At 47.6% G+C, this 70203-nt stretch overlaps 2 protein-coding genes across 2 annotated transcripts; one reads left to right on the top strand and one right to left on the bottom strand.

The window, feature by feature from the left end:
- Positions 1–9580: 9580 nt before the first annotated feature.
- On the top strand, positions 9581–20603 carry IGFBPL1 (insulin like growth factor binding protein like 1). Its single transcript, XM_029201551.1, has 4 exons — positions 9581–10028; positions 17962–18071; positions 18713–18829; positions 20454–20603. Exons 1-4 carry the CDS (start codon positions 9581–9583, stop codon positions 20601–20603), a joined length of 825 nt encoding a protein of 274 aa, XP_029057384.1.
- Positions 20604–31945: 11342 nt separating this feature from the next.
- On the bottom strand, positions 31946–36264 carry ALDH1B1 (aldehyde dehydrogenase 1 family member B1). The gene is made up of 2 exons (XM_029203203.1): positions 36215–36264; positions 31946–34167 (listed from the first exon to the last, which is right to left on the bottom strand). The coding sequence occupies exon 2, from the start codon at positions 34155–34157 to the stop codon at positions 32604–32606; it is 1554 nt and encodes a 517-aa protein (XP_029059036.1). The 5' UTR covers positions 34158–34167; positions 36215–36264; the 3' UTR covers positions 31946–32603.
- Positions 36265–70203: the final 33939 nt, after the last annotated feature.

The following is a 70203-nucleotide window of genomic DNA, read 5'->3' as shown; positions in this document are numbered from 1 at the left end:
TTCAGCACCACCAAACCAGCTCTACAACAAATGCTAAAGGAACTTCTCTAAGTGGGAAACACAAGAGAAGAAAAGGACCTACAAAAACAAACCCAAGGGCTTCCCTGGTGGTGCAGCGGTTGAGAGTCTGCCTGCCGATGCAGGGGACACGGGCTCATGCCCCAGTCCGGGAGGATCCCACATGCCGCGGAGCGGCTGGGCCCGTGAGCCATGGCCACTGATCCTGTGCGTCCGGAGCCTGTGCTCCGCAATGGGAGAGGCCCGCGTACCACAAAAAAAAACAAAAAAAACCCAAAACAATTTAGAAAATGGTCATAGGAACATACATATCGATAATTGCCTTAAACGTGAATGGATTAAATGCTCCAACCAAAAGACACAGAGGTGGCCTCTAAAGAGACCATATGAGTAGCAATACTCATATCAGATAAAGTAGACTTTAAAATAAAGAATGTTATAAGAGACAAGGAAGGACACTACATAATGATCAAGGGATCAATCCAAGAAAAAGATATAACAATTATAAATATATATGCACCCAACAGAGGAGCACCTCAATACATAAGGCAACTGCTAACAGCTATAAAAGAGGAAATCGACAGTAACACAATAATAGTGGGGGACTTGAACACCTCACTTACACCAATGGACAGATCATCCAAAATGAAAATAAATAAGGAAACAGAAACTTTAAATGACACAATAGACCAGATAGATTTAATTGATATTTATAGGACATTCCATCCAGAAACAGCAGATTACACTTTCTTCTCAAGAGCACACGGAACATTCTCCAGGATAGATCACATCTTGGGGCACAAATCAAGCCTCAGTAAATTTAAGAAATTTGAAATCATATCAAGCCATCTTTTCTGACTACAACGCTATGAGATTAGAAATCAATTACAGGGAAAAAAACGTAAAAAACACAAACACATGGAGGCTAAATAATACGTTACTAAATAACCAAGAGATCACTGAAGAAATCAAAGAGGAAATCAAAAAATACCTAGAGACAAATGACAATGAAAACACGATGATCCAAAACCTATGAGATGCAGCAAAAGCAATTCTAAGAGGGAAGTTTATAGCTATACAAGCCTACCTCAAGAAACAAGAAAACTCTCAAATAAACAATCTAATCTTACACCTAAAGGAACTAGAGAAAGAAGAACAAACAAAATCCAAAGTTTTCCCAGAAGGAAAGAAATCACAAAGATCAGAGCAGAAATAAAATAGAAACAAAGAAAACAACAGCAGAGATCAATACAACTAAAAGCTGGTTCTTTGAGAAGATAAACAAAACTGAAAAACCATCAGCCAGACTCATCAAGATAAAGGAGGGAGAGGACTCAAATCAATAAAATTAGAAATGAAAAAGGAGAATTTACAACAGACACCGCAGAAATACAAAGCATCCTAAGAGATTACTATAAGCAACTCTATTGCAATAAAATGGGCAATCTGGAAGAAATGGAAAAATTCTTAGAAAGGTATAACCTTCCAAGACTGAACCAGCAAGAAATAGAAAATATGAACAGACCAATCACAAGTAATGAAATTGAAACTGTGATTTAAAATCTTCCAACACACAAAAGTCCAGGACCAGATGGCTTCAAAGGTGAATTCTATCAAACATTTAGAGAAGAGCTAACACCCATCCTTCTCAAACTCTCCCAAAAATTTGCAGAGGAAGGAACACTCCCAAACTCATTCTATGAGACCACCATCACCCTGATACCAAAACCAGACAAAGATACTACAAAAAAAGAATATTACAGACCAATATCACTGACGAATATAGATGCAAAAATCCTCAACAAAACACTAGCAAACAGAATCCAACAACACATTAAAAGGATCATACACCATGATCAAGTGGGATTTATCCCAGAGATGCAAGGATTCTTCAATAGACGCAAATCAATCAATGTGATACACCATATTAACAAATTGAAAAATAAAAACCATATGATCATCTCAACAGATGCAGAAAAAGCTTTCAACAAAATTCAACACCCATTTATGATAAAAACTCTCCAGAAAGTGGGCATAGAGGGAAACTAACTCAACATAATAAAGGCCATATACAACAAACCCACAGCAAACAACATTCTCAATGGTGAAACACTGAACAAGCATTTCCTCTAAGATCAGGAACAAGACAAGGATGTCCACTCTCACCACTATTATTCCACATAGTTTTGGAAGTCCTAGCCATGGCAATCAGAGAAGAAAAATAAATACAAATTGAAAAAGAAGTAAAATTGTCACTGTTTGCAGATGACATGATACTATACATAGAGAATCCTAAAGATACCACCAGGAAACTACTAGAGCTAATCAACGGTACTGGCACAAAAACAGAAACATAGATCAATGGAACAAGACAGAAAGCCCAGAGATAAACCCACGCACCTATGGTCAACTAATCTATAACAAAGGAGGCAAAGATATACAATGGAGAAAAGACAGTCTATTCAATAAGTGGTGCTGGGAAAACTGGACAGCTACATGTAAAAGAATGAAATTAGAACACTCCCTAACACTATACAGAAAAATAAACTCAAAATGGATTCGAGACCTAAATGTAAGACCGGGCACTATAAAACTCTTAGTGGGGTCTTCCCTGGTGGCGCAGTGGTTGAGAGTCCGCCTGCCGATGCAGGGGACATGGGTTCATGACCCGGTCCGGGAAGATCCCACATGCCGCGGAGTGGCTAGTCCCGTGCGCCATGGCCACTGAGCCTGTGCATCCGGAGCCTGTGCTCCGCAGAGGGAGCGGCCACAACAGTGAGAGGCCCGCGTACCGCAAAAAAAAAAAACAAAAAAAAACCTCTTAGCAGAAAATATAGGAAGAACACTCTTTGACATAAATCACAGCAAGATATTTTTTGATCCACCTCCTACAGTAATGGAAATAAAAACAAAAATAAACAAATGGGACCTAATGAAACTTAAAAGCTTTTGCACAGCAAAGGAAACCATAAACAAGACAAAAAGACAACCCTGAGAATGGGAGAAAATATTTGCAAACAAATCATCGGACAAAGGATTAATCTCCAAAATATATAAACAGCTCATACAGCTCAATATTAAAAAAACAAACAACCCAATCCAAAAATAGGCATAAGATCTAAATAGACATTTCTCCAAAGAAGACATACAGATGGCCAAGAAGCACATGAAAAGCTGCTCAACATTACTAATTATTAGAGAAATGCAAATCAAAACTACAATGAGGTATCACCTCACAGCAGTTAGAATGGGCATCATCAGAAAATCTACAAACAACAAATGCTGGAGAGGGTGTGGAGAAAAGGGAACCCTCTTGCACTGTTGGTGGGCATGTAAATTGATACAGTCACTATGGAAAACAGTATGGAGGTTCCTTAAAAAACTAAAAATAGAATTACCCTATGATCCAGCAATCCCACTACTGGGCATATACCCAGAGAAAACCATAATTCAAAAAGACACATGCACCCCAATATTCATTGCAGCACTATTTACAATAGCCAGGTCATGGAAACAACCTAAATGCCCATTGACTGACGAATGGATAAAGATGTGGTACATATATACAATGGAATATTACTCAGCCATGAAAAGGAACGAAACTGGGTCATTTGTAGAGATGTGGATGCATCTAGAGACTGTCATACAGAGTGAAGTAAGTCAGAAAGAGAAAAACAAATATCATATATTAACGCATATATGTGGAACCTAGAAAATGGTACAGATGAACCGGTTTGCAGAGCAGAAATTGAGACACAGAAGTAGAGAAAAAAACGTATGGACACCAAGGAGGGAAAGTGGCCAGGGGTTGGGGTGCGATGAATTGGGAGATTGGGATTGACATGTATAAACTGATGTGTATAAAATGGATGACTAAAAAGAACCTGCTGTATAGAAAAATACATTAAATTAAATTTAAAAAGAGAGACCACGGCTTTCTTCTACAGTGATTCAAATTGGTTTTTGGACATGAGACCAAGTGTTTTTCCTATTGTAATAGAGCAAGTAACCTTTTAGTAGGAAGCCATCTATTTCATTCCTAGGGACACTGTGACAATTAGCCAAGGCCAAAGATCCCTGTGGGTCAAATACTGCCATCCATTATGATACCTGCACCCAGCTAAGTCTTTGGCAGTTGGCCTCTGTTCTTCTGGGATCCCATCATCCCCAGTGGATTCAAGGAGCCAATCTCAATGGTGGAATCTCCCATCCTCATATGTGACCGACAGAGGAGAGCCACCACAGGGCTTTTCAAGGATACTACTGCTCCCCCCACTAATGAATTCCCCAATGTTGTAGGGAAAGGAAAGTCCTCTGGGCCCCTCCTTGGGGAATGTAGTGGGTGGGTGGGCGCGCAGGTTGTCAATAATAACTCTCTTCCAACATCTCCCATAAGCCTTTTGATTCCTTCCTTCATAACACAATAGGGAAGATGCTCATCGAGTCTCAATTTCACTCAAACAGCTAAGTCATAACCAGCTGTACAAACCAACACATTAAGCCCATAATCTCAGGTAAGGCACTTGTATCAATAAATTCAACTTTTATTGAATGTATTCAACTGTCCTCCTTGGTCTAACACCCTTAGAATCCATTCCTGCACATACTCCACAGGACGCTGCAATGTAGTTTAGCAAAATCTTGCCATTCTTTCAGTGGAGAAGCTGTATCTTCCCAGATCACACTCTGTACTTGCCCTGTTTGAACATGTGGAGCTCTGATGCCAGTTGTGAGTCTACTGGCCATAAGAGGGGGCGGGTTAAGTCTTGAGGAGAAAAGGTATCCCTTGCAAGATAACTGCTCTGGGTGACCTTATCAAAGTGTCCTTAAGCAAGGGAAAGTGAGTATTCCCACACATAACTTGCAAGCTGCTTCCACTGGCAGGAGAGGCTCAGAATAACTCAGAGGCTCTAAACTTTCAGCTTCATCTGAGCTCACCAGATATCCCCATTTTAACTCTCTTTTTTTGGAGGCACAAATATGACAAATTTTTTATTTCAAAGTCTCAAATTTTGACCAGCAGAGCACCACTGACACGGGCACCCTGATAGAACTTTATGATTTGGTTACCAGAAATGATTATGCCACATAAAATTAAGGCTAACCAATCAAAATCCAAGTTCCCACTCCTTCCTAATCAATGGCCTAACTTTCACACAAGAGATTGGCAAGGCTGTAAATTCAACTCACTTTGTAATTATGCAAACCACACAATTAAATTTTATGTCATTTTCAGCAATATTTACCCTAATTCACCTTTTTTATTTATAAGAAATAAATTTACTATTTTAGTAAATAACTTATATTATTATTGGTGCTTATTTCTAGTTAAGCTCTCTGGTTCTCTGATTGTGACCCATCTTTAAGGGTTGTTTCTTGAGACCACTCCATTTAGGGTCTAATCAGGTGGAAAAAAAGGAAGTTAACATAAAGAACTGTTAACTAGGTAATTTGGAGGTAGCAACTGCAGGAAGCAGCTACCACTATCAGGACTAGAAAAACAAAGGGAGGGACTTCGCTGGTGGTCCAATGGCTAAGACTGCACTCCCAATGCAGGGGGCCCAGGTTCGACCCCTGATCAGGGAACTAGATCTCACGTGCCATAACCAAAAGATCCCACGTGCCGCAACGAAGATCCCATGTACCACAACTAAGACCTGGAGCTGCCAAATAAATAAATAAATATTTTTTTTAAAAAACGGGAAAGGTTGGAATTATTTAAACTTAGTAGTACATGGCATGAGCTCTTAGAGCTGAAACTCACACCTCTGCAGTGTGTAGCTGCTTGCCTGGTGTCTCTGAGCTAGGAGAAAGGGTTCCTGGTGGGCTGGGGCACTCCATTCTGGATGGGCCTGTGTGAGCCCCAGCATCTCCACCCAGCCCTCAGCCCCCCAGCGGCTGCTCTCTGCGGAGCCTCCGGGTCTCACCCTGCACCTGTGTGGTTCAGGATCAGCCAAATGTTGAAGGGGAATTTCTACACCGACTTCCAGGGTTCCCTCTCTGTGGTTCCTCCCTCTTTTGTGGCTGCCTCCCCACAAGACCCAGCTACCTGAGCCCTGAACTCTGATCTCTGCCTCATCTGTCCAGGAGACCTTCTGCCATCTGCTTGGGCTCTACCTCCCCATACTGTGGCCTGGGAAACCTATCTAGGAGGAAGGTCTGGGTAGATGTGGGGCTCACGTTATGTGTGTTCCCTCTCAAGGATCACAGCCCCACGATGGAAAATACTATGCAGTGCCTGCACACAGCTGTTTTCTTTATCCGTCCAAGTTTTATAGTTGTTTATGGCAGGAGGGCAAAGCCCTCTACCATTTTACTTGGCTGCTCAGCATCTGAGGCCCCATCTTTGCAGAGCTCTACATCTTGTATGTTCCCTCTTACACAGCAATGGATTGAAATCTGTGCCCCTAGAACTGCCACCCCTCATTCATGGGCTTCTCTCTGGAAACCCACCTCTCCTTCTACTCTGGAATGGTCCAGCAGAGTCCAGGGCTTTCATATTCCCTCAGCCTGGATGGGGACCTTCTATGCCTGGCCTGTCATGCTTGAGATTCAAGGGTATGGCCTGTGGATGGAGGGTCCTCTGCTCACGTGAGCCCCTCTCCACTCCTGGAGGGCAAGTTAGATATGAACGGAGCCGTTCATATCTACATTCACAGGAGGAGTGAATCGGTTGGGACGTTCACACCCATGTTAGCAGCTGCTGGGTGTGTGTGCATCCACCCTGAGTGGGGCATTAGCCAGCTTTCCCTGTGTGCTCGCTGGGAGCAGAGGAGGTAGGCACTCACGCCATGGGAGCTCATACCTGCCACGTGGCAGAGGTGCCTCAACCCCCTTTCCCGCCGGGAGAATTCATCTCCATTTTTCCCGTAATCCTATGGGCCCACAGGTGTTGCCCACAGTGCTAACTGGTGCTCTGGGAACCAGAGTTCGCTGGGCTATGGGCTTGCCGGCAACTTTTAAAAGGAAGCGGATGCCTATCACCTTCAAAGCTTTGGAATGTCTTCTCCGACCAGATACCACAGGCTCAGTGTTGGAAAATGAGTCTTCTGCTTTAATTCTGAGTCATGCTTACAGAATGCTCTTCCTACTACTTAAAAGGCATGTAGATCATTGTAAATGTGCCTCTGTGACTGTGTATCCCAACCTGCAGTAAGCACACATTAACTTCATCATTATAACACCATTCAATTACTGCACTCTCAATGTTTGCATTAAAAGCTGGCAAATCATTCCTGTGTACGTTTATTTGCCAATCACGACCAGCTTTTGTCCAGTCCAGGTCTCAGGGCACTGTACCATGGGAATCGTGGCTCATTTTGAAGGACTTAGAGATCCTCTCACCCAATCCCTGATGCTTTGATCCCCTCCACACTCCTTGCCATCCTTGAACTCCTCCACTGACAGGGAGCTCACTACCTCTGGAGCAGTCCATTCTCACTTTGGACAGCCATGACCATTTGAAAGTTTGAACCCATTAGGAAGGATGTTTCTAAAAACCAGCATGGAACTTATCTCTTTTGTTTCCAAGCCCTGCTTTGTTCCGTTTAACATTATAAGTGTTTCCTTTACATCATTAAACTATCTTGAATTTCTGCACATATACAAAACCACATATTTACAAATATGCCTTCATACTAGACATGCAATTTATCATTGCTATTTCACTAAACAATATATTACAAACGTCTTTTCATTGCAATTAAGCTACCTCTCCTGCCTCATTTTCAATGCCCAGATAATCCTTTATTGTTGGATATACCATAATTTATTTAATCATTGCCTATCAGTGGGCATATAGGTTTTTTCCAAATTTTTGCTGTAGTGACCAACTCCAGAATGAAATCTTCACACATAGTGATATTTCCTTAGGAGAGGCTTATAGAAGGGTGTAGGTCAAGGGGTGTGAGCACTTTTAAAGACCATTCCAGGTAAAGATAGCAGCCTCCTGGTTGAAATCAATTGCTAATAAGTACTGAGAGCCATGTCGAGTGCTATACTGACATTATTATATTTAGTCCTTATCACCATCTACCACCACTCCCATGGTGCTTGCCTGTACCTGTTCTATGTATCTACTTGCAAGGGAAGAGCTGCAGCAGGCCAGGCAGCTGGCCCTGCTCTGACCACTACATAAAGTGGCCTCTGCAGGGGCTCCTTTTGGGAATAAGGACATCTCCTGAAAGCTGCAAACTGCAAAGGACCTTGAAAAGCAAAATGGACATCACACAAGAGTACTGTAGCTGGTCTTCCCAGACTCCAAGAGGCTTCCTCCATCTCTTCTCTAGAAATTCAGAAAATAAAGAAAACAGCACAGGGCAAATGAGGGCTAGGGGGTGAAGGCATGAAAAGTCACTCGTAAAGTCTGGTCAACAAGTCCTTCTTTCCATCCAGTGTCTTCATTTGGCCACACATTAAACTCCAGCAATCAAGACTCCCTTGGGTTTCTCGTCTGGGACCCCTGCCAGGACTGGGCCATGGACGGGGTGCAGAGTCTGACTCTGCGCAAGCACAGGGGCCACAGGAATAAAAATCTGACTGAAAGAACCTGTTCCACTGTGTCTTCCCAACACGCACACCCCACTATGCCAGAGATACGCTGCCGCTTGTGCTCCAGGACATCAGAGCATTATTTGCAGTAGCAAAAGTACTGAAAACAACTGGTTAAATAACTACGTTTTTGTGCAGTTAAACACTTTGCAAAGTTAAAATGTCCGAGGACAATCCAAAATGTATCACCATCTCATCACAGCCAAAGTCACGGCTGACTTTGAGATGCACCATGACTTTATGTAGCATTATGGCGGAAAAAAGCCAGTTAAACTCCACTCCATTGATTGTATTTACAAGACGGTCAGTTTCACAGATGGTAAGAGGTGGGGAAACTATGGGAAATACCGTGGGTAGAAAAACCAAGTGCAGAGTAATGTGTAGAGCATGCGTGTGTGTGTGTGTGTGTGTGTGTTTAAAGGGAGGGGCCATGCAATCATACGTGGTTTTATAAACATACAAAATTCCTGGAAAGATAACCCAAGAACCTGATAAAAGGTGTAGCCTCCTGAAGCTGGGGGGTGGGATACTGGGTCATAGGGTGGAAGGGAAGCCCTCATTTCATAGTTGCATCCATTTGTAAACTTTGAAATTTTAAACTATATATTCCCTTTTTAAAATAAAACTTAGAAAACTACTAAATGCAAAATAAAATAAAAGAGCGCATCCTTCTGGATTAAGTGGAATAGTACCTGGAGCTAACCTCGGATCCGGAGACCGTACATCCAATCATTGCTCTACCAGAGCGACCTCGGGCAGGTTCCCGCCCCGACTGGGTCTCCAAGAGCCCATTGGCTGTCGGAGAGCAGGTCTCAGAACACCCCTCCAGCTCGGAACCCGGGCCGGGCCAGGAGCCTACCGGGCCGCGCTAGTCCGGGGCCGAGCAGCAGAGTGCGGGAGCCCCGCGGTGCAGGCCCGGCCAATCAGCGACTGCGAGGCGGGCGGGGTGGAGGCGCCGCGCTCGCTGAGCGGAGCTCCAGGCAGAGGCGCCACTGCCGTCCCAGAGCGGACCATGCCACGCTCACCCGTGCTCTTCCTGCTGCTCCTTCTGCTGCAGCCGCAGCCGGCACCCGGCCTCGGGCTCCGCGGCGCGGGAGGCCAGAGCCCCGAGTGCGATCCGTGCCGGCCGGAGCGCTGTCCCGAGCCCGCGCGCTGCCCCGCGCCCAGCATCGCGGCGCGCGACGAGTGCGGCTGCTGCGCGCGCTGCCTGGGCGCCGAGGGCGCGAGCTGCGGGGGGTGGGCCGGCGTGCGTTGCGGCCCCGGGCTGGTGTGCGCGAGCCGCGCCGCGGGGGCCGGGCCCGAGGGCACTGGGCTCTGCGTGTGCGCGCAGCGCGGCGCCGTCTGCGGCTCCGACGGCCGCTCGTACCCCAGCGTTTGCGCGCTGCGCCTGCGCGCCCGGCAGGTGCCGCGCGCGCACCCCGGCCACCTGCACAAGGCGCGGGACGGACCCTGCGAATTTGGTGAGTCTGGCTTCTGCCCTGCACTGCTGGGGCGGGTAAAGAAAGAGGGACCCCGACCCCCTGGGCTGTGGGGTGAAGGATCACCCCGTGCGCCGCGATGGACAGCACTGCACGGGCCTCAGTTTTCCCTCGGGTCAGTTTTTCCTTACCTGGCCAGTTACTTAAGGAGGCCGGGGCAGGAATCCACAACCTGTACCCTTCCTTACCAAACCCATGGAGACACCAGCCACCGAGCTGGTCGTAATTTTGATGAGCCTGCTGTCCCTTTTGGTACTTAAGTAATTGCTGGTACAGTTATTTCCAGGCCTGGCATGTTTGCCTCCAGGAGACTGGGAGTTTGGGGAGCAGGGTGTTCCTACTGGAGATGAGGCAAGAAGGCCCCTGTCCCTGGAAACTTGGAAATAATGTGCTGCCCACTGAGGGGTCTGAGGCAGCCCCCGAAGCACAGGAAAGTCACCGCTGGCTGTTCCTGGTTGGGGCTCCCAGTGGAGGAGAGAGCTGGCTGGTGTTTCCCTGGCTGCAGCCTTGGGCTGGTTCCTTCCAGGGGCTGTGTCAGCCCCTGTGGAGCCACTGCAGAGGTTCCTCCACTTCAAACCTTTGTTTCTGCCCTGTGGCATTTAAACAGTCCTGTCTCCTTTCTTCTCATTCCTGTCACCTGCTTTTACAATCTGCTTTCCTCAGCAGTTAATTCACAGGCAGGTCTCTTTGTTTCCAGACAGGTAACACTTTCACTTCACATGCAGGAGACATGAGAAATGCTGACCAGGTCCCCAGACTCTAACCGGTGCTGATGGTCTCAGATGATTCCTCCCTGGGCTGGTATTCTGTTCCTAAGAGACAGCTGCCTTGAAGGCATTTAGACCAAATCTGCTGTTATGCAGAGGAAACTGAGACCCATGGGGCAAGGGACTCATCCAGGGTGATCTGTAAAGCCTGGCTAGCTTCTGGGTCCCCGGCACCCTATTCAGTACTGTTTCAGGACAGGACTTGATAGTGTTAAGTCAGGCAGGTGGCGGTTGCCATGGTTACCAGAGTGTGGCCAGATGGCAGATGGAAGCCCCATACCCCTAATTCATTGAAAATTACCAAATGACAAGTAAATGTGACAGCCCCTCCACTCTGATCTGTGGGCTCTGAGCCCACCTCAGGCACAGGCCCTGGGAGTAAAGATGTTCATGGGGCCAAACAGAGGCAATTCAGAAGCTGCTCTTAATGATCCCATTAGTGACAGGCATCAGGCCTCCCCAGAATTTTGCTCTCCTTCCCTACCAGCGATTGTGTCATCAGCCACTATCCAGACCCCGGCACTGTTTTCCCATCTCGTTTTGTCCTGAAATGTTTGTGTGGCCCCCCTGCCCTTGTGTCCTGGTGAAGCACGAAGGTGTGGACGGGGGATCTTTTCCAGCCAGAAGGCAGCACCTCATTCTGTGCTGCCCTCAGGCCATCCTTTATCCAGATGACTTGGCAGGAGCACTTTTTAACAATGCCCCTGGGGACCTTGCTTGAAGGGAAACAGACTGTCAGAGCAGCAGCTGTTCTGCTTCAATATTGGTAATAAAATCACCCCTCCTCAGTCCTCACCTGTGCCTTCAAGTAAGCAAGCACCTGACTTTAAGGGAATGAGGCCTCTGTAAATATTAGGCTCCCGCAGTGTGGGAAGTGTTCTTACCCATGCCTCTGAGGGGCATTTGGAAACAGTTTTCAGGCTTAAATTCTGACCTTTCCCCCTACTCTCTGAAATGCCCCAAAATGCTATTAATGAGAGTAATCCTTTGATCAACACACATGTATTGAAGACCCACTATGTTCCCACATAAGAATAATTCTTTGCTGTTGGAAATCGCTTTTGCATTCCATCTTCTTCCTTGATTTTTACAACTACCCTGGCCAGGTCTCACTCCCATTTAATAGAAGGGCAAACTGAGGCAGGCAGAAGAGAATTCCCTGGAGCCACATAACTAGTTCCCAGCTGAGGTGGGGCTCCAGCCTGAGTTTTCCTGGCTGTTTTCAGATGGGGCCATGCACCTCTAGCACTCTGGAAGGTGCTGCAAATTGGCTACCCTTGAATCTTCAGGGGTTCTCAGTCTGAATCCACCTTCCTTTTTTCCCCCAAGGCTTGTTGCTGGTTCCTCTGTTTAGCACCAGGTGATGGCTCCTGAGAGGAACAGGTATAGCTTCACAGAAGGGGAGGCATCTGAGAGGAGTCTTGAAGGATGGGTAGAAAATTCCTGGGTTGAGAAGGGGGGATGGGGAGGCACAGCATGAACGAATACAAGGAGGAAGGAGGTTCTGGGGCGAGTGTGAACAGTGGACCCGTGGGCAGTACCCAGTGGGATGGTTGGCAGAGGAGATGATACCCAGAGTAGTCTGGGGCAGGCTTATTGCAGGCCTTGAGTGCCATGCTGCAGGGTGACACTTCATTCTGTACTGAGTTATTAGTTCCATTTCTCAACAGTAAGGTGGCATGGCGTTGTTGTTACTGTTATTATCAGTAACAATACTGTAATTGTTATTGTTATCATTACTTTAAAAGGCTGCTTTGGGGGAATTCCCTGGCGGTCCAGTGGTTAGGACTCCAAGCTTCCACTGCAGGGGGCATGGGCTCAATCCCTGTTCGGGGAACTAAGATCCTGCATGCCACGCAGGCAAAAATAAATGAAATAAAATAAAAGGCTGCTTTGTTCCATGTATGCACCCTGACTGTTTGCTAGCATTGGGAGGAGGTTGGGATCCTGCAGAAAGCAGGCTGAGGTCGTGTTTTGAATGCTGCATTAAATAGGAACGGGGTCCCGTGCCAGTGCCCGTGGGGGCACTGAGCCCCTGAAGCTTCAGTGAGCTCTCGAGATCCAAAATCTTAGAAAATTCGCCTCGGTTGAAATTCCAGCTGCACTTAGAAACCTCAGTCTGTGCAAGGCGTGTGTTACCAGGTAACCAGGAGAGGCAGCGAATACCACTTTGTGAGAGGGACAAAGAAGGGGGGGCCTCGTGCTCAAAAGCCTTTCATGCCGAGGGAGGGGGCTTGAGGCATAGGCTGCAGGGAGCCGGATTAAGCTGTTTCTGGTTCCACATCCTCACGTTGACTATTAGCATAAATTATCAGGGCTGTTCAGTGTGTTGATTATTAAAGTCTTTGGTTGTGTGCTTTTTTCATACGAGCAGATGGGTTCCTGGCGGATGACTTCTGATATTCTTTCCTTCCCGAGCGCCATTAACTTTAAAGAAATCTCAGAGGCATTAAGGAAGATCTTTCATTCCAGCCATCAAAGACACTCAGTTGACGGGGTGGGGGGACAGATCCCCACACACTTAGCAATATCGATCCCTTTCATTTGTATAGATCCACACGGTTAATAACACAGTCACATTCATTCTCTCCCTTCACCCCGGAGGATGTAGGGCCACAGTCATTATCCTCATTTGCAGATAAGGAGGAAATTGTTAGCAGCTTGCCCAATGGTTAGCGACCAGGCCCCCGGGCATTTGAGTTTCCCTTGGTGCTATTTGGCCCACCCCCAGTGCCCACCTGGGTGACCATTCTGTTACCTGATGGGTGGGTTTGTGCCAGCCTAGCACTTCCAGGGCTGTTGCTGACGCAAGCAGAAGGAAACGAGTGTTTAGCAAGGAAGAACTAGGGAGACAAAGCTGGCACATTCACAGACCGGGCTGACCAGACACCATCCTCCCTCCTGAAAGCCACATGACTCTTGCCAAAGGCAGGTAGAAAGGAGAGCCCTGGCTCTTCCAGGAGCGTGGCAGCTCGGGCAGCAGCAAGGTGAGAGGCTGTGCCCCGGGCTCACCAGAGTGAGGGCTCTGGGCCACGGCCTCTGGAGCCTTCAGGCGGGGCCCGACCAGTAGGCCCACTCACCAGAGGTCAGTAGAGGGCCCTGAGCAGGCAGGGCATCTTCGAGGAGACCACCCTTTGGGGTGGCACAACCTGCCGAGTCCTCAGGTCCCTCCGTGGAAGCCTTTTACAGTTGGCAAGAGGTCTTTTTACTGTCCTCACAACAGCCTGTGTAGAGGGCACAGCGGAGAGAATGGACTCCTGTGCCCATTTTAAAGAAGAAACTGGAGTGTGGCAGAGACAGGATTGAACCTGCCTGTGGTAGTCATATGTGGAGGACCCCAGCGCCACACTCAAATGAGCCCTTGGGGACAGTAAGACCGGGAATGTCCTGCCAGGGTTAAGGACACATTGCCCATTTAATGGTATCTTCACAAGAGCTGTTCCCTGGGGTGATTATGGAGAGTTTCATTTCTGTGCAGAAAAGAGTAAACATAGCAGGCCTGAGGCTGTTATCCTTAGAAAGCCCTGCTGGCGAGGCTGACCCTTGGCTGGTGTCTGAGAATTTGGGTGTGGGGAGGCTTCCCACCGTTTCCAGAACTGATAAGAGTAGCTCACTGTACAAACAACACGGTTTATGCTGCACACCTGCTTTACTTCTGGGAGTCTGGAATTTTGGTACGTAGGAGGCAGAGGCTGGGGGACTGGACCCCAATAAAAACCCTGGGCACTGAATGTCTAGTGAGCTTCCCTAGTACAGGGCACGCCACACGTGTTGTCACAAGTCGTTGCTGGGGAATTAGGCACGTCCTGTGTGACTCCACTGGGAGAGGCTCCTCAAAGTGTGCTCCTGGCTTCCCGGGTCTTTGCCCCATGAGCCTCTTTTCCCTCTGCTGAGTTGCTTTGTCTCTGTTTGTTGTAATAAATCCCAGCTGTGAGTAAACTGTGCCGAGTCCTGTGAGTCCTTGTAGCAAATCATTGATCCTGGGACTTATCTTGGGGGCCCCCAACACAATCCCTAAGGAACTCTTTCTTATTCTGGAATGGAGTCCATATGGCTAACAAATGTTTCATTTTAAAAATCCATGTGGGATTAATGGAATCAGTGTGCCTGGGTTTGCATCTTCACTCCTCCAGGTGCTTCACCTTTCTGAGCCTTGGATTTCTCATCTGTAAAGTGGGGCTAAAAGCACCTACTTCACAGGGCTGGTGTGAGGATGAAAGGAGTAGCAGACATGGAACTCCCTGTCATTTCAGGAGAAGGCAGGATGGTGTAGGACAGAGCTCAGAGCTAGACCGCTGGGCTCATAGCCTCACCCAGCTGTTTAAGGCTGGGTAACCCTGGCTAGCTCCCCCATCTGGCAGCTGGGCAGATTGCTGGAAGGATCGAATGGCTTAAGCCTGTAAACAGAAGGGTGGTATTATTACCATTAATACTATCATGATAATGATGACTGATTGTAAAGAGCTATTATGGATAAAAATATTTTAAATTTAAAATCAGATGTTAAAATTAAAAACAGATTAAGCAACATGAAGACAATTTTCAAGATAACTGAACAATGCTATATCTTGGGTATGGTGGTGGTTACACAGCATATGCATTTGTCAAAACTTAGAACTGTACACTAGAGGAAATGAATGTACTGTATGTACATTTAAAAAGAAATCAAAATTTGAACATCACTTTATCACCAAAAGCAGGGGGCTCTTTTGGAAAAGAAGTGCTATTTTCTGCCTTGAAATTAGTGGCAAAGGCAGTATTTCCAAGATGGTCTTTCTTAATTGTAGTTATGGAAAAAGGGGGAAATGTAAAGAGAGAGAAAGATGAAATGTGATTTACTGGCTTATTCATTTAGGCCTGAAAAGGATTGATGAAATCTCATTTAAAATTTATGACTCTACATGAAAGAAAGTAAAGCATGTTGATTGAGTGTCCCTTTGGAATCTACTGAGGGCTTTGGAATAAGATGCAGGTCTGCTTGTTCCCATGGCGAGCCATTTGACGACTGGTTTGGGCTCCAAAGGAAGTAATGCTGGCAGGGGGTTGTGAATAAATTAGACTTTCTTTGTCATCCATTGCAGATGGGGCTCCGCCAGAGAGCAGCAGTGCTGTGGTTCTTTGTAGCGGTCAGCAGGTGGCTGGGTCACGTTGGGCAATGTTAGAAGCCTAGAACCTTAGTCCATTCAGGGGACTGGCTACACTCGGGGCTTTGGGTAGCGGTGTGGTGCTTGGAGGGCGTTCAGTTGGTCACAGCTGAAGGAGTGAGCTGATCAGGCTGAGGGGGAAGAAAGCAGCCTGGGGTTGAGGAGGGCAGGGTCTGTATTCAACTCACTGGAAGCCATTTGAGGCACCCAAGGTGCTGTGGGGCTCCTGAGCGCAGCCCTGAGATTAATAGGTGGGAGTTACAGGAGGTGAGTTTTAGCTCCAGGTGAGAACAAGGTTTCTAACCAGCAGAGCCAAGGACGGAAGGACCTGGCTTCATAGGTAGTGAGCTCTCCATCACTGGGGGCATGCAAGTGAAGACTAGATGAGCCCGTCACAGATAGGCACATGCTCTTGGGGAGTTGGGCCCCTCCAGTTTGAGACTCCATAGCTCTAAGACACTTTCCCAGAGATTTTTTGGCACCAGTTTGACAGGGTCTGCCTCCCAGTCTGTCTGGAGGGGTCAGGCCAGTCTCATTTCTGCGCCCCTTCACTCCTTCCCTCCATGCCCTTGCTCCAGCCTTCTGTCTCTCTCCCTTTGTTCTCCTTTTTCATTGCAGCCCCACCTAGGTGGGCCAGGGCCCTTTCCCTCTCCAAGGCTGGCCTGTGGAGGGCTGCAGGGATGTCCAAGTCCCCAGGTGAAGCCCCAAGAGTCGTGAACTCTGCATTTTGATGGCCCAAGGGTGAATGTGTTTGCTCTTTTGTCATGCCTTTCTTCGTGGAGTCATCTGTTTAACAGGCCTCCCCTGCCCCCCCACTTGCATATTGTGTTAACTCAAACCCTCAGTTTCACACTCATCACGTGGTAAGATCAGCTCGACAGCCCTGTGAAGCAGGGGGTATTATCCCCATCTTACAGACAGCAGACCTGAGCAGAGAGCATACTCCTCACCAAGCCTCCACACTGCGCCTCGCCCAAGACCCCACGGGGCCAGCTGCGAGGGTGGGTTTGTGAGATGAGATGAAGCACCTGCACTGCAAGGCAGGCTGGGTTTCAGTCAGTCAAAGCGGGCAGATGCCCTGGTCCTGGACTAGGACACACCCCCAGGCCCTCAGGATGGGGAGCTGGGGGCGCACTCCACGTAGAGGGAAGGCAGGGCAGGGCAGGCAGGTACGCTGAGGGCCGGGCGGAGGGCCTGAAAGCTGAGGCAGTTGGACTTGATTCTTTTAGTTCCAGTGTGAGCAGAGCAGATGCCAGGCACAGGGAGAAGGGCAGAGTGTGGAGTATCAGCTAAGAATGTCTAACTCAAATGCCACATGCTCTCCTGTCCCGTCCAGCAAGCCCACACCCGCCCTGTCCTTTCTGTAGTGTGCTGGCAGCCTAGCACCACATTGCCAGATTCCCTGATTTACCTTTCTCCACGCAGCAAGGCTCGGTGTCCATGCCTGCAGTTTTATCCTCGGGGATGGGGAGGTATGTGGAGCCTGTGATATGCAAATGAGCATCTTGAACCGCAGGGGGTCTCAGCAGGGGGTGAGGGCAGCTGTTCTGCATGGCGTTATTCTTTGAAATGCCCTCCATGCGGAAGGAGAAAAGCCCATCTGGTAGAAGACTCTGCCTTGGGTGAAATGACACCAGCCCCTCCCGGAGCCTGGCGCACTGTCAGTGTAGTTGAGCTGTAAGCGGATGGCAGCTGGGGTCCTGGAAGGGATCCTGGGAGGCAGTGTGATGAGACCACAGACAGACATGCTGGGCGACTTTGAGAAGTCGCCTTTCCTCTCTGGATCCCTGTTTTCCTGTTGGTAGAACAAAGGCAATGTAGGAGGAAACAAGTAGGCATCCTTCCAGGTCTAAGAAAACTCTCTTCTACGATTCCTTGCCTATGAGTGTGTCCTTTCTGTTGGGAGCTCTCATCTGCCCCAACATGCTCTCTGCAGGCAGGGTATCTTAGATGTGGGGGGCTTGATCAGGGTCAAGGCTGTCTTCCCTTGTCTTCTTCTCCCAGCTCCTGTGGTCATCACTCCACCCCGGAGTGTTCACAATGTCACCGGGGCACAGGCGTCCCTGTCCTGTGAGGTGAGAGCTGTGCCTGCCCCAGTTGTCACATGGAGGAAGGTATTTATATCCAAGAACTTCTCTGTGTGTGTGTGTTTGGGGGGGGGTGGGGTGTATAAATGTTTTTTAAGGGTGTGTGTGTGTTTATATGTGAATTGGAGGATTAAAAAAAAACTTATGTTCCACCCCTCTGCCTCCAGATTTATGCCTCAAAACTTTTACCCCAAACCTCTCCCCAGAGAAGGGGTGTTGCCATTTGCTCCCTCTGCCACTTAGCTGTCCAGGAAGTTCTGCTGTTTATCTAGCCTAGGTCAGCTGAGATGAAGTTAGAGCTTCCTTCACTGGATCTGGGTTTTAGAAAGACTTGGCTGGTGGCAAATGACCCAATCCTATTCCAAAACTAGATCTTTCTGCAGTTCAGTTTTTGAGAGACTGGCATATGTTGTCTCCTTATCTCAACAGCCCTGAGAAAGGCAATGAGATTCTGATAGTGGTGGTGTCTACATCTTCGCTGTCCAGCAGGGGGCACTGTCTGTACATACGTTCAGGCTTAGGAAGAAACTGGCATTTAATAGGAATAAGAGATACTAGGGTCAGGCTTCAAGTCAGCAGGAGAGTGAAGACAACGAGGGTGTCTGTGGAGTGGTCCTTATCCAGAAATGCTTTTTCTAAATCACTCCTGGTTTTTCTGTCCTCTGTAGGTCACACGGTCTCCTGAGGGCACTCAGGTGCTGAAGGACCTGCCTGGGGACCACATCAATATAGCTGTCCAGGTGCAAGGGGGCCCTTCTGACCACGCAGCCACGGCCTGGGTTTTGGTGAGTATCTCATTTGTTTAGGATTATTGGCTATTATTGACTGGCCCTTATAAAGCACCTTTTATATTTCTATAACATGTTACACCTTTCAAATACTCTGATCCATTTCTCCTTGGACCCTACAGTAACTGAGAGGAAAGCAGGGCAGGTAGTATAACCCCTGAGAGCAGAAGTGATCTTCAGAGGTAGGCAGAATTATGGCCCCGGAAAGATGTCTATGTGCTAATCCTTGGAACTGGTGGATATGGTATGTTGTGTGGCAAGAGGGGAATAAGGATGGAATTAAAGTTGTTAATCTGCTGACTTTAATAAAGTTATCCTGGGTTATCTGGGTGGACCCGATATAATCACAGGAGTCCTTTAAACGTGGAAGAGGGAGGCAGGAGACAGAGCCAGAGAGATGGCAGTGTCAGAAGACATGAACTACTGTTGCTGGCTTTGAAGATGCAAGAGGGGGCCACAGGCCAAGGACTGCAGGCAGCCTCTAGAATGCTTCTCTTAGGGCTTCTAGAAAGAAGGCAACCCTGCTGATGCCTTGGGCTTAGCCCACTGAGACCCATTTGGACTTCTGACCTCAAGAACTGTAGATAATAAATTTGTGCTGTCTTAAGCCATTAAACGTGTGGTCATTTGCAACAGCAGCCATAGGAAGCTAATACACTCGCCTGAGACCACGTGGCTGATAAAGACGGAAGATGGCAGATTCACATCCTCCTACAGGGCTCTTCTATGCCACGTGCGGCAGTTTGGCTGAGAAGAGGGAACGCCCTGTGTTTAAAAGGGCGATGGAGTGACGAGATAGGGGCCCGAGTGGGGCTAGTTACCCTACCTCTCAGAGCTTCAGCGTCCACAACCATAAAAAGAGGGCCTTGGACTAGACCATGTCCAGTGACCCTAACAGTCTGTGACTTACCTGTGAGTCTCCTGTAATGTGAGGATAACGATGCTCCGCCTTCAGCCACCATGGGATCAAAATGAGATGGGGTGCACAAACCCTCTCCAGTCTGTAGTGACTCACAGTTGAGAGAAGCTGTTATGACGAGAGAAAGTAAGAGAGGAGGGAGCTACCGTGGATCTCCTCTGCAGGGGCGTGAGACGGGCCCTTGAGGGTGTCCTCCTCATTCCACCCCCATCTCGGCCAGCGTGGGCAACTTCTCCACCCAGCTCAGAGACTCAGAATGCAGTTGGGTCCATGGCTTTTTCACATCAAGCATATTCCCCTCCTTTTATTACAAGGAGAGGTGGGGGAAGGTTGTCTCTGGTGTTATTTTGGAAAGGCTGCGTCCGTTGGGAGCATTTGAGGGCTATTCTGTGGTCAGTAGAGTTTTGTTCTTTTAGTTTGCAGTACTTTCCTTGGAATCTATACCTATCACCTTCAATAAAAGGACCAGGTAGCTCACAGTAAAAGGCAGAAATGCAGAGGAAGCATTAAAATGAGAGCCAGGATAGAGAGGGTACTGAGAAGGAAGTTTAACTCTTTCTCGGCAGCCAAGGCAAGAAGAGAAATAGAGGGTGAGCTCTGTCTTATTTTGAAAAGGAGTAAGTGTTCAGAATCATTAAGAACTAAATAAGTAATTTTGCTATGCCATATATGACTGTACAAACTTGCCTGTTTAACTTCTAGATCAACCCTCTGAGGAAGGAAGACGAGGGAGTGTACCAGTGCCATTCAGCCAACGCGGTTGGGGAGGCCCAGTCGCATGGCACAGTCACCGTGGTGGATCGGAGCCAGTACAGAGCCGCCCGCTTCCCAGGTCCAGATGACCACATGTGAGGGGGTAATGTGCATGTTCCAAGTCATCTGCAGTATTTGTACACCTGTGTCACGGGAGATTGAGATGAGTCATAAGATGCATAATAAATAAGAAGAAAAATACATGAATCAAGGAAACCAGATAAATGCAAACCAAGAGTAGGAACATATTACAAAATTGGCAGGTAGACTCTGTGGTATGTTCTACACACGTATCACACTGGGCTTCCCACTAGGATGCAAAGTCAAGAGCTGTGAGTGTTACGGGTGTCCGTCAGGTGAAAAAGACCACCTATTTTTTTCTATTTCTCCAAGTCCGCCCAGTGAGGGTGCTAAGAGAGCAGATGTGGTCACTATGACAGCACCCAGGTGAAAACACGCCCGCAAAGAAGACAGTCTGAGCTTCATGGGTCTATTCCCAGGTTCTTCCTTGTCTGTAGCTCTGCAAGTAGTTAGAGCTTCTAGAAACAGGGAGGAAAATGTAAGGTGTAAAATCGTCAAATAGGAATTCAGTGAGGAGATGGCTCTTAAAGTTGCCCTCCTGATACTTAAGTTTTAGTTTTATATATATGTGTATAGTTATATATATGTATCAAAAAGTCAAGTATTGAGACTTTTTGTCCTGTACACTTGTATGTATACTTCTGCATGTACATATGTGTGTATGTATGTTTCATGTTTTAAATATATGTATAATTTGTAAGTACATATATTTATATTTTAAAAACAGAAATGATACCAGGGTATGAATATAGTCTACTATAAATGAGTTTTCAAAGGGGTCACAAAGAGCCATGGAATTTTAATACCATTGCCACAGCCCAGTCCGTGAGTTCCCTCTACAACATGCAGAATTGGCCGTCTATTGCTTGCATACCTCCAGGGACACAGAGCTCACTACCACCAAACAACCATCTGTGGATTTTTCCAATAGTTGAAAGTTTTTCCGCATGTTAAGCTGGAATCTGCCTCCCATCCATTGGCCTTACATGTATTTCCCAGACCCCCACAGGCGTCTCTGCTCCCACCGGCACCACTCCTGGTTGGGGAGAGATTTAAAGTTAGCGGCATTTCCCCCACCTTCCATCTAACACATAGTTGACTACGACAGAGCAGGCTTTTTTTCTCTAATTCTTTTCCCTCTTTTCTTCTAGGGTCTTAGAAACATTGATTACAGGATGATGGAAAAGTCAAGTCATGGATCTTGTTTGCTTTGTGAAGAATTGGAAGAACTGTGTTTGTAGATAACCGCTTTCGTATGTTTTTAAAAATTAGATGCAAACTAGATTCGTATGCAGATGTAGTTTTTAGCAGGGCAAACACTGGGAAAACAGACTGCATGTAGCCTTTTTATACTTCTGAAATGAATAGCTCTGTGAGAATTCTTTTTTTAACTTCTCCCTCCAAGGGAAGGTCACCTTAGGTATATTTGTAATTCTAAAGGGCTGGACCGAGGTGTGTGTCAGCTGTGACTCTTTACCTCATTTGTCTAGGGCTGATTAGTGACTTAGTATGTGTTGTAGGAAGAGGGGGGAGGGTCCTGCTGTCCTCTGCCTGACCTCTCTAACTTTGCTGTGTGAACTGGGTAGGTCCCTCCCTCTCTGAGCCTTGTTCTCTTCAGCTGTGAATGTGGTATTTGGACTGGATGTTACCCATGTCCCTTCAAACACTGCCATTCTGGAGTAAGATGGTCCTACAGAAAAAATATGGGAAGTGTTGTCTTAGCATTCTTTTAAAAATAATATTCCCTCAAAAACAAATGCCATTGCTTCATATGAAGGTGTGGACAGCTGTTATTCCTGCTGCTTTCCCATTTTAAAGAGACTTAGTCCTAGATGGAACACTTAACCAGACTCAGGGGCCCCTTGGCTGGGCATCTGGGGACCAAGATGTCCACTTATTAACAAGCCCAGCATTCTCTAACCAAGCTGGCAGTGGAGACCTGGCTTTTGGACATCAAATTGTAAAAATGGGGTTAACTGCTCTCTCTGGGCTGTGGAATTAGAGTGTAGTAGAATACATTTTACTTAGAGATGTTTTGACCTTAACCAGAAATAAAGCTTTCTTTCTTTTCTTTTAATCAAGAAAGAAAAAAGGAGAATATTTAATATCTGGCCTAAAAAAATAGACCCCCTAGGTGACTAAAATTTTTTAAAATCAGAATTGGGATCTCACATATGGATAGTTGTTAAATTTCAAGAAACACTGTCCTGTCTGTGGTCACTTCCCATCTCTGGGACGGCAGGCAGGATAAGCATTAATGTCCCTCCCCCTTTACCGATGAAGAAAACCAAGCTCCGAGAGTAAAGCGCTTGCCTGAGGCCTGAAAGCCTCTGAGAAGGACAGGAGTTGAGGGCATCTGGTCCTCTTTGGCACCCTTTCCACTCCATGGTGCTGCTTCTCAGAAAAATCTCGTAACTATGGAAAGGAAGAGCTGCCATTTCTACACGTTTCAGGGATTCTCCTTAAGGTCCACCTCACTCTCAAGCCACTCACACTGGGCGTTGCATTTTGGAGTCCTTTCTGGAATTGCATTTTCTGCCTTTAAGCCTGGCTGTTCCACATCTGAAATGCTGGGGTGGCATCACCCTGACGTACATAGCAGGAGGGTGACCCAGGAATCCAGAAACATGAGGTCCATTTGGGAATTCACCCCTATCTTTCTGGGTGACCCTGAGAAAGTCCCCTTCACTTTCTGGACCTCGATTCCTCATTTGAATAAGGGAACGAAACTAGATGGGTGGTTTTCAAACTTTAAAAACATTGGAACCCCTTCTTCAAATAAAGTCAAAATTGAACCTGATCAAAAGGGAAGCTGTCCTTGTCTGCTGGAGGTTGGGCCTTCCAGGGGATCTGCTCGCGTCCCCGTCCTACTAGGCTCCCCCAGACCCCACGGCAGTGATTTCCGTATCCAAGTCTGCAGTTAATTCCTCTGTGATTTGAGTGGTTGGGAGATGGCTTGGGAGGAGACTTAGTGAAACCATGTCAGAGGAATAGGGAACTGTAGAGAAGGCAGTATAACATCACGCATCTGCTAATAAGCACATTCAGCAAAATCAGTTGAATCACCTCAAACTTGCCCAGTCAAATCTGGAGAGCTGGATGTGGACCCAAAGAGCAGGGTAGGTGGAGCCCTGGGGTGACACGGCTGAGCATCAAGCCTGCAGGAGGCTGGGTGTAGCATCGTAATGATGTACAAAAAATAATGATAATAAATGTTACACTGTCTGAAGTTTTCACCAAAACCAAAAAGGCAGGTTAGCATGATTGTTCCAACCTAATGGCTTTTCAACTGGGAGAGCCCCGAGGCCTCTCAGAGGCTAAGCGAATGTGTGCTGTGGCTTTTATCATTTGGAAACATGATGCCCTCAGAGCCTATGTTTTCTACCCTATTTTCATAGATGTGATGATGTCACAGGACCCCTGCACTCTGAAAATAAATGTTTTTCGGGACAGTCTTTGTGGTCTCTGTCCTTGGAACGCTGCTGTAGGTGGGTCCAGGTCCTACTGATACCTCTCCATCATCCCTTATGCACCTTGCCCTTCTTTTGCTTGCCCACATCAACTACTGTCATCCGAATTGTCCTTACCTCTCACACCTGAGCTGTGGTTACTGTCGTACCTGGTCACCCCGCTTGCAATTTTTCACCAGCCCTAACTAATCATCTACTGCCAGCCTGATCCTTCTGACTCCCTCTGAGCTGGTGTCTCCCACTGTATAAGCATTCTACTATTTAATTCATTCACTTAGATCTGCCCTCTGTTACCCCACATGCACATGGAATAGCATTCTCCAGAGGCCAGAGGGTGCAGACACTGGCAATATGAAGGTATGTGGGACCTGGGCCCTGCACTCAGGTGAGACTTGGGTGGGGATGAGTGGGACAAGGTTGCCATCCTGCCACACAGCACAAGGTGTCTGCTTTGTGATCAGAGTAGGGGGAGATCAAGGAAGACTTCCTGGAAGAGGAGAGCCATCTGAGCTGGGGATTGAAGTGATGTGGGAGATTCCAGGCTAGGGAAGTAGCACGTAAAAGGAGCAGGGGTGGAGAAGTGCAGTGTAGTTTGTGCATGCGGAGTAGTGACCAGTTGTGGCTGAGAGCTCTAGTGGCAGGTAATGGGGTAGTTTTGGGCCACACCCCTAACTGCCATCAGAAGAGGTTGGACTTGATGCTATAAGAGGTGGGCCTGAATCTCAGTCTTCTGTTGTCAACTGGGTTATAACTAGGCTTGAGGAAGATAATCCAAAAGCTAGTGTTCAATCCCAAAGGTATCCACTTTCCACCTTAAACAAGAAAGGGTAGTTTTTAGTCAAAATGGATTTTTTTCTTCAAGTTTTAGGGTGAAATTAATCCCATGTCTTTAAAAAACATTGCCCTCTCCGTTCCTCCAGAGGTGGACGACGCAGGCAAGATTAATAAGAACGAGCAAACCAGTTGACAGTGAACAGTCTCCTATAATAAATTTCCTCATCCCCAGCCTTCGCCAGAGCCTCTTGAACATTAAATCAGAGAATGATTATTATGTGATATTTTAATTAATTAAGGGAAACTAAAGTGCCCTGGTGTCTGCAGCTGAATAATGAATTCAGAGCGTAGGGAGCCCATCATCCAGGGCAGAAGTGGATACACTTGCCCACGCTCAGCTCAAGCTGACACCTCTCTCCTGGAGCCTGAACTTTTTTACAGTCATGACTGCCTCTGAGTTCAGCATTGACTGCACCTGTGTCTCCTTTCACTATGGCTGTCTCTTTGTTATCCTAAATCTCCCCCATGATATTAGGGAGTGGTTGGAGGTCAGGGGAAGAGTAAAAATCATTAATGCTAGGGGATGGGAGGCAGGGAGCAGAAGCTTTTCTCATCTCCATTGGTAAATCCACCCACCACACACATCTACAGAGCACCTACTGGGCGGCAGGCACTGCTCGGTGCTGAGGGATCTACTGTTGCTCACAGCCCCCGGAGTAGCAGCCCTGGTGCAGAGAGCTGGACCTGTCTCTGCTACTGAAGGTGCTGCAGTCATCCCTGGGATAGAGTAGGCATTAGATTTGGAGTTGAAAGACCCGGAACCAAGGTCAAACCCTGCCATGGTCTGTGGGTCTGGGGCACTTGCCTCTACTCTAGGAGCCTTCATTTCCTCATCAGTCCAGGCAGGTCAGCATCACTGCCCTGTCCTGCTGCCCTGAGGATCCCATGCATGAACGGACATGCACTCTCTAGGGGATACTGAGGGCTGTGAGCTGAGTGGCAAGGACACAGGGAGTCAGATCAGACATGCTGGGGGTCTGCGGGAAACACAGCCTAGTGGGACAGAAAATCAGACCTGTGATAACGAACAAGAGCTTCCACAAGGCAAGACTAAAGGAAGGGTGGGTGCTATGAGCTCAAAGGGGCCAGAGATGACTTGATTGAGATGGTCAGAGAAAGCGTCCTGGAGGAGGTAGGTCCCCAACAAGGCTCCAAGACAACGGGCTGAATTTGGAGAGGAAAGAAGGAAGGAGAAAGAAACAGCATTGAGTAAGGCTGGAAGGTAGGAGTGAACAGCCCACAAGAGGATTAAGCTTTAAAAGCATCTTTGTAAGACACACTCTAACCATTGTGCACAACTGCAAAGAGGTGCTTCTGTGTGCCAGAGCGAGCTGTCCTCCAAAACTTGAGGACAACATGGAAGTGTCCCCATAACTACGTTTCCGCTTCCTTCTGCACCTCAGCTGGGTCAGATGGTTTTTGCCAACGGCTGGGCATGGAAGCAGTGCATTCCACGCCAATGCCAGGGCCTTAAGAAGTAGCTGTGCCTTTTCTGTGCTTTCTTCCCCATCTAACAGGGGACATGAGGTCTCTAAGGCCCCATGCAGCAGGTTTTCACCTGGGCCTGTGGACTCATAGGAATTCTATAGATGACTGCATGGGGTCTATGAGCCCCTTGAAAGTGTGCCAGATTTTGTGTGGATGTGCATGTGTGTATTTCTGGTGAAAAAAATTAGCTTTCACTAGCGTCTCAAAGGAATACGTAACATAAAAATGGTCAAGAAGTACTGTAGACAGTGGAGCCACAAGATGGAAGGAACCTGTGTTTCTGAATCTCCACACGGAGCACAAGTGCTGATTGACCACACCTGCATTAGATTATTATCTAATAAGCAAGAAATAAGGCACTGTTGTGTTGAACCCTGAAAACTTGGGGGTTTATTTGTTGTGGCAGCTAATGTTACCCTGATACACGTGGGAAGAGCATTTGTTTGGGGGCAAGAGACCTGTAATCCAGGCCACGCTCTGACCCCACTGAGTTCCTTGGCCTTGGACGGTCACTCGGTCCACTCTACTTAAGTGAATGGGGAGGCTAGGGGCTCTCAAAGGCCCTCACAATGTGCCTTCCTGCTTTCCTTCCAAGGTCTTCCAATTTAGGATTAATGTACAGATCACTGGGGCTTGGGGGAATTAAGTGGTGCTCTCAACACACAGCAGTCTGGCTTCCGCCCCCACCCATTCACACAACCTGCCCTTACCAAGGTCTCCAGGGAGCCCCATGGCTTCAGCCTCCTCTTACTTGATCTCTTGGAAACACTTGATTCCACCTGTGGCTCCCTCCCGTTCCCACCTTCCTTGGCTTCTTGACTCCTCTCTCCCAGGTTCTCCTGCTTTTCCTTATTGCCTTTCACAGAATTCTCATCCTCCACCCGCCCCTTGATGTCAGCATCATCAAGATCAAGCTATCCTTGCCCTCCCTGCAATCTGCTGAAAACACAGCAGACCCAGTGATCCTTTTAAAACATGTCAGATCACATTACAGCCCTGTTCCCCTTCTGGTTCCTTCACGGTTCAGAGTAAAGGCCCCAGTCAGCACAGTGACCTTCAAAGCTCTCACCATCTGCCCCTCCCCCAGCCCTGCCTTTTCTCTGTCCTTGTCTCTCCCCAGTGCTTGCTCCATCCAGCTCCCTGGACACCTCAGGTGTGCTTCAGCCTCCAGACCTTTGCACCTGCCATATCCACACCTCTTTCAGTCCTTTGTCATCTCTTCAGTGAGACCTTTGTTAAGTGATGGACCTCTTCAGATGGTCTGTCACTTATTGAAGATAACAATTCCTACCCCACCCCACCCATATTCCCTATTCCCCTTCCCAGCAGGACCCTTCTCCCTAATAACCTTAACCATCTGACAGACTAAATATTTCATTTATTTTGCTTATGGTCAGCCTCCCCCTGATGGGGAGGATGTGCAGGACTTTAGTTCCCTGCTGTATCGTCAGCACCAACAATACTGCCCAGCACAGAGCCAGCACTCAAATAAATAAATAAACTCACTACCTTGTCCCCAAACCTGCTCCTCCAGCTAGGCTCCCTTTCCCAGTGGGGGCACGACCACCCACTTTGTTGTCCCAGCAAGGAATTCAGGGTCACCCTAACTTTCACTCTCCTTTTGCAAGCAGTCTCTCACCACACCCCAAAGCCCACCTCTTGGCTCCCAGGATCTCCCGCCCATCCTCACACCTGGTTCAGGTCAGCATCCCTGGCATAGGCAGCAGTGTCCCGAGTGGGCTCTCACACCAAGCTGACCCCTCAACCTATCCTGCACATTGAAGCAGAGCCAGCTTTAGGAACCAAAATATGACCCAATCACTTTCCCTTGAAACCCTCGTGGCTGGACAACACGCGGCCTTCCTCGAAGGGGTAAGGGCCCTGCCCCATCCAGTCCCTGCCTCCTCCCAGGTCTCTCCCTTCCTCACACCATTCCTTGCACCCTCCGTGCTTTCTCACAGACTCCGTGCCCTTTCCTCTCCCAGGAATACCCTTCCTGCATCCCTGTGCCAGATTACCTCCTTTTCATGCTGCAGAATCCCATGCTCCCGCCATTGGGCCTTTCCCTTGGGCTGAGCTGGGTGCAGAAGACAGAGTCAGAAGACCTGAATTTGAGTCCTGGCTCCACTTACTAGCTGAACATGGCTGGGCTTCCATGTTTATTTATCAAGCACGGAAAGATAATAATAAGTGCCTTGAGGGTAATCAGAAGCATTAAATGATATAACAAACATTATTGTAGGTGCCTTACAAACATGGTGGGTGCTTAATATTATTTCTTTCTGTGAGCTTACAGTCTCTGTACTTCTACTTATCACAGCACTTTTCACCTTGGTCTGTAATTATCCCCCTGCCAGACCATGAGCCCCTGCAGGACAGGGACAGCCTCATTCAATTCTGTTTCCCTACAACTTGCCTAGAGCCAGCACCTTAGCCTTCAAATTAATTAACAAAGTGGCCACCAGAGGGCAGCCTCACACCCAGAATACAGCCAACCCAAACTGAAGTTCTTAAGTGGCCTGGCATCTGGGTGATGGAGCAGCAGCCTGACGGCTCCAGCAAAGAGGCTGGGTGTTTGGGATTGTTTGGCATTGCTGTGGGCTCTCCAGGCTTCAGGGTTTGATTATATGTGCTCTTAGTTTGCCTCCCCCTCCCCTGTCTCCTGGACCCAATTCCAAAGTGTGTGCTGCTCAGAAGGGGGTTCCTCCATACCAACAAGCAGGTAGTAGAATTCAACTCAATTCTGACACTACCCAGAGACAGTGTCAAATCCCATTTAGGGGTCAGTCTTACTAGACTGTTGTCGTCCGTCCGTCGTCGTCGTCGTCGTCCCGACACCCCCCCACCCCCGCTTCAGAGGCCAGTCACAAGTCCAGGCTGTTACCTGTGCTTCTGACGGACAAGGCCCAAAAGTCACTTCATTAACATAACAAAAAACACCTTTATCACTTAGGAAATTCCAAGGGTTTTAGGAGCTGTGCCAGAAATGCATGAAGACCAAATATATATGTCTCATTATAAATCACAGTATCACACCTTCCTCCTGGCCCATAGTGTAGGCACATGGGAAAATTACTCCAAATGAGCTGCATACGAAACCTCTCAGCTTCTCTTTCCTCCTCTGAAAAAAAGGGTAACCCCACTGCCTACTTGACAGGATTATTGTGAGACTTCAAAGGCATGTACGGCATAGAGACTGACAAACTAAGTGCTTGGTATAAGTTTGTCGAATGGGTGGATGCCCCGGAATTGCAACGTCTATGACCAAGTGAAGTCATCATGCAGGCAGTGTCCACACTCACTAATGATATGCCCGGTTCAGCCTCCCTGCTCACACTTCCCCGCATTCAGAGCAATGGTGATGAGAACAGAGGGATTTTGGGGGCTGAGCTGATTGGGAATCTGACCTATTTGACTCCTCAGTCTCAGAATCTTAGGGACTGAAATGAGGGACCTAGAAGATTTTCCTTTTCCAGTCCCACCCCATACTGGGACACCCTCTACAAAACTCCTCTTTGGTTTAGAAATTTTTTTTAAAATTTACTTATTTTTTACTTATTTACTTTTGGCTGTGTTGGGTCTTGGTTGCTGTGCGTGGGCTTTCTCTAGTTGTGGCGAGCGGGGGCTACTCTTCATTGCGACGCACAGGCTTCTCATTGCGGTGGCTTCTCTTGTTGTGGAGCACAGGCTCTAGGCATGCGGACTTCAGTAGTTGTGGCACACAGGCTCAGTAGTTGTGGCTCGCGGGCTCAGTAGTTGCAGCACGTGGGCCCTAGAGCACAGGCTCAGTAGTTGTGGCACACGGGCTCAGCAGTTGTGGCTCGTGGGCTCTAGAGTGTAGGCTCAGTAGCTCTGGTGCACGGGCTTTGTTGCTCCGCGGCATGTGGGATCTTCCCGGACCAGGGCTCGAACCCATGTCCCTTGCATTGGCAGGCGGATTCTTAACTGCTGCGCCACCAGGGAAGTCTGGTTTAGAAGTATTGAGAAGCAAATGAGGAATGAATTTGTTAAAACATTGAGATGTTGCATGTTAATCATTAGAGGCCCCACTGACACATCCACCCACTCACTCATTTCCCTACTTCACGAGAAACTTTCGCCATGGTGGAAAGTGCCAATAGCCTCCAAGAAAACTAGGTAAAATGTGCACTTTGGGGGGCAGTCAGGGTCACCCCAGCCTTAGACAAATGGTGTAGAAAGGAGATCCTAGGAAGGCGAGATGAAGGGACCAAACAGACCCTGAGTCCTCAGGAAGTAGTTTCAGGCCAACTCCAAGGTAAGATACTGAACAAAATCGTTTCAATGCCTAGGTGAGATAATGGGGTGTTAAAGAGATGACGGGGTGGGGGGGGTGCATTCACAAGGCTGAGTGGACCTAAAAGTATGGTGAGTCATGAGCAGCATGGTCTAGAAAGATGGAAGACAAGGAGAGAGAGGATCAGCATTCTGTTTCTGAATCGGGGTCTGGCTGACCTGGTCTCACTCCCATCAGCTGTGGAATGGAGCTGTGAGGCTGACAACAAACAGACTGAACTCCCAGGTCTGAAACTCCCCAAACCCTAGTGTGTCAGGATGGCCCTGACGCTGAGCTTGGCTTGAGGGCTGGTGTGTATTGGTGAGGGTTGGAGGGACAATGCCAGCAGAAGCCTTGAAATGAGAGCTGAAATAAACTGGTTCTAGGCGGGACCTAGCACTTTTCTCTGTGGGTCTTAAAGTTGCACTTTGTCACTCAGGTGAGAGAAAACAAAATCAAAACTAGAAATATTATGGAGGGGACTTCTGACTATCGGGGTCCCTTCCATCCCCAAGACTCTGTAAAATGTTCAGCAGCAAAAGAATATTGATACAAAATTGATTTGCAAACAGAATGTGTGAGTTTAACTGAAATTAATTCACATATCATAAAATTCACCCTTTTAAAGTATGTAATTCAGTGTGTTTTGGTATATTCACAAAGTTGTACAACTATCAACACTAACTCCAGAACATTTCAAAACCTCCCCAAAAGAAATCCTATAGCCATTAGCAGCTATTCCCCATTCCCTCCTCCCCCAGCCCCTGGCAACCACTAGTATACTTTCTGTCTCTATGGACTTGCTTATTCTGGATATTTCGTATAAATGGAATCATACAATATGTGGCCTTCTACGTCTGGTTTCTTTCACTTAGCATAATGCTTTCAAGGTTCACCCACATTGTAGCATGTGTCAGTACTTCTTTCCTTTTTAAGGCTGAACAGTATAAGAAATATTCCATAGAAACATTTTGTTTATCCACTCATTAGTTGATGGACATTAGAGCTGTTTGAGCTTTTTTTTATTTTATTTTATTTTTTTAATTAATTAATTTATTTATGGCTGTGTTGGGTCTTCGTTTCTGTGCGAGGGCTTTCTCTAGTTGCGGCAAGCTGGGGCCACTCTTCATCGCAGTGCACAGGCCTCTCACTATTGCGGCCTCTCTTGTTGCGGAGCACAGGCTCCAGACGCGCAGGCTCAGTAGCTGTGGCTCACGGGCTTAGTTGCTCCACAGCATGTGGGATCTTCCCAGACCAGGGCTTGAACCCGTGTCCCCTGCATCAGCAGGCAGACTCTCAACCACAGCGCCACCAGGGAAGCCCCTGTTTGAGCTTAAGTGAATGGTTATATAAATGCATTTTCTGTCTACCCCTTCCCTCAAATTAAGGACAATCAGTAGCAAAATGAAGCAATGCAAGCAATCAAACCAGTCAGCAACTGGTACTTAGAAAAAGAAAAGCAGCCTTGATTTTTAGGGTACGTCACTGAAGAATGGGGCCAAGATTATGGGGTCTAGCTTAAAACTCCTAATGCCTTCCAATCCCATGTCTGAGATGAGTCTACCCACTAAGACATCAGTTAATCTACCGGGAAGTCCTTGGATCAGTAAGAAGAACTGAGAGCCATGGTCTGGATCAGTGTTTCTTAATCTGTCTTTCAGAGACTCCTAAGGTTTCATGCAACTCCTAAGGTTTCATGGAAGTAAGACAGGGCCACCAAGGGGGCTGGAGTGCAGGTGGGGGCTGAGCCCAGCCCCCATCCCTGCTTTAACTAGAGCAGCTCTCATTTTAATTGCTTTATTTGTTGAGGTTCCCTCTAAGTGTTCATCTGGAACAAATAAAGGGAGTCCGTGGCTAAAAAACTGTTTGGCAACCACTGGTAGGTGGTATTGGCATCCTGGGACTAGAGTTGGCGCTCCCTGGCAGCCGTTCTTACGAGTTCTTCTGAGGAACCTTGAGGGTGACTGTCTTCACCTCTGTGTAGGCCTTAAGCCCATCCTCCCCCAGCTCCCTCCCATTGCCAGATTCCTTAAAGCCTCCAAATGGCGTGTGGCAGGTGACAATGTTGTAGGTGTTTACCCACACCGTCCCAGCTTGGAGTGCCTGTGTGAAGTACATGGCTTTGTCCAGGTCCTGGGTGAACACAGCAGCGGCCAAGCCATACCTGGTGTTGTTGGCCCTCTCAATCACCTCCTCCACCTTCCTGAACTTGAACAGAGGCTGCACAGGCCCGAAGATCTCCTCCTTGGCAATCCTCATGTCATCCTGCACACCACCAAACACCGTGGGCTTGATGAAGAAGCCTCGCTCTCCAAAACGCTCCCCACCGCACAGAAGTTTTGCCCCCTCCTTCTGGCCAAGCTGGATGTAGCCCAGGATTCGTTCAAACTGTTCCTTGTCCACCTGGGGTCCCTGCTGGGTGTCCAGCTCAAAGGGGTTCCCAACTTTCCTCTGCTTAGCTTTTTCCACAGTTCTCTCGAGAAACTCATCATAGATGGATTCTTCAACGAAGGTCCGGGAACCGGCACAGCAGCACTGACCCATGTTGAAGAACAGGGCTTCATGGCACTGCTCCACGGCGTGGTCCATGTCGGCATCGGCCAACACAATGCTCGGGCTCTTCCCACCCAGCTCCAGGGTGACTCTCTTGAGGTTGGAATCGCCGGCCGCCTTCTGGATCAGGTGGCCCACCTCGGTGGAGCCAGTGAAGGCAACTTTGTCGATATCCATGTGATGGGCAATGGCTGCTCCTGCTGTGGGGCCATAGCCTGTGACGATGTTTACCACCCCAGGGGGAAAGCCCGCCTCTTTGACGAGGGAGGCCAAGTACAGGGCAGAAAGGGGGGTCTGCTCTGCCACCTTCATGACCACAGTGTTGCCCGTGGCAAGTGCCGGGGCCAGCTTCCAGCCCTGCATGACCAAGGGGAAGTTCCACGGGATTATCTGGCCACAGACGCCAACAGGCTCGTGCCGGGTGAAGCAGAAATGCTCGCCATCCATGGGGATGGTCTTGCCATGCCACTTGTCAGCCCAGCCCGCAAAGTACCGGTATACCTTGATGACCTCATCCAGGTCCAAGAAATAAGACTCCTGGAAAGGCTTCCCATTGTCCAGGGTCTCCAGTGAGGCCAAGTAGACACGATCCCGCTCCACTAGGTCAGCCAGGCGGTTCAGCAGCCGGCCCCGCTCTGAGGCATCCATCCGGCGCCATGGAGACCCCAGTTGGAAGGCCTCCCGGGCTGCTTTCACCGCCCGATCCACGTCAGCCCGGTCCCCTTCAGCCACGTGGCCGATGACCTCCGCCGTGGCAGGGTTGACTGTTGGGAAGGTCTTCTTGCTGACCGCATCTTGCCACTCATTGTTGATGAACAGCTGGTTGTAGCGGATGTCTGGGCTCAGGATGGGGCTGGGGAGGGCTGCTGTGGAGGAGTACGGGGTGGCCAGACGGCGCAGGCAAGAGAGCCGGGGCACCAGGAAGCACAGCATGCTGAGTACTCTGGAGAGGGACAGGAGCCAGGGTGAACACGGAGAGGGAAGCAGGGGTCCCCCAAAGGCCCATCAGCTCAGATGTTCCAAGATTCTAGCATAAAGGGGTGTCACCTCTGAAAACATGGATCATAAGGGCTACAGAAGCCCTGAAGAACTCTCTGGTTCAATTCTGTCATGTCCGATCTAGCCTCTTGCTCACTCCTTCACCTCTTCTGGGTCTTCTCTCAAATGTCACCTTCTTAGTAAGGCCTTCCCTGAGCACCCTTTATAAAACTGCAACTTTCCTCAGCCCCAGGACTCTCTCTCCCCCATACTGTGCTCTATCTTCCCCCATCTGACATACCAAATAGTATATGTACATGCTTCTATGTTTATTGTCTGCCTCTCCCCAACAAAATGGGCTCCATGAGGGCAGGGACTTTTTTTCCTGTTTCATTCATTGCTATGTCCCTGATACCTAGAATTACGTTGGCTACAGAGTAGCTGCTCAGTGGGTAGTTATTAAATGACAGACAGAGGAAACATCAAAGTATCCACAAAGGCTGTTTACTAAGGCTGTTTAACTGACCTACGGGTAGAGTAAAAACCCAAGGGACTCAGAGCCAGAGTTGTTGAATGCTGAATGGGGTCGTGCGTATAAAAGCCTGGCACGCCCACCCAGGTCATCGGAGCTGGCGGCACCCTCAGAAACCAGCCCAACTCAGTCCCCCTGGGGGATTGGCTTCAGCTTTCCCAGGAGTGCAGTGAGTCCGGCAGCTGGAAAGAAGGCTCTGTTTACTCTTGCCTAGAACTCTGAAAACAGTGTAGACTTTATTAAAACAACTATAACATTTAAACAGTCTATATAATTTATTCAATGTAATTTAAATGGTATATACATTTCCTAGATTCATTAAAGCAGTTACTCTCCAGCTAGGACATCAATCCCTCCACTCCTGCTGTCTCTCTTGAGCCTTACCCCACCAGCCCCCAAAAGGGATTGCACCTGCCCTACCCCAGCACACACACCCTCTGCCACTGGGGAGGGAAAGGAGCAGAGAACTCATCCAGGAAAACAAGACCCCAGCCAGGTCCCTGGCCCCACGCAAATCAGTGCTGCCCAGGAAGCCATCCCTTGGGAAGAAGTTGAGCCAGCAGAACTGTCAGGGGTGCACACAGGTCCACTCTGCTCAGGACTCTGCCCCATGCTGGGACAGAAGCAGCCTTGGGTCCAACAGGCCTGGGTCTGAGGAAGGAGGGGTCCCAGGGGAGGTCAGGATAAGGGGGATGCGGGGTCACTAATCCATGGGGTGGTGGTGCAAGGGTTCAACAGGCAGGAGGGGTGGTCACAGACCAAGGCTGGCAAGCCTGCTTTCATGCCCAGCCAAGGCTGTTTCTACTCTAGAGGCCTACGTGGGGTGTGCATTGGGCCTCCACCTGCATATGGGAAGAGGACTGCTCAAAGCACACCATGCTTTGCAGTTTCTAGGCCACCTTCTCAGTAGTTAACTCACCAAGGCTTCCAGCAGCCCTGATGACCCTCATTGTGGAAGAAAGCTGGGGATCAGAGAGGTTCTGGGACCCACTGAGGACTCACAGCAATTAAGAATAGGAGCCTCAGGCTGGATTCCCACAGCCCTAGCTTTGTGTTTCTTCCGTACTACGGACAATTTCTTACAGTTCCCACTATTAGCGCCCAATGTGCCAAGGACCGGACCTTCTGGGTCATCGAGGACCGGGTGGCTCCCACCTCACCCTTTCTGCGGGGAGGGAGTGCGTGTCCTGGCCTCTCGGCTACCAGTCAGGGGCCCAGTAGGCCCGGTGGGCGGGAGCGATGAGGCCGAGCAACTGGGAAGGTTTCGACGGTGTGAGTCCACGGGGCGATAAGGCGCCACCCGGGACCCGGGTGCGGAAGGAGGGGTGGGGAGCGTGAAGAGGTTCCTACAGTGCACGCCTCCGGGGCAGAAAGGCCGGCCCCCACGTGGGGAAGCCGAGACCCAGAGAGGAAGCCTCCACTGCAGGAAGGGGAGCTGCGGCCTGCCCCGGGGGGGCCGAGTGGGAAGGGCGCCAGTTACCTGCAGCAGGCTGGCGCTCGCGCTCCGGTGCAGGTTCGGATTCTCACAGGTCTCGCCTGGCCTCTAGCTGGGCGCTTGCCGCAGGCCCCGCCTCCGCGCAGTGGCGGGGCTCAGCCACCAATGAGGCTCCGCCTGCGCCTGGCGCGCCGCCGACTTCCAGCCCCGCTGCTAAGGCAGCTCCTCCCTCCGGGCGCAGGCGTGTTGGGGCTGCTGGGACTGGAGTGATGGGACTGGGGGCGGGGAGCGCCCCACCTTTCCCACGTCCCAGCGCCCCGTACCCCGCGGGGTACCCCGCAACACGCCAGCGCTCTCCTCTCGCATCGCCGCTCAGAGCTGGAGTCCTAAGGCCCGAATGGGTAGGAGTTCACAGGTCACACAGCAATCGGAGACTGGACCCCAATTGTATTTTTCCTTTCTCGCAACACGAGGCGCCTTGTTAGGTTACCATCATTTGAACTTCTCCTTAAGCCCTTCTGGGTCTCCCCTCTCTCTCAGTTTTTTCCTTGTTTCACTAATTTGACTGTCTTCCACTCTCTCTGCTTTTTCCCAGTTGATTTTATATTTGTGTTTCTAAAAGCTGCATTTTTTTTTAAAGGACATAAAGAGTATATGTGCAATGTAGAAAGCTTGGAAAACACAGAAAAGGATACAAGAAGAAAACATATTACTTTCAATCCTTTCACCCCAAAGTTGCCATTCATCTTGCTGGTATTTTTTCCTCTGCATTTTTCAAAAATTCTTTTAATAAAAATGAAATCATATGGTGACCTCTATTTTGCTTTTTTTTTTTTTTTAACAGCAATTTATTATGAACATTTTCTCAGGTCACTAATTAAAAGACAACATCATCCTCTCCGGGGTGGTGTAAAATTCCATGGTAGGGTGGATTGTTGATGGACATTTAGATTATCTCCATCTTGTTGTTGCCATAAAGGAAGCTAAATCCAGAACCTGCATCTCTCAGTCACTTCACTTACACTGCACCCTCCTTCTGGTTGGAGACGTTGGGAAGCTACAAGCTGTTTCCCAGCCTTGTTTGCAGCTAGAGTTCCAGATGTGAACTCAGTGGTGCCAATTAGCAGTACCCCTGCCACATGTGGAAGGTGGAGGGTATTGTCCTGCCCCCTTGGGTCATCACTAGCATGATGGCAGAAACATGAGGATATTCTGCATCCTTCTCCAGCTTCCTGGGTGTGGGGTGGCCACTGCAACTGCAGCTCCTTGACTCCAGCTACCTGTTCCCTTGCTCTTTGAATCATGGCTGCAGGGGTGTGTCTTGAGCTAAATAGCTCCAGAGGTGGCCTCAGAGAATAACAACGCTGGTGGGCCACATCCATCTCGTTCTGGGCATCAGTCCTGAAGGTCGAGTCCTCCCTGATTCTCCCTCCCTCTGGCCCTTCTAGCAATTCTGTCAGCACCCAATGTCTGTATTAACTCTTTACCTCTCCACATATTTAGAGTATTCACATTTTCCTGTTGAACCTGACTAATTCACATGATTCTTTCCTTAAGCTACATCTCTATGCAATCTTTTGTTACCATGTCATCCTTAGGATGTTCACAGTCCTTGAGGCAAAATTTGGTTCTTCACTAAAAGCACTACATCTTGTGTCTTGCCACATCTATGTTCATGTTTTCCCAGCAACCATGTGGCCCCTTGCAAAACCCCTTCTGCCTCCCACACAGCACATGGCCAGCCTAGCATCCCTTGGGCACTTGGCATGGCACTCCTTGGTAGATTAACTTAAGGATTATTTGGTCAACTATTAACAGGCCTCATTGATAGAGGCAGTGAGTCTATGACAAAGCAAGTATCAGTCAGTCTTCATATGGTCAGACCACTTGGAAAGCTGTGGCAGGTGTGAGAGGCCAGCAGCAAACAAGAAGTGACTCCCTTGGGAGAGGCTGCGTCCTGTGAGGAGCAGCTGAAGGAACTGGGCGTATCCATCCCTCAGAGCTCAAGGGACAGCATTTCACCCTCCAAATCTCCAAAGGGTAAAAACAGACGTAGTCTGTGGGGCCCTAGAAGACAGAGCCAGACCCATGAGGGGAAGTTAACGGGGTCAGAGGAAGAACTTCATGACAAAGCAGAGCTGGCTAAGGATGGGTGGGAGGGGCTGCCTTGAAAGGCAGTGAGTCCCCCATCACTGGAGGAGTACAAGGAGGGATATAAAACCACTTGGCAAAATCCTATAGAGGAGAATACCAGATAAGGACTGAACTAGACCAGTGGTTCCCAAATGTAGCTGTGCATCAGGATTGCCTGGGGAGCATTAAAAAAAAAAAAAAAAAAGCAAAACTTTATAATCTCCCTGGGCTTACCTTCAGAGATTCTAAATTATTAGACGTTGGTTGTGATCCAGGAATTTTTTAAGTTCCCCATATGCTTCTGATGCACAACTATATTTGGGAAGCAGCAGCCTAAGTGGTCTTTGGGATTCTATGACTCCATCATGGGTGGTTTTCAGAAAGGGACTTATCAAGTGAATGCTTTGTCTGTATCTAGAGTCCATCCAGAAGACCCACCCTTGACACTTCATAAGCTGTGGCTGGCACCAGAAGGTAGTCCTGTTGCAAGGCATTTGTAAAAGCATCCAAAAATTTTAAAACTTAAAACCTTCCACAGTGCTTGACATTTATGGTTTGGAGAGATAGATGAATGTGCAATGGCTCAGGGTAAAATGCACAGATTATTTCTGTAGAAGGAATGTTTTAGATTCAGCTTTTTAATTGGCAAAAAAATGATCCAGGCCTCTAGAATGCAAGTTGGGCCTGGAGCCACTGTGAGTGTTTGGACTGAAAGGATTGAAGGGGAATGATGAGATAACACAAGCCATAGTCAGGTCATTGTCAGCAAAGAATGTCACCCAGGGATGTGTTTACACTGGCCTGGTGGGGAAAGAGAAGCTATATCTATCTTTCAGGGTTTTGAAGCCTTGGATGTCTAGGAAGTTGCTGGAGAAGATTCCAGGCTCTGAGATAATGAATGGATCAGACAGATTCCAAACAAAAAGACATGCCAGCTTCCCTGGGCATTGATTCTACAATGAACATAGCAGGGGCCTCCATTCTCTGCATTTGAACAGAAGATGGAAGACGGGGTCAAGACACCAAGGGAGGTGCAAGAAATGGAAGTTTAAAAATAAAGATGCATGTAAAAGCAACCCAAAATATACCTCCCCCCCTCTTTTTCTCCTACGTGAACCTCTACACTCTGCTAAATTTACAGTCTGTGAACATGAACTAAGTCTGAATGTTGTCAAACCAAAGCAGCCCTGAGTCTTTACCACAAACTGTTTTCCTCCCACCTGCCTGGCTTCCTTGTTCGTTCCCTCCCTCTGCACCTCAGTTCATGGTTGAGGAAACTGAAATCCAGAAAGGGAGAGGGACTTGCCCAATGTCAGACAGGCAAATGAGTGTCTGAGTTCCGACTAGAATCGAGACTCTCACACAAACACACAAATAACACTGGGATGGAAACAGACGTTGTGGCAGCACATGGGCGTCTGCAGTTAAGGATCCTGAAGTAGAGAGATGATCCTGGATCATATGGGTGGGTCCAGTGTAATCACAAGGGTCCTCATCAAAGGGAGACGGGAATGTCAACATCAGAGAACATACGATGATGGAAGCAGAGGTTGGAGTGATGCAGCCACAAGCCAAAGAATGCAAGTGGCTGGGAAAGGAAAGGGAACAATTCTCCCCTAGTGTCTCCAGAAGGAACATGGGTCTCTGTCAACACCTTAATTTTGCCCAGTGACACTCATTTCACACTTCCAAGCCCCCAGAACTGCAAGATAAAGTTTGTGTTGTTTTAAGCTACTAAATTTGTGATAATTTGTTACAGCTAACAAATGGAAACTAATACATTGATTCACTCAATCTATAGGCCTTGTAGGCGTTTGGGATTATGGCCTCTGGCCTAGCTGGAGCAGGCCAGGTGGTCAACAGTATTCTGTTGTGTAGACACTCCATAATTATGGTGGACATCATTTCTTTTGTCTGCCCAACATTCCTTTCTTCTAAAAACAGCACCCCCTTCTCCTGCCATCACCCCAATCATATTTTTGAGTCAGAATTACCCATCATAGCTACATTCTACATATTTGGGAGACCTTGTTAAACCCTTTTAACTATAAATGCCTTCTGTTCTGCGTGTCTAAGTTGCCCAGTGATGCCAATGCTGCTAGTGCCAAGCCCACGCTCTGAGTAGCAAGGATAGAGGATGAGATCTGAAAGACAAGTAGGGCCCAACTGAATGAAGAGGCAGGTTAAATTGCAGGTAATAGGGACAGGCGTGTGCCCAGGCCTGGAGGTGGGAGGGGTCAAGATGCATTCAGAGAACTGGGAAAAGACAAGTGGGCAGAAGTGGGAAGCGCAAAGGGGTGAATGGTTCTGGAAGAGGCTGGAGGCGTGGGCCATGTAGAATTTTGGAGGCCAGTTAAGAACTCTGACCCCTGGCCCAGGCACACATGGTACCACCTGGAGACAGCAGAGAGACTGACCCAAACAAAATGAATGCACTAAACTGCCATATAGGGCTTCCCTGGTGGTGCAGTGGTTAAGAATCTGCCTGCCAGTGCAGGGGACATGGGCTCGAGCCCTGGTCTGGGAAGATCCCACATGCTGCGGAGCAACTTAGCCCGTGCACCACAACTACTGAGCCTGCGCTCTAGAGCCCGTGCTCTGCAACAAGAGAAGCCACCGCAATAAGCCCACGCACCACAACAAAGAGTAGCCCCTGCTCACCGCAACTAAAGAGAGCCTGTGCGCAGCAACGAAGACCCAACACAGCCAAAAAATAAATAAATAAAATAAACAAATTTATAAAAATAAAATAAAATAAAAATAAACTGCCATATACCTCTAATAGAGATTAGCACCCAGCTCTGTAGAAGCACAAAGAGGGAGTCCAGATTTCCTTCTCCTGGGACTTCTTGGGAGAAGATGACCTTTCAGCTGAGCCATGTACCAGAATCAGTTCAGACACATATGATTAAACAGAGGTTCTCAACTGTGTCTGTGTGTTAGCATCACCTGCTAGCACCAGGCTAGCAACACTGATGCCTGAGAAACACTCCAGACCAACTGAATTGGAGTTCCCTCAGTGCTGTACTGCGTTGTCTGGTTCTTATTGTTGTTTCATTTTTTGTTTTGAAGTTCCTCTGTTGATTCTAACATGTAGCTACACTTGTGAACTACTGACGTAAGAGGAAACCCAAAATAAAAGTGGCTTAAAGAAAAGGGAAGTGTATCTTTCCCTCACTTAAAAGAAGTCCAGAGATAGGCTGTCTAGGGCAGGGTGGGAGCCCTGCTCTCTCTTCTTTTCGACAGCAGAGGATCCTATTAGACTTTTGAGGAAGAAGGAGGTCAGTTAACACGATCCCGATCCCGTGTGCAATTTGAAAAGATCATACTGGTTGGAGCACGTATCTCCTCTAGTTTCCTGGGGAAAAGTTATGTTACCAAGTTATATTACCAAGAACAGCAGGCGTTGATAATTATTAAGCTGGCTGCTGATGGGCACAGAGGATTCATTATACTCTTTCTTTCTCTCTCTCTCTCTCTCTCTCTCTCTCTCTATTTTTGTGTATATTTAAATTTGTTCATAATAAAAGTTTTTAAAAAATAAGAAAAGATTATGTTACCACATCAACAGGATGTATCTTCCTGGTTCAAAGACTCTGTGTAATGGATCTGTCCCTTCATGACCCTCATGAATGGCTCCAAGGAGTCCATGTCTTTCTAAATCCACAGTTAATTATTGGACAGCAATCACAGAATGGGCAAGGGTTGAGCAAAGGGCATGAGGGTTGGAGTGAGAGCCTGGCTCCTGGTCCCTTCGCCAGCCTCTCCCTGTGACCTTGGGCAACTTCCTCTCTCTTGGCCTTGGTCTTCTCCACTATAAAAGGAGGGGATATGAGATGAACGAAAGGGCCATTAGGTGATCAGGGCCCCAGAAAGTTCTAGTAAAGCTGCTAAATAATGTTCATTGTTAGCAGAGTCCTTGGACCACAAACTTTGGACTCCAAATGCATGTTACTTATGAAACCCATTCAACTGACTTTCCCTTCCTGTTATCTTTGCTGGTTCTGGGCCATAATGAGGCAACGGTTGAAGTGCAAAGAGTTGGCAGGGGCCAAGTGTATCTTCACACACTTTCTGATTGAGTGATCCTGAAATGCTGCCCCACCGTTAACGACACATAGTGCAGATCTGCCAACGAATGCACCAGGGTATCTTGGATCCAGCAGTATCCAGCTCCTAGGTGACCAGAGTAGGGCAGCAGGGATGAACAGCTGTTCAGGATGCCCTTGACTTTCACCTCTGTCTCGAGTCAGTTCTCTCTGCTTCAAAGACTATTTCCTCAGCACAGCCCTCACCAGGCCCAGCGGTTTCCACATTGGCAAGCATCTGCCACCCATTATCCCTCCTCACTCAGCTCCTGTTACTGACAACCCTGTCACAGAGGCCCTGGCAGTGCACTGATGAACCAGACACCATCCCCATCCTCAGGCCACCCACAGACTGGGGAGGCAGACAGACACAGAAACTGGTGTGCGTCTCTCACGCGGTGGAGGAAAGAGAAACGAGAAACGGAGCAAAACAAAGCCTGGGAAGGTCTGGGGAGGCTTCCTGGAGGAGGTGATACTTGGGCTGAATCTTGAAACCTGAAAAGGGCCAGGGGAGAGAGGGCATTTCTGGAAGACAGAGTTGCATGTGCTAAAGGCCAGAGGTGAGTGGTGGCTTGGTGTCGGGGAGCTGTGAGTAGCTCCTGCTGGCCGGTGCCTGCAGTATGATGCGCAGGGTGGGGAGCAGTGAGAGAGCCAAGGCTGGAGGGGGTAGAGGGGACAAATCACGAAGGGTCTTAAGTGTCATGCTAAGGAGTTTCAGTGTTATCCTGAGAAGGCGCAGAGGACTTTCAGGCAGGAGGGCGCTTTGGTTAGAGAACCTTCTAGTTTCATCAGATCCCACGGCAGTGAGTGAGGATTAGGTTTCGCTCCGAGTGACAGAAACTCTAACAACAGTGGCAAAATGGGAGTTGATTTCTCTAAATAAGTAAAGTAAGCCCAGAGGTAAGTAGTCTAGGAAGGTGATAAAGAATCCTCAAGGATATTTGCCCCTTCCAATTCACGATTTGGTCAATCTTAGCAGTTAGCATTGTCTTCATTGTTCAAAATGGTAGCTACCACATCCAGATTTCAGGCGGCAGGATGGAGGAAGGGACGAAGACAAAAAGGCAAAGAATGCATGCCAGCTGCTTAAAGGAAGGGCCCCCGAAGCTGCCCCCAAACACTTATACTTTCATTCCACTGACGAGAACTTAGTCACATGGTACAACTACCTGCAAAGGAGGCTGGGAAAGTAGTTTTTATTTTGGGTGGTCATTTTGAGGGCTTCCATTTCTGTGACTGTGGAAAGACAAGACATAGGATAACTAGGAGTCTACAGGCCCTTCTGCTGTGAAGACAAGTGTTATCAATTTCTTTGACAGCTAAGGACACTGAGGCTGAGAGGAGAAAATGATTCACTAGTAAGTAGTACATCTGGAATTGCAAAGTTTGAATTTGAATGCCACTCTCTTAAGCACCCCACAAGCTACTGGAGGTGACTGACCCAGGTTGAGTCTCTCCTCTCCAAATCTGATTCTAAAGATCCTGCCATGTATCTGCCTCAGTGTGTCATCCAGGAGGAGCAGCCCCTAGCAGAGAGGATTCCCATGACGGCTAATCCTGCCCCTGGCCTTATAAAATCAGGGACAGATCAGGGAACAAGGGGGCTGTTAGAGCTTCAACCTCACCATTGTACAGATGGGGAGACTGAGGCCCAGAGAGGCAAAAGGGCTTCTCCAGGTCCTTCAATCCATGGGGAGGAGGGGGTTGGACCAGCAACCATAATAAGAACCCACAAGTGCCACAGTCTTATTTACTGTTCACCTGGTGTCAGGTGTGGTATTTAAACAACCTTTTCAGATAGGCTGATTAAGGCATTAGTTGCAGGTTGGTGAAATTGGAATAAGGAAGGTGTTTCCCATTGTACATCTGTTCATATGGATTATGTATAGATCATGGAATATTCCTTCCCCAGAACAGAGTGATGTGTCTGCACAATGAGGACAATGGAACCACAGAGGAGACAGGACATGAGATGCAGTGGCATCTCGGGTGGCTGGGGGGGGCCAGAGGCCTGCCTCACTATGTGCCCTCTGGGCCTAACGGTCCACACACTGAGGGGAAATTTTATACAAAAGGCCAATGTCAAGCCAGGTAAAGAGGAGTAGCTTGCTAGACCCCCACACCCTGGTGACCCCTGAGGCAGTTCCAGGGTCTCTGTAGCTCTGTGGTCCTTCCCAGCTATGCCCCTGGGTAGAGGGGTCTGGGAATATTCATGAGGAAGGGGCAGTATAAAGTGACTCAGGAGCAGGAACCAGGGAACCTGGCCTCTACCTGGTCTGGTGAGAGTCCTCCATGGGGTTGGAGGACAGCTGGCCTGCTCTGTCCTCTCAAAGCCAACTTTTTGGACCAGATGACCTGCCAGAAAGGAGGGTGGGTAGACAGATCACGGGTCCCTGGCTGGGAGGTGGCTTCATTCCCAGCTGCACTCAGGTTCTTCCACAAGCTGGGCCCCACTCTGGGATACAAAGGGTGGGAGAGGCTCCTCAGAGAGACAATATCAAGACTGGGAAGTCTTGAGTCCGTGGAGGGGCCCAGGCATGCTATTCAAAATGTTAACTAACAGAACATCCAGCACTGACAATGTACGTGAGCCTGGCTGTAATTTTTCTATGGCCAGTCCTTGGGTCCCCCTCACTCGCCAGGCATTATTCCTCTAGATGCTGAATCATGGGGAGGTTTGGGGTGGGGCTGGGTCCCAGGGCAGGGGCTGGGAGGTCAGAGTGGAGGTGGGCTCTTGGGGGCTTAGACATCGGCTGCTTACAAAGTGGTAGGTGATCGTTTTATATTAAAGTACCCATATGGCAATACTAGTGCTTTTCAGCTGAAAATGAGTCCTGCCTTGTCATTTAGGGCTTGCGCCAAAGGGGTTCATCACTGTGACGGGTTGACTATGAATTCATAGTATTGTCACCCTGATTATATGGGACAGGAGACTGGATCCCAGAGAGGGACAGGGACTTACCCCGAGCCAGGCAAGGAGACCGCAGCAGGCCAGGGCAGGGTAGAGTAGCACCAAGAGGCAGCCTCCACATCCGAAAGCCACTACATCTGTGGCCTTGGAGCTGCAATTAACTGCATGCTGGGGACAGATCAGTGCCTTTAATAGGCATGTTTATTTAACAGGCTTCCTGACTTGTAACACCCAGAGGGGAAAAAAGGATAATTCAATCTTGTTTTCAAGCAAAATCAAAACAAAGAGGAGGGGTAACTAGGGGGCAGAACAATCTTCCAGCTGGAATCTCTGGTTGCCTTCCACCTCAGCCCATCTCAGATCTCAAGCGGGGACAAAGGAACAGCTATACTGGGGCAGGTGGTTTATTCACCAAGCAACGTTTGCGAACCTGTTTAATCATTATCTCTTTATAATCACCATCATCGGTTCTGCTTCCCAGAGCCCCAGGTGTGGCAGAGAGCACCTCACCCCACCCGTAACGTATATGCCTCAGGCCCCACAAAACCTGGGTCTGCCCTTGCTTGTTCCCTGATTCCTGCTCCCAGGGCTTGTAGCCACTGGGTTCCATTCCCAAAGCTCTCTCCAGTTAGGAAACTGTTTCTCCCTCTGCCTGAAGAGCTCTGAGGAGCACAGAAGAAAAGCAATTATTTTTGAAAACTGGAAGCCACCCCTTCGAGGCAGCCCTTGAGTCCACTGTAAATCAAGCTCTTGGTCTTAAAACCTGAAGGATTTTTTAAAACTACTGGTCGGCTTGCCAGACAGGTCCTTTCCATCCAGAATATTTATAAATGGGTCATTTCTTGCAACCTTAAGGCAATGCTGGGAGTGAGACACTCACCTAGGTGACACTGCCCTGTGTGGCACTGGATTCCCACAAAGCCAGAGAAACCTCTGATTAGACCGCGTCTGTGTCTCCCTGGAGTTTGAAATGCTTGGTTTAAGTGTACCTGAAAATGTCACCATGTTAGTGATCTACTGAGCCTTTCTATTCGTCCTGAAAATTTTGAAAAGGGATAGAGTAGGGGACACTGAAAGATGACAATGATGAAAGATGATCCACCTGTCTAGACTGAAGTATAATAATAATTAATATTTACTGAGGGCTTACTGTGTGCTGAACACTTAACATGGATTACCTCATTTCGGGCTCCTCACACCCATGTGATACGTACCTAACTATGATTTCTATCTTGGAGGAGGAACAGATTTAGAGAGGGGTCGCTCAGTCTGGCTCTATGTTATAATCACCAGGGGGCTTATAGAAACACTGATACTGGGACTTCCCTGGCGGTCCAGTGGTTAGGACTCTGTGCTTTCACTGCTGAGGGCATGGGTTCAATCTCTGGTTGGGGAACTAAGATCTCACGAGCCGTGTGGCACGGCCAAAAACAATCCATTAAAAGCGAAACAAAACACTGATGCCCAAGCCTCACCCCAGACCACTTAAATCAGAGTCTCTAAGGATAGGGACTGGCCACGGGTATGGTTTGAAATGCTCAGGGTGATTCTAATGTGTAGTCAAAATCAGAAGAAGAGATCGGGTTGCATAATTTGCTCAAGGTCACCCAGCTAATGAGTGGTGGATTCTAACCCAGGATGTCCAACTCACCCAGACTCACTTGAACATTCCGGAAATCAGTGTCAGTCATTGCTCTCTCAGAGGAACTGGGGCTTTGAGGAAGTTCCTTCTCCCCTTAACAACAAAGGCATATGTGAGCCTGAAACCTCCAGCACTTACAGCTCTGGAACCAGAGGTGATATTTATTTCCTGCTCTAAACATTCCTGGTTGTACCAAATGGATATGACACTGTGTATTGGTTTGCTATTGCTGCTGTAACAAATTACCACAAACTTGTGGTTTGAAACAATGCACATTTACTCTCTTATGATTCTGGAAGTCAGAAGTCTGAAATCAGTTTCATTGACGAAAGTCAAGGTGTCAAAAAAAAAAAAAAGAAAATCAAGGTGTCAGGGCCATACTCCTTCCTGAGCACAGGGCAGGCTCTAAGGGAGAATCCACTTCCTTGCCTTTTTCAGTTTCTAGAATGACTTTTCTTGCATTCCTTGGCTCACGGCCCCTTCCTCCATCTTCAAAGTCAGCAGCATATTATCTGCTTCTCTTTTGTAAGGATACTTGTGATTGATTGCATTTAGGGCCTACCTGGATAATGCAAGATAATCTCCTTATTTTAATATCTTTAACTTAATCACATCTACAAAGTCCCTTTTCCCATCTAAAATAATACAGATTCCAGGGATTAGGACCTGAATCTGTTTGGGCTCATCCTCCGACATGCCCACTTGAAATTCTGGGGGTGGGGGCTGATCTGGTAGTCTGTGTCCTCCACAAACACCCAAGCACCCCTGGGGAGCCTCGTGAGTACCCTAACCCCTGCTCCAGGCCCACTCCTCTCTGCTGTTGAAGGGGTGTCTCACTCTGCTTGGGCTGCCATAACAAAATACCACAAACTGAATGGCTAAATTAACAGAAATTTATTTTCTCATGTTTCTGGGGGCTAGAGGCCAAGAGTTAGTTTCTGGTGAGAACACTCTTCCTGGCCTCCAGACAGCCACTTCCTGGCTGTGTCCTCACATGGTGGGCAGAGAAAGAAAGCTCTCTTCTTATAAGGATACTAATCCTATTGGATCAGGGTTCAACCCATATGATCTTATTTAACCTTAATTACCTCCTTATAGGCCCTAACTCCACAGGGTCCAACCCATATGATCTTATTTAACCTTAATAACCTCCTTATAGGCCCTATCTCCAAATACAGTCTTACTGGGAGTTAGGGCTTCAACATATGCATTTTGGGTGGACACAATTCAGTCCATAGCAAGGACTGCAGGACACAACTACTAAGGTTTAGAGGACAGAGCTGCTAATCTCCAGGGTGCTCTCCTTCTAAACCAAGCTGGGCTTTGGGGAGATGAGAATGATTTAACTTCTAATGTTTTTTGGGTTTTTTTTTCTGATTATAGAAACAATTCATGTTCATTGTAAAAATAAAAAATGGATTGAACTGAAAATATTGGAGTGAAAAGGATAAAAATCATCCAGTGATAACCACTATTCCCATTTTTGGATGTTTCTATCCAGTTTTGTTTTCTATGAATATACATGAGACCCCGTGGTTTGGAATATTTTTCACATGAAAGGCACGGTGGTGAAGTGTAGTCGAAAGAACATTGACCTTGAAGCCTGAAGACCTGGGGTCCCACTCTCATTTCCCCACTTCATTTTTTAGGGGTCCCTAAAATTAAAAAATGTACTTTTTCTGAGCCTCAGTTTTCTTGTCTGTAAGTTAGAAATAACTATACTCATTCTGCAGGGCCACGGTAAGGACTAAGAGAACCACGACTGTGGAATGTGACCAGCACACCAAAGGGCACAACCAAGTCCAGCATTGTGTTGGTCAGTGATCCATTTGAGCAGCAGAGGAGTGAGGAGGGAACAGCCCAAGGACCATTGGGACCAAAGGCCTGGAGGTGGGAAGAGCATGGAGGGGAGGGAGGGTTTGGGAACGGGTGGCTCAGAGTGAGTGAGGGAGCATGAAGCTTGGGTAAGTAAGCTTGTGATAGAATCTGCCCTCTATTCATATGCCGGCTCATCTCCCATCCAGCCTGTGCCCCCAGATCCACTGCCCCTTGCCCAGTGCACTTGGCCTCCCTCCTGGCACTCTCTGCCTTGGACAGAGGCACAAACTGCCCTGGATTCACCTTTGTGTCATTCCTCTTCTCTTCACCGAAGTTTACCCCTCCTTTGTCCCTTTCCCATTTCCCTCTGCTCTCTGCCTGGGTCAGGCTGGATGAAAACAACCCCAGTGACCAATTAGGGTTTGGAGTGGTCAGAGGGCTATATCTGCTAAGGCATTCTCACCATGTGTCCTTGGACTTTTCTTCTCCTCTCTGGGCATCTGCTGTTCACCTGCAAAGCCCGGGGGCTAGACTAGACCAGCGGTTCCCAGTTAAAGGCTTTTCAGAGTTAAAAAATTCCAGAGGACACTATTGCTTGGATATACGTCCTCTCAGGTGAGTAATAAACTCAGCTTGAGAGGTAGACACAATAGATCCCAGCAAAGAGCCTGAGGGAATGGGTAATGACAGGGGCCTCTGGGGACAAAAAAGGCTGAGGACTTCTGGCTGGGAAATCTCCCAAGTCTCATCCAGGCGTTGCAGTCTGAGACTCTCAGATTTCAGGTCAGCTTGAGAAAGAACTTTCCAACCAGAACTGCCCCATAATGGAAAGCACTGCCTTGATAGGGAATGAGTTCCCTGTCATCAGGGTATGCAAACAGAGGCCAGACATTGGCAGGGGTGATTGTAGAGCAAGGGCTGCAAACTGAAATGCATGCAGGGGCCAGGCAAATGACCTGCCAAGAGTGAAGTAGGTTTGTATATTAAACATGTAGAGGGGGCTTCCCTGGTGGCGCAGTGGTTGAGAGTCCGCCTGCCGATGCAGGGGACACGGGTTTGTGCCCCGGTCCGGGAAGATCCCACATGCCGCGGAGCGGCTGGGCCCGTGAGCCATGGCCGCTAAGCCTGCGCGTCCGGAGCCTCTGCTCCGCAACGGGAGAGGCCACGACAGTGAGAGGCCCACGTACCAAAGGAAAAAACAAAAAAACCAAAAAAAAAAAAACCATGTAGAGAGCCAAACAAGAATCGTCTCTCCCAATTTTTTTCTGAGATCATGTGGCCCTCTTAGCCTGCTTGCATGCTTGCTTTCCTTCTTTCTCTCTTTCTTTCTTTCCATCTTTCCTTCTGTCTTTCTTTCTGTTCTATTTTTGGTAGATGCAAATACTTCTCTACTCTAAGAAGAATAACGCTGCAACTGGGTTGATATACAGTAACTAGTCCTCTGTCTCAGGACAGGGAACAAAGTGGTGAGGACTGTGGTCAGCAGGCATCCCACACACTCTCACTGGGACAGCCAGGCTGGGTCACAAGCCAGAGTGGTCAGAGTTTCCTACTTTCCAAAGAAGCAGAAAACTTGGGTAGTTATAAACAACCTCCCTCTTTTTTTTTTTTTTTAAGCTGTACTGCTTTAAAAAAAAAAAAAAACCCAACTTTTTATTGAAGGATAATGCACAGACAGAAAAGTGGATACATACATCACAAGTGTACAGCTTGAGGAATTTGCACAAGATGAATGTACCTGTGAGAGCAGCATCAACATCAAGAAACAAAATATTATGAGTGCCCAGACACCCTCACCCTAGCCAGTGCCCCTTCCAGTGACCCTCCCTAAAGGTAACCATTGTCCTGACTTCTGACACCATAAACCAGTTTATCCTGTTTTTAAACTTTACAAAAATGGAACTCTATTAATGGGAATCATAGGACATTGCATCTAGTGTTTGTCCCTCAACATCATGAGAGATTCAGTCATGTAGCTGTTATTTCATCCTCACTGCTGTATAGTATTCCTTTGTGTGAATATACCACAACTTATTCACTCTACTCTTGATGGGCTTTTGGGTTGTTTCCAATTTGGGTCAATTACATATTGTGCTACTTTGAACAGCGCGTGTCTTTTGGTGCCCAGATGCAATTGGAAGAGGAATTGCTGGGCCTCTGGGCATGCCTGCGTGCAGGTATTCCGCTTTTAGCAGATAAATGTCAAACAGCTTTCCAAAGAGGTTGTTCTCATTTACACCCCAGTAGCTGTGGATGAGAGTTCCAGTTGCCCCACATCTCCCTGTTTTAAAATATTAACTACAAATTTTTAACACCCTTTGCAAGCGAAACAAAATACGGATTTGACTGGTGACCACCTGTTTTCAACCTCTCTGGTGGAGAGAATTCAAGTGACAGAGCAGCTGAGGGTTAGACAGAAGGATTTCCTACATCTCTTTTGCTGGGGAGCCCAGGACTGGCTCCAACAAATGGCTCAAATCTCTCTAAATTCTCTGCTCCCACTCAATACCCACCTCTAAAGTTTGTGAAACAGGCCTCACCTCCCCAGATCACCATGAGGACACACTGATAAACACCTGCAGATCACACAGTGACGAGATAGAGGGCTGTAAATGTACAGTAATCATGGGATAGATCAGCATTACACCCAAGGCCATGACTCCTTACGTCAGCCTTTGCCCCAACACAAATCCTCTGCCATCCAAGAGTTCAGTCCAGGGCTCCTTTCTGTGCCCATGAGGCCCCTCAACCTCTCCAAGGAGCGCCCTCTGCCCCTGGCCACAGACTTGGCTCTGGCCCGATTCCCCCACTGCCTTCAGTCTTCACTGGCTCCTCTCCTTGCAGCTGCCTTGATGAGTCAGACATTCCCCCACCTCCTCCCAGCCTCTTGGTCCTTTGCCTTCTCCTCAAATCTGTCACAGACTTGCAAGCCTGTCTGGAGCCCACCATGCTCACCATCTGCCTCACCACTCCTGATGTTCTCCAGGATGACTGAAATTAGAGACCTGACTGAATCCTGACCCTGCCCCTCACTAGATGAATAACCTTAGGCACGTCACTTTACCTCTCTGTGCCCCAATTTCCACATCTGTGAAAGGGGAATATCAATAATACTTATCACCTAAGATAGGCATAAGGAATAAATGAAATAAAGCACTTAGAGACTGTTAACCTCAATGCCAGATGGGAGATTTAAGGCCCAGAGAGGTGAAGGCACGAGTCTATGGTCACACAGCATGTCTGTGGAAGAGGTGGGAACTGAATCTAGGTTTCCTGGGTTCCAGGCCTGGCCTCCGTGCACTGCCTGGGAGGGGTTTCTGCTGGGTTGTGCAGACCAGTGAGAGATTTCAGGTCAGGCCCTAGGAGGAACCAGAGTGAGGAGCGAGTAAAAGGTCCATTTCTAGTCCTAACAAAAGGTAGTTGTTCTCTTTTTCATGAAAGCCAATCATATACTAGGTGTACTACATGCTTTATAGTCATGAACTCTTCTCTCAAAAGGAAGCAATCATTTTACAGAAGAGGACACTGAGGCTCAGAGAAATCCACAAGCCTTGTTAAGTGGTGGAGCAGGGGCTGGAGCCCAGGTAGAGAATACAGACTTTCTAAGATACTAGGCTGTTGCCAGCTATGGGGTTAGATTGCTTGCATCTTTTTTTTTTTAAGTAATTAATTAATTTTATCTTTGGCTGCATTGGGTCTTCGATGCTGCACGGGGGCTTTCTCTAGTGGCAAGTGGGGGCTACTCTTCATTGCGGTGCATGGGCTTCTCATTGAGGTGGCTTCTCTTGTTGCAGAACACAGGCTCTAGGCATGCGGGCTTCAGTAGTTGCGGCATGCGGGCTCCGTAGTTGTGGCTCGCGGGCTCTAGAATGCAGGCTCAGTAGTTGTGGCGCACGGGCTTAGTTGCTCCGTGGCATGTGGGATCTTCCCGGACCAGGGATAGAACCCGTGTCCCCTGCATGGCAGGCAGATTCTTAACCACTGCACCACCAGGGAAGTCTCTGCTTGCATCTTTTTAAACTAGGGTCTTCAGATAAGTGTGTGGGTGCTGGGGGGCGGGGTGGCTGGGCCTCCTTTACTGGGACAGGCAATTATATCCCAGGAGATATGGCCCATTTCAGAAAGACCCTTTCTCTGAAAATCTCCGTCTGGAGATTTCCCACCTCTCCCCCACCACCTTCACCTTTGCTTTTCCTTCACCTTCACCAGGGGACTTTGGTGGGAAGAGCTCACTCTGGTGTTGGGAATCTCCTTTTCTATTCCTGAACTGGGGTCTTGTTCTGCCTGCTTTCCTAACCCAGCTTCTGGGCATTTCTCTTCTTTGCCCTTGACCTCAGTTTCCCAATTTGCCCACTGACTACAGTGAAGGCTGTTAAGTGACCCTGACTCTCTTTTCTTAACAACATTTCCACCTGCTCCATGCAAGGGAGACTCAGCTGGGGGTCAGGGTCAAAAGGAAAGCAAATGAACACAACATTGTAAATCAACTATACTTCAATAAAATAGATTAAAAAAAAAAAAAAGGAAAGCAAATGGATTGCAGTAATTCACACCAGGGAGTGAATGGCTGGTAGCTCCATAACTACACTCCTGTCCCCCATTACTTATATTAGCCTTAAGAGCAAAAACAAAATAAATAAACAAAGGAGTGAATCATTCTAGTGGCGGTTCATGTGAACTGAAGAGAAAAGGGAAATACTCTGGCAATGAGGAAGACAAGAGAGTTTGGGACCAGAAACCTCTTCTCCACAGCCTGGAGCAAGACTTCAGTTTCTGGGATCAGACAGAGCTGAGGTCCAATCAGCCCTGCCACCAATGGGGCTGTGTGGCCTTGGCAAGTTCATAACCTCTCTGAGCCTCCTTTTCCACATCTGTAAAAGGTGGTCACAGCCCCTGCCTCTGACGTGTAATGAGCTGTGAGCAACCAGTCCAGGTGGGGCAGCCAGCTCCTAGCAGAGCTCCCAGCGGGTGCCCAGGTGTGACATCTCCTTCCTTCTTTCCACTGCTGAATGTAGACCCCCTCCCCCCTCTGCCCCCAGGATCTGGGTGTGTTGGCTGGGAGCGGGGTGGACAAGGAAAGGAAAACCAGGTCTGCCCTGGCTGTCCAGGATGGGAAGATGGTGGGGGACCTCCCTCGAAGAAGCCCCTAGCCCCACATTTCCTGACTGGGTGCAGATTTTGGAAGCTGAGGGTTGGCTGTGGGACAGGCCTGGCTGTGGGCTCTGAGGTGCCAGGCGGGGTGGAGGGGGAAGCAGCTTGCCTCCAGGAAAGTTGGCTCAGCCCACTGCTTTGTTTAGCTTCAAACGTTCAACTTCTCGCTTCTATTTGAAAACCTGCATCGGATGTGATGGCCTGGCAGCTGGTGAGAAATGGAAGCTGCATCTGGGCCACTAGAAGACTTGGCTGCTGTGTGTGTGTGACAGCCCAGTCCTCTCTGTGCCTGGGACCTCGTTCATTCATTCACTCACTCATTCATTCCCATCAAACATCTACTAGGTGCTTACTCTCTGTGCTAAATGCTGACATCCAGCTGGTGAGAAAGACCAACATGGCCCCTGCCCTCAGAGTATAGGTTCTTATAGGGGAAGGGCCCTTAGTAGGTCTCTAGTCAAACCGCTGGTGTAGAGGTTGAGGTTGCTAAGTGTTCTCAAGAGCTGGAATATGCAACCATCAAAGTGGGTGATGGGACTTAACCAGGTGGAAGGGGCTGGTGAATTTAAATGTTTCTACTAATCCATTCATCCAACAATTATTTACATCTACTCTGTGCCCAGCATGTACTAAGCCCTCAGTGGAACTGTCACCCTGCCTGCCAGGGGCTCCTTGAGGGCTGTGTGGAAGTATGATTATTTTTCTCTGGACATTCCATGCTAGACCCAGGCTTGATTGTACAATAGGGACACAGATACTGAGACTGGAATGGGAAGCCATGCAGAAAAGCAGAGAACCCTTCCTGTCTGAATAGGAATTTGGGGAAGGAGGGTCCCAGTTTATGGCTAGTATTACTGTAAACACTGGGCAAGTGAGAGACGCAAGTTCCAGCTCTGGTTCTGCTACTCAAGGGTTGTGTGACTTCAGGCAAGCCCTCTCCCTCTCTGGTCTTCACTTTCCCCTACTGTATAAGAGAGGGGTTGAAGCAGCTCAACTCTATGGTCCAAGCCACAGAGCCCAAGACAACATCTAGGACAGAGTAGGGGCCTGGGAACAACTATGTCATTTGTCATAGGGGGCCAGATGCAGCCAGCATTGGAAATATGAACAGGGCTTATGACAAACAACACTAATTAGTGCCACTAACACTCTCATCTTACCTCCTCAAAATCAGGGTTATTTTGTAATTTGAGTAACACAGCATCACGTGTTTATAGTAATTCTCAGATCACTGGGTGTCCACTTAATTATAATATGGTGATAGGTTCTGGGACACATGAGATAGAATTCTAGATCCTATCTTTGCTTCCAAAGAATAAAGCATGGAAAGGAAAAAAATAGTAACTTTCCAGAAGAGACACCTAGCAAACACTACCTCAACCAAGCAACAAGGAGAACCTCACCAGTGATGTCAAGTGTCACTTGGAATGATGTGATGAGAAAGGCACTTCACATCTGTGCTATTCTTTCCATAAACCTCCAATCCCAGTCTAAGCATGAGAAAAACAAGAGATAAACCAGACTGGGGGACATTCCAAAGGATACCCAGCCAGGACTCTCAAGATTGTCAGGATCATGAAAAACAAGGAAAGACTGAGAAACTGTCATAGACCAGAGGAGACCATGAGGAGACACAATAACTCACTGCAACATGGTGTCTGGCATTCGATCATGGAGCAGAAAGAGAACATTAATGGAAAACTGATGAAATCCAAATAAAGTCTGGCATTTACTTAATAGTCATGTACCAATGTCAAATTTCTTTGTTTTGACACATGTACCATGGTAATGTAAGGCGCTAACTACAGGGAGAACTCTCTCCTATCTACACAACTTTGAATCTAAGTTTATTCCAAAATAAAAAGTTTATTTAAAAAAAGTAAACAGCCACATTTTAGGACTAAAATAAAAGCAAAATTTGGCAAAAAAGGAGGGAAGGATGATTAATAGATAAGATACCTTCCTTCTTAGAAAATGCTGTAGAATAATTTGCTTTATCCTAGTTGATGGGGTTAAGAATTTTGATAGTTACAAAATTCCTAAGGAAAAATTTTCAAACTAAACCAAGTTACGAGGATTTATATAATGTGCTGCTGTATAATCTCATGCTTTGGCTCTGTGCTAATATAGAGGCCTGCACAAGGTGCAGTAAAAGCACAAGAAGAATCACTAACTGTGGAAGGGTTGCAGAAGGATTCCTAGAGGAAGGGGCATTTTCAATAGGATCTTGAAGGATGTATAGGAGTTATCAAGCTCATGAGAAAGATTAAGGCTAGGAATCTCTAGAATTATATTTAATAAATATTCATTACCCACTAAGTGCTAGGCTCTGAGGATATAGCTGTAAATAAAACCAATAAATGTTCTCTGTCCTCATGATGTTTGGTTTCCTGTTACTTTCCACAGTATATACAATTACACAATTGTAGTTATGGAGTATATGTGTATTCCAAAAATAGCAACTACTGGGCCTGCCCTGGCACCCACTCTGACTTCTAAGGAATATCATTCCACATAAAGCCTGTTGCCCAAGCCACCATGCTTTTACCAGGCTGGTTTTCCGGAAAAGCAACCTGTGCAGTTGCACAGGGCATTTGCCATTGTCTTGAAATGCTTAATACGTTTACCTTTGAACTTGTGTTTTGTAAATGAAGTCTAATGAGACAATGCAGCACGCATGTGAGAGGGGAGACATGCCTGGTGGCAGGGCATGCGTGCGTGGGCTCAGCCCCATGGGGAGAGGGCAGTGTGCAGACCAAGCAGCTGGTCTGGCCACTTGATGTGCACACACACTATACCTGGGGCAGTTTGGAGTTAATGTAGGGCCCAAGGAGGCAGGCAGGGCTGGACCTAAGCCCAGATTGGTGGCGGTGATGGTGACAGTGGCAACAGAAGTAGCAGTCTTGGTGGCAGCCAAGGCCCCAGGAGAGAGGGGCCTTCACATCTCAGGTGCTGGTCCTTTACTCCATTTATTGAGGGGCTACTATGTGTCAGGTCCTGTGTTTGATAGGAACTCTAGTTATGCCCCCACTAGAGGTGGGAGGAAATGTGATTTTTTATCCCATTAAAAAATGTTATATAGCAAATTTGGAGGAAATAGAAAAGAAGAAGAAAAGGACCCCATAGACTCAAAACCTTAACAAATAATTATTAACATTTTGGTGTTTTTCTTTCTAGACTTTGCTATGCATATTTTTACATGGTTTAAATGACATATATTCTATCAAGTGAATATACTCTATTAACTTTGACATTTATGTGGTTTCCAATTTTTTGATAAGACTTTGTGCTACATCTTTCTGCATAATTGTACTTTTTAATACACTGACTCGTTTCAAAAAAGCATAAAGTTTTTCATGAATTTCAAATTATTTCCTAACCCAGAATTTCTGTTCTTTGTTTGCTATGGTCTCCTTAAGTAACTCATTCACTCTTGTGTTTGGTTATTTCAATACTTTCTCCTCAGCTTTACAATAATAAATTTAATAACTCAGATGAAATGGACAAATTCCTTCGAAGACACAAACTACCAAAGCTTCACTCAGGAAGAAATAGATAACAAGAATAGCCCTGTATCTGTTAAACAAATTGAATTTATAACTGAAAACCTTCAACAAAGGAAACTCCAGACTCAGATGGCTTCACTGGTGAATTCTAATACCAAGTTATTTAAGGAATAAATAATACCAATTCTACACAAACTCTTACAGAAAGTAGAAGAGGAGGAAACACTGCCCAATCATTTTACAAGGCAATCACTTCCCCGATACCAAAAGCAAAGATATTCTGAAAAAAGAAAAACCTATAGTCCAATATTCTTCATGAACATAAATACAAAGAGCTTCAGTAAAATATTATCAAAGCAAATCCAGCAGAACTTACAAAGGATAATTCACAATCGCCACATTGGGAAATAACCTAAACGTCTTTCAACTGGTCAAAGGATAAACAAACTGGTTCATTCTTACAATAGAATACTGCTCAACAATTAAAAGGAATGAACTGCTGATACATATAATGTGGATAAACCTCAGATGCACTATGGCTAGTGAAAGAAGAAATACTCAAAGGCTACATACTGTATGATTCTATTTATATGACATTCTGGAAAAGACAAACTTATGGGAACGGAAAAGAGATCACTGACTGTCAGGGTGGGGAGGAAAGATGACTACAGAAGCACAGCACAGGGGAATTTTGGGGGGTGATAGAATAGTTCTGTGTCTTGACTGTGGCATTGGTTACATGACTGTGGGCATTTTTGTTGAAACTTGTAGAACTCTATACAGGAAAGCATACATTTTACAACATGTATATAAGACCCCAATAAAAAACAGAATTAAAAGGTCATCTATGTTTCCATTTATGACATTCTGGAAAGGGCAAAAACTGAAGGGACATAAAAATAGGTCAGTGGTTGGAGGGGCTGGGATGGAATGAGGGGTTTGACTATAAAGAGGCATGAGGTAAATTTTGGGCAGGTCACAGAAATATGCTATTTCTGGATTGTGGTGGTGGTTATACAACCCTATATGTTTGTCAAAATTCATAGAACTGTACACCAAAAACGGGTAAATTTTACTGTATGTAAATTATACCTTAATATACCTGTCTTTTTAAAAAAATTTTTTAAATCTTATTTATTTTATTATTTATTTGGTTGCACCAGTTCTTAGTTGCAGCTTGCAGATTCCTTAGTTGCAGCTCACTGGTTCCTTAGTTGCGGCCGGTGAGCTCCTTAGTTGCAGCTCGTGTGCTCTTTAGTTGTGGCATGCAAACTCTTAGTTGCGGCATGCTTGTGGGATCTAGTTCCCTGACCAGGGATCGAACCCGGGCTCCCTGCCCTGGGAGCATGGAGTCAACCACTGAGCCACCAGGGAAGTCCCTACACCTGTCTTTTAAACAATCTTTATGCCCTGGATCACCCATGACTGCTTGGTACCGTAGTCTCTAAAAGGACAGATGTTTACATTTCTCTTAAGGCATTGATTGATGTCAAATGCTCTGCCTCTGGGTTTCAGCTTTCTCTTCTATAAAATAGAAGTTTGACCCTTATGATGTCTTTTAATGGTGAGGAACATGGTTTTGAAGCTGAAAAATTCTGTTTTCAAAATCTGTCCCCATGACTTCCAGCTGTGTGACTTTGGGCCAATTATTTAGCCTTGCTAGGTCTCAGTTATACTATAACGACAGTGCTTACCTCATAGACATGTTAAAAGGATCCAGTGAGATCGTCCATAAAGAGTTCAGTGCAATGTCAGACACAGGGTGAACATTCCACAAATGAACCTAGGTGCTCAAGTCTGTCTGTCCTGACCTACACAGAACTGTACAGGGCGATGAGGGACGCTGGAATGGGTATCAGCAGTAGGCTGAGCAATGGGTCCCCCAAAGATGTTCACATCCTGATATCCAGAACCTGATAATGTTATCCCATGTAGTAAGAAACTTTGGAGATGTGATTAAGAATCTCGAGATGGGAAGTCTCCTGGATTATCCAGGTGGGCCCAAGGTAATCACAAGGGTCAAGGAAAGAGGGAGGCAGGAGAGTCAGAGACAGAGATGTGACAACAGAAGTAGATGTCAGAATGATGCGGGGCCATGAGCCAAGGATTGCAGGCAGCCTCCAGAAGCTGAAAAAGGAAACAGATTCTCCGCTAAAGCCCCCAGAGGGAACGTAGTCCTGCCCATCTGTTTTAGTCTTCTGACCTCCAGAACTCTAAAATAATACATTTGGGTTGTTTTAAGCCACTAAGTTTGTAGTAATTTGTTACAGCAGCAAGAGGAAGCTCATACAACATCTCAGGTGAAGGGATCCTATTTCCTGGGACGTGGAACTTGGTACATTGGTACATGAAGGGTGTGGAGCTGAACGTGTTCTTATAATTGGGCCTGACTGGGACAATGGAGAAGGCAGGGCCCCAGCAAGTGTGGAAGCTCTGAGTAAGGCTCCTCTGCACCCTGATCTGATGGCATGCAGGTTCCCTTCCTCCTGGCCCACTGACCCCACTAAGTAGAAGCTCAGTGATCTAGCCTCCATACCTGAGGATGAGTCCTTTCATCCCACACTATGAAGCAGCGGCCAGTGGGCTGGACCCTGCAGGGAGTTCCCTGTTAAGTGGAAGCCTTACCCTCCCCTGCCTCTCAAGGACCATCCTGGAAACTTTGCCCTGTATGTAGCCATGGACTAGTGTAGAACTAGAGGTGATTCAGATCCTTCTTTTCTGTGGGGGTTTGGGGGGATGCTTTCTTTTGATGTCCACTAGAGGGTACTGTGTGCATGTATACAGGAGGCTCTGAACGCTAATCTGGGCATCCCCTCCTGCAAACACTTGAGTAGTGAAACAAGGACAAAGACATCCCCACACAAGTGCCTACAATCAGACACATGGGCACACAAACCCACAAATCATCACACACACAACACCCACTCACACACCTAGATAGATGTGTATATACATACAAAGCAGCATACGTACATGAAAACATCTACTCATGAATATAGTCACATGGCCGTAAGACACACAGACACACACAATGCACATATTCACATACATTCAGATCCACACAGATTCATCTATACAGACAGACACACACACACACCACCACCAGCAACAACAAAAGCCTAGACATACACATGGCTAATTATACATTGGCAGACAAATATAGTCACGTGTATAGTGTCATAAATACACATTCAGACACACAAACATTAGCATGGAAAAACAGACATGCATACATGTCTAAATACCAACAAGTGTGCACATACATGCACACCTACCCTGGGCCTTTGTTATCTTACTTTTGTGGAAAACGAAGTCCCTTGAGGGATGATTAACACTGTGGTGTTTTCTAAGGAAAACAATGAAAATGTCAACTTTGTACTCCCGATGGAGCTGTTTTATTCGTTAAATGTTAACGAAAGGCAGTTCACTGAGTTTTTAAAGACAGGAATAGCCACCCTGCTCTGACAAAGCAGAAAACCTAAGTCACAATTTTGCAAACAATTTATTAACATATGGAGTTCTCTCAGACACCCTAACACAGAAACTGGTTTTTAAAAATACTGAAGAAACTTCAATAGAAAAATCAGTATAAGCCATAACATTATGTAAAGATAAACAATAAGTCCAAACAAGTCCTTTCATCTTAGAAAGGATGATAAAGAAGCATGGAGCCTTTGCAAATGATTATCAGATGGCCAGGCCTGGAAATTTGCCTTCCATGAGACAAAGGCATTAAAATAAAGGAAAAGATAAAAGATGGAGAAAGGGAAAAGGGCCTGTGAAAATAGCTGATTCGATAATAGCATTGTATAGCCGAGAAGAGGTAGCTGTCAGAAATGCACTGCGCTCTGACAGCCAAGCCCTGGCATGAAACAGGTGAGTGTTCCCTGGGCAACAGGCAGAGGATCAAGTGGGGGTGTGAGTGGCACGGACACACACTGTCCATTGCTGTGTTTTCTCCATAGGAGTCCTGTAGGCAGGAAGGCGAGGCTTGGCTTCTGGGTCAGAACATCCAGGTCTAAGTCCCACCTCTGCCATCTTCCTGGCGTGTAGTACTGGCAGGTCCTTGTCCTTCCCTGGGCCTTGGTGTCCCCAGGTGAACAATGAGGAAGTTGCCTTTTCTGATCTCTAAAGTTCCTTCTTTCTCTGATACCTTACCATTACAAACCCCCAACAGCATCTTTCTGAGACCCCCTTGCATCCCATGGCCAGATATCATTGAAAGTAGCTCTGTTTGTGCACTTAACAAAGTGCCCGTTCCAGCCCATCAGCTCGATCCCAGGGAACAATAGCTCAGGAATAGATAAAAGGCATTCATCAGGCAGCCAGGCTCAAATTATCATGTCACACTGAATGAATGTATTTTAAAATCTTTTCTGACAAGAAAATGTTCCAAGTAGGTACCTTCAAATTAGCTGGAAAATCCAGAGAATTCGCTATTAGGCTTTCTTTGAAGAATCTTTATTCCCCCCTACTGTTCCAGAGGAATTCCTTGGATATTATTAATTCCTTCTAAGAGTCTGATCTTGTGCCCCCCCGCTGGGACGGAAACACTTTATCTGTCTGCCTGACTCCTGGGAGCCACTGCAGAGATGATACACACCACGGCCCTGACAGAGGATCACCTGTCCATTAATTTCCAATGTCAGGTGGGCTCCCATGGATATTCAGTTCAATTAAATTCAATTCCGCCCACATTTACTGAGCATCTTTTCTGTGTCTGAGAGCCCTGGGATAAGAGCTGAGTCTACCCAGCACTTATTGTTGGAGGGACACTCCGCTAATGGGGACATGCTTATAACAGATCAGTGTCAGCAGCAGGGAGGTCCTGTAGCCCAGTGAGACTACCTTTTGAAGCTTGATTTGGCCACTGGCTGTGTGACCTTAGGCAGGTGACTTCCCCTCTCTGAGCCTTGTTTTCCTTACCTCTAAAATGGGGGAAATGACATCTAACTCCTGAGGCTATGGTTAGGAGGGTCAGTTTCATGGGACACAGACTGTCCCTCTGTCTGACCCACCCGTGGTCAAGGCCTGGCATTCCATCGTTACCTCTGCCTCCCGAGGCTGAGGGGTCATTTTTGACCTCTTCTCCACTCACAACAACACAGCAGTCTTTCTGCTGCTTTATTCTCAGCTCCATGTTGCAGATGGCTCCACCTGGCTATGGTCTGGAAGGAGAGATTTCTCTAGCCTGATTGCATCAAATGCAGAGATACCTGGAACTTGTGGCTCTGATGCCGAGATTTGGAAAAGCAACAGCAAGCATTTGGGGGAGATGAGACTGTTTCAGGGAGTTAGTTTCCAAATGAATATAGAACAATCTGCTTTGGTTTCTTCATATTGTGTGTTTGTGCAGGAGCAGATTGCTCACCGGGGGAGATCTCTCATTGACCCACAGAATTTCAGGGCTAAAGGGGGACTTGGAGGGCACCTTGTTCTTATTTTACAAGTAAGGAAACTGAGGGGAAGAGACTTGTCCCTGGCCTCTGTCCCTCCTTGCATCTCACTCGGTCACAGATCACCACGCAGAGGACTGGGAATGGGTCCCTCTGTCCAGCTTCTCTTCCCTGATACTACAGCCCTGGCCCTGGGCCCACCGACTCTGCCCTGCCAGGAGCCTGCAGACCCTCCCCGTTCTTCGTCGTGGGGCGTCCAAGGCTCCTGTGTGCAGTCAGTCCTGGCTCCACCAGCCCTCTGCACGTCCAGGCCTCGGGAAGAGTTCAGCTGGCATCTCTTCAGTGGGATTACTCCTGGCTACTCTGAGTGAGACTTTGTGTGATGAGACCTCTCGTTGCTTGAAGGCTGTTTAGGTGGTATCTTTGGTCCCGGGGATAGAACTCAGATGCCACCGGGTGCCTGGGATCTTCTGCTGGGTTTACTTCATTTCACGGTTTACAAAGCACTTCCACCTCCACAAATGGGTGGGTTCATCCATCCCATTTTATATATGGGGTAACTAAGGCTCTGAGAGTACAAGTATCATGACCTAGTGACTGAACCAGAGACTTAAAATTTGAGTCGAAGTAAGACTTCCATGGGACGAAGGAGCGTTGTGTCAACAACAGAGAGTTTGTTTGTACTTACTTTTGCAGTCACCCTCGTCATGGGGTTGATTCAGCTGTTGTTCCCTGGGAAAAGCAAAGCACCTACCCGCATTCTCACTAGTTCCTTAACTGATAGTGTGTTGCCTGATACTGTTCTCAAATAGCTCCTTGTGCATTTTACTCTGACCAGGGGAATGTGCAGAGGAAGAATTCAGAACATTCTGCCTCTGGGGCTGCCTCAACACCCAGGGAAGTGGAGCATGCTCAAAGAGGAGGCCAGTCTTCTTGGCCAGGGGAAGGAGGGGTCATAATGGACAGGAACAAAGGCCTGGGGAAGGGGTGTGCCCGCCAGATGGGACAGACAGCAAGGGCACAGGCCCACAGGAAAGAAGACACATGTTTGGGAATAAGGACTTTGATCCGGGTTCAGCATGGGGATGCGGGCGTGTTTGAGGAGGAGAGACGAGCTGTAGTAAAGGCCTTGACTGTGAAGATAAGGAGCTCAATACAATCTAGGAGATGGGAAACAGCAGGATGAAGAAGTGTTCTGAGCTCTATGTGAGCTGAGTGTTGGATGGAAAAGGGGAGAGATGAGACGAAGTCCATCCATCAAACAACCACTCAGTGGGAAGCAAGTCTAGACCTGGTCCCGGGCCAGGTCTGCTGGCTCCCACCAAGATGGGAGACCAGAAGGAAGAAACCGGCACCTGCGGCTCTAAGCCAGGCTCTGGCTGCCGCCTCTGGATGCCTCCACCTCAGACTGTGTCTTTTGGGGCAACACCTTCATGAGGCAGCCTCAGAGGCCCTTAGCTGCCTCTCTTGTAAACACAGATGTTTTACTCTCTTGTCAAAGGAACTCTCCTACAGGTTGCCTGGGGGAAAACAGAAATTTCAACCCCTTCAGCCTCCTGAAAAAAATGTCACTGTGAGGTCTCTGGCTCGAATGCACATTTGCGCAAATCTGTCCTCTGAATGCAGAGAAGAGCCTCCACCTGCTCTAGGCCTCCGCTCCTTCCTGTGGTAAAGGCAGGAGCTGGCTAAGAAAGCCTCCTACTTATACGTTTACCTGTCTAGCTCCCCACTAGACTGAAGCCACATTTCACATATGTGGGAATGCCTGGTTTCTGCCACAGCACAGGTCTCAAGAAATGTTTGTGGAATGAATGAATGAATGAGCAGATAACTAGGATTTCAAAGCAATCTGTGAAACACAACTTGAGGATGTGCAGCACCCCATGCACCAGACCAGGGTTTAAGGCTCTTCTCTTTGCCACTGGGTTCAGGGTCGGACGTAGATTTCCCATTAGTCATCTCAGATCAGGGCACAGAAAGGGCTGGGAGTCATTCCCAGAAGACACACGTTTCTCAAGGACAATTGGGTCACTCAATTCACACGACAGCTGTTGTCTGGTTAAATGCCCACTTCCCATCACATTCTAAATAATGATCTAGAAGACCCTGTCCCCGGAACCCAACGACGAATGACTGCCAAGGTCAAAGGGTAACTTCAACTTGGCCTCTTTATGGCTGTCTCGGAAAGGCAGCTGGGATGTGGGCATTGAGCTGGATGGACTGGGGTCTCTCTAGCCCTGCTACTCAGTAGCGCTGTGATACCAGCATGTTCCTTGGCCCCTCCAGCTTCCTCTTTGGTAAGACAGGAGAAATAATACCTGGGATCTTGGAACAAACTGTTGGGTCAGACTGCACGATGTGCTCAGGGGAGTTGGTTCCTACCCTTGGGTTCCAGCTCTGCCTCCAGGCTCTGAGCCATCTCCCTCAGCCTCTGCTCCTCACCTGTACAACAGGCATAATAATATTCACTCACGAGGTTGGCTGGGGTCAGGGTTAAATGAGATAATTTACATGACAAGGCTGGTAAACTGAGAAGTGTTGTGCGAAGCTAGGATTCTATTTTTAAGAACCCTTCAAACCAGATGACTACATATTCTGTGAAATGTGAAGTGCGCTGGCCTAGATACTGTGGTTTCAGCCCAGCCCTGTGAGTGAGGTAGCTTTCTCCTAGCAGGTCAATGGCTGGGGTGCAGTAGGACGTGTGATTGCAGTGGGAGTTGCGGCGGTGATGATTAGGGGTGTGGTGAGAAGAGCTAATGCTAGAACAGTAATGAATGGAGATGAATGATTTTAGGCTTTATCCAGTAGGCAATATGGAGCGTGGAAGGTCTTTAAGCAGAATCAGAATGGTAAATTAGAAAGAACATTCTGGTAGCCTGTGTGGAGGATGGCCTGGGGAGGGTGAGGTTGGAGCAGGGAATTGATGCACAGTTGTCCTGAGACCCATGTGAGGGATGGCAAGGCTGGAACAAGGTTGGTGCGACTCCAAGGTCTAGGTCCACGGCCACAGCACTTTGGTGCCTCACTAATTAATTGAAAATACGACGAGAGACATTTTGCTAAGAGCAAGGCTGAAGATAACAGCATTAACCTTTTGTAGGAGGGGTTAAATGTCACAAGCAGGAGGGGAGAATTGGTTGAACATAGCTTCAACCACAGCCTCCCAAATGGCCCATTTTATCTTGGTAACGATTTCTCTGAAGACATTAAACAGGCAAAAAAAAAAAAAAAGTCCTATGAACAGATTTGTACTTTGCTATACTTGTTTGAGCAGATGTTTTTATCTAGGCCTTTAGAGGCCACTACTTTCCATTTCAGAGGGACAACAATCTAGGTAGTGGGAGTGGTACTTTCCCCCATGAAAATCCTGCAGACCCTTTGCACCTGACAGTCTCGCCGCAGGGTGGTTCAAGTGAGGGAACAACACGATGATGCCCATACAGGCCAAGACTGACCCAGCCTCGCTTCTGTCAGTGTATTCACTCTGGTGTCCTCAGCCCTGGCGCTGTGACGCCTGCAGTCAGTGTCTGCTCTAACGTGTTTTGGTCTCATTAACATGGGCTGGATTCAGCAGCCGCGTGGGCTTTTCAGTTAGGAGGAGGCGTTTCTGCCGGCGTTTACAAAGGCATTAGATCCCTGTTCAGCATGTGATGGGGCTCACCGCTCCTCCCTTCCTTCCTTCTCCTTCCCCCTTTTCCCTTCCTCCCTCCCTCCCTCACTTCTTCCCTCCTTTTCTCCCTTGCTCTCTCCCTCATTCCTTCCCGCCCTCCTCCTTCTTCTTTCTCTCCTTCTTTCCTTCCCTGTGTTCCGTGAACAAATGAGTTTACCCTGTTTCCGTCTGGGGGATATCTGGCCAGATGTGCTGTTATGAGTAGGCAGGAGATTAGCATCACTTAACCTTCTAAATGGGTGACGTCTCATCCAGCTGCCTACCTGCACTTGACTCTGCCCCAGCTTTTGCTTGCGTACCTCCAGCCCCTGGGAGCTCACTACCTCAGGACCCAGCCCACATCACCATGAGAAGGCTCTGACTACAAGAAGATTCTTCCTGGAGCTGAGCTGCCAGCAGCCCCCAGAAGGAGTTTCCCCTCACACCCCAGGTCAGCTTTTCAGGGCCGTCAAAGCCCGTCTGCTGCTACTGCAGCTACTCTGAGACAACCTTTTGTGGCCTAGAGACAGAACTCTCATGCTGAAGGTAGTCTCCCTTTGTGCCATCTCCCCATTTCTCTCAAGAGGGCTTCTCCTTTCCATAACAGCCGTCCTCCCCTCACATGGGCACATGTGCTTGTAGTGTCAATCATGCTGCTAATAGCCTTTTGTTCTGTTTTTAAATTTAAACTATACCATAAACATGATTCCGCATTGTATGCCCACTCTTCAAAACATTCCCCTTTTAAGCATGTCAGAGTATTTCATGTGGAAGCATCGTGGCTCGATTCACCATCTACCATGAATGCATGCACACCGTGTTTTTCCACTTTTCCACAGCATCTTTGTTTACTCAGCTTTTTACTTCTATTAGATCATTTCCTCGGGAGAAACACACATTAGCGAGGCTCCCAGATCATTCGTTCTGTTGTGACTTTTGGTACACACAGTTAGGTCACCTAGTAAAGCATCCATGCCCACGGAGGTTGCCACCCCAAGAGCTGGGTGTTCCACCCTTACTAGCAACTTCACCTGGATCAGGTTCCTCTTTTGAATAATTTTCCTGTTTTATGGGAATAAAGCCATCTTGAGGCTGTTTCAACTTGATGTCTTTCACTACCTTTTAAAGAAGAAAAGAAAAAGAAGGAGGCTACATTGCTCCTTGTGTTGGATTGCTATTTGCCCTTCTCTGGTGGGAACGGTCTATCTGTACCCTCTGCTCATTTACGTCATTGGGGTATTGATGTTTTCCCTACAAATTCCAATGAGCTCTTACGTTGTACAGATATTGAACCCTCAGTCTGTCCTCAGTCTGACCTTTTCCCACAGCACTTTTCATGTTTATTTTAATCACCTTGTTCTTGTTGTTTTCTGCCTGGGGGAACTCACTACTGGGGACCAGGGGAAATCCCTGGGCACTGACTGCTCAATGCCCCCACAACTGGCAACTTTGAGAACTGAAACAATAATATTAATAAAAGCATTGTACTAGGTGCTCTGACTATATCTTTGCTCCTCAAAGCAGCCCGGGCAGACATCGTGCCTATTTTACAGATGAGGAAACTGGAGGCTCAGAGAGGTAAAGTGGCTCATTCCAGTCCACACAACATGTATGCTGAAGGTAGCAAAGGTAAACATTGTCTCCAGATCTGCTTGCCCTTTTCTACAATACCAGCAGCCTGCAAAGAAGTAAGAAAACATCTGCTGCCAACATCTCCAGGTTTGCGACTTCAAACTCCCCTGGTAGGAGAGAAAATTACCATATTTGGGGGCAATTTACATCAAATTACCATGCACCAGCCAACAGCTGCCGCCTGGAGCGGGAGGCTGGCTGCACGGAGATGATCACATTTGTACACATGATAATGAAAACCCACGCTCGGGCCTCCACATTCTCCCATAAATATGGTCATTATGATCTTGTTGGCATTGCTTGTTGAATTCCATCTTGCAAATTGTTTCCTGGTTGCCTGGGGGAGCTGACTTGGACTCTTCTCATTCTCCTTTTCTCTAAGATGTGACAGTGCTTCGGCTCGCCCACTCCTCAGACTGTCCTCTGCCCTGAGACTAAGGATTCTCAGGATGGCTTCTACTCAATCTTATGCACATTTGTCAAGTGTCTGTGGTGTGATGGTGTGGGGAGCTGACAGGGCTCCTGGGCGAGGCCCTCTCCTTCACTGTGCAGACAGACAAGTTCTGCCCAGAGGGTAAGAAACAGGGATTAAAGCCCAAGATACAAAAAGGACCAAGGAGGGGTGACACATGCACCTCTCCATGGCACCTGGGTGGGGACAAGCAGGCTGTGGAGCTCAGAGTCCTGACACGCTCCATTTTTAGTAGTTAGGGCTTCCTGATTGTAAATAAGAGAAATCCTCTTCGGCTGGCTGGAGGTTAGGGGATGGGGAGGGAGGGGATTTTGTACCAAGGCAGAGAGAATATTATGAAATCCAAGGGCTAGGTCAGGCCACACCCCAGAGGGATTAGAAACAGAAAGTAGAAAGCTAAGCAGAACCCAGGGTGCCCTCTTCTACAGCTCTGGTCTGCTTCTCTCTGCAGAGGCTCTGATCGTCTCTGCCTGCGAATGTGCATCCTCTGCTCCTCCCTCTGTGTGGTGGAACACGACACCCAAAGCACATGTTTATGCGTTTTTAGTCCAGCCTTCCAAAGGGTAACTCTCTGGTGTCCCAATTCTAAATTGTCCCAAAGAACTGAGAAGTGGCTCTAATTGGGTCAAGTGCCCCCCAATCACCTGTAGCCTAGAGGGAAAGCTCACCTCACAACACATGGCTGCTAAGAGCCCACCCTGTGGGCTCTTCCCTCTTTCCAGGGAAGAGGCACTCAGAAGATAACCAAACTGGTTTCTGCCACACTTCCGTCTAGCACTTTTTTTTTTTTTTTTTTGCGGTACGCAGGCCTCTCACTGTTGTGGCCTTTTCCGTTGCAGAGCACAGGCTCCGGACACGCAGGCTCAGCAGCCATGGCTCACAGGTCCAGCCGCTCTGCGGCATGTGGGATCTTCCCAGACCGGGGCACGAACCCGTGTCCCCTGCATCGGCAGGCGGACTCTCAACCACTCCGCCACCAGGGAAGCCCCCGTCTAGCACTTTTTTATTAATTGAAATTTTTGTTGAAATAATTGTAGATTCACATGCAATTGTGAAAAATAATGCAGAGAGAGCTCTTGTGCACTTTGCCCCGTATGCCAAACTATAGTATATTATCACGTCCAGGATACTGGCATTGTTACAACCTACTGATCTTATTCAGACTTCACTAGTTTTTACTTGTACTCAGTGGTGTTTCCTTGAGCGTCAAGTTCTATACAATTTTGTCCCCTGTGTACGTCTGTGTATCCCAACACCACAGGATCCCTGGGGTGCCCTTTGTGGTAGGCTAAAGAATGCCACCACCCCTCTCCCCGAAGGTAGCCTGGAACCTGTGAATATTATCTTATATGGTAAAAGGGACTTTGCAGATATGATTAAGGACTTTGAGATGGGAGAGATTATCCTGGATTATCCAGGTGGGCCCTTAATGTGATCACAAGAGTTCTTGTAGGGAGAGGCAAGAAAGTCAAAGAAAGAAGAAGAAAATGATGGATATGAGAGGTTGGTGTGATGCAAGGAAGGGGTCATGCAGCAAAGCATTGCAGCAAAGCCTCCTGAAGCTTTAGAAAAGGCCAGGAAAACAGGCTGTCCCCCAGAGACTCCAGTAGGAATACAGCCCTGTCAACATCTTGAC

Source organism: Monodon monoceros, unplaced genomic scaffold (assembly GCF_005190385.1).
Source record: "Monodon monoceros isolate NGI ecotype Baffin Bay Population unplaced genomic scaffold, NGI_Narwhal_1 Super_Scaffold_5, whole genome shotgun sequence".
NCBI lineage: Eukaryota > Metazoa > Chordata > Mammalia > Artiodactyla > Monodontidae > Monodon > Monodon monoceros.
Note: the sequence above shows the minus strand (reverse complement) of the source record. Positions and strands in the feature narration are given on the sequence as shown.

Bases quoted from the DNA above. Each gene is read 5' to 3' on its own strand.
- IGFBPL1 (XM_029201551.1), top strand. From the start codon at position 9,581: ATGCCACGCTCACCCGTGCTCTTCCTGCTGCTCCTTCTGCTGCAGCCG. The intron at 18,072-18,712 runs GTATTTATATCC...TGTCCTCTGTAG, and splicing joins CAGTTGTCACATGGAGGAAG to GTCACACGGTCTCCTGAGGG. The intron at 18,830-20,453 runs GTGAGTATCTCA...TTTAACTTCTAG, and splicing joins CAGCCACGGCCTGGGTTTTG to ATCAACCCTCTGAGGAAGGA.
- ALDH1B1 (XM_029203203.1), bottom strand. From the start codon at position 34,157: ATGCTGTGCTTCCTGGTGCCCCGGCTCTCTTGCCTGCGCCGTCTGGCC.